The sequence below is a fragment of the Pollicipes pollicipes genome, unplaced genomic scaffold, assembly GCF_011947565.3.
Source record: "Pollicipes pollicipes isolate AB1234 unplaced genomic scaffold, Ppol_2.1 Scaffold_2555;HRSCAF=2994_pilon_pilon_pilon, whole genome shotgun sequence".
NCBI classification, from domain to species: Eukaryota; Metazoa; Arthropoda; class Thecostraca; order Pollicipedomorpha; family Pollicipedidae; genus Pollicipes; species Pollicipes pollicipes.
Window position 1 is genome coordinate 9,692,248 of NW_023596136.1, and position 51,785 is coordinate 9,744,032.

A 51,785-nucleotide genomic window follows, 5' to 3' on the forward strand; every position below is an offset into this window, starting at 1 on the left:
CACAAGTCTGCTCAGCCGACCTCCACCAGGGCCGAGGCCGCAGGAGGCACCGATCCCCCCCCCCCCCCACACACACGGTACAGGTCTACACAGCCAACCTCCACCGGAGCTGAGGCCGGGGAGGCACCGAGCCCCCACCCCACCGCACAGGTCTACACAGCCGACCTCCGCCAGAGCCGAAGCCGCAGGAGGCACCGAGCCCCCGCCCCACGGTACAGGTCTACACAGCCAACCTCCACCGGAGTTGAGGCCACAGGAGGCACCTCCCCCTTCCCCCTACCCCACGGCATAGATCCGCCCAGCCGCGCCAGCCCTGCAGCTGCCCGCGTCCGAAGACGGCCGCGCCTAACGGAAAACGTGCTCAGCGGCCATCGACGATGGCTTTGATGTTCCGTTGTTAATTAAAGCATGTCAAGCGCAGCTGGATCGCAAGCATTGAATGCTCAAAATGGAGGCGATAAGTCTCATACCATAAGATCTGCTTCTTAGTGGCCAAAAGTGGTGTTTTTTCTCAACCACTGCTTTCTCCCAGAGGCAGAGGAAAACCGTGACATTATGCTATTGACGTTGGAGAGACGTACAAATGTGGCCAGCCTACGTACGTCACTGTGATACCCGTGTCCCGCGCTTTGCCCAGGGGGTGGCTGAGACGTTCCCAAACGCTTCTTGCGCTGTACATAAGGGGTTTACGTTCAGGGTGGGTAAGTGCATGCAACTATGGGTGTGAAATGGCTGCGTCACTGACGTCATCGGACGTCACTGGCATGAGCCGCTGAGAGCTGACGGGTGATGACGAGGTCGCCCGCGTGTCTCGAAGACCGTCACCCCCTGGTGAGCGGTGTCACACCCCACCAGCGTCGGTGCCTGCTGCCCAGCCGCCAGCGAGCGCTGGGCCAGCAGTGTCCTCTGCTGGACCGGCTCATCCTGCCGCGCCGCTGGTCACAGATGCCAAACGCACCGGCGGCGAACCCACGACGGCCGGGCCGGCGTCAGTCTGAGTCATGAGCGTGAGCGGATCCCGCGTCTCGTCACTGCCGCTCGGCGGCGTAGGCTCTTAAGCCGGCTGGGGACTGGCTGGTGGTGTCAGCTGCCAAGCAGCTGCCGCCCGGACCAGGTAGTGTCGGTCAGGGGTGCCGTTAGACCTGTAGAGCACGCGGGGGGCTGCTAAAGCTGTCGATGCAAAGCTAGACATGGAAAATATCTACACAAATGGGCGATTCTGAAACAAAAGAACAACGAAGCTGTTGGTTGAAATTGGTGGGAAATGTGCAGTCTATTCAGTGATAATATCCCTTTCTTGAGGACGCCCGACATTTCCAAGCGTTGGGCAATGACTCGCACCAGCAGTATTTTAACATGGGGAAACAGACCGCAGCCTGCAGCTCTCCCGGGAGTTGTTCCAGTATAGTTGTAGGTAGACTTTAAGAGCTTGGTTTCCTGACGCCGAAACTGTTTGATGAGGATGTTCAGCGAGCACGGCTGCTTACAGCACGGTCCATATTCGGCGCGATAAACTCTAACAGAAGGACGGATGAAAAAAACGCCGCAGTGCACGTTCCAAACCAGACCTACAGACCGGCGTTGAAGTAAAGGACCGAGTCGCGACGGCCCGTCAGGAGCTCAGGCGGGCTTCAAGTCCGAGCCTGCCGAAAATGAACTCTGTCACGCTATCTGCCCCGCCTCGGGTCCGTGGCAGCATCCTGTACGCAAGGCACGGGGTGGGAAGAACGCCTCTTTGAGGAGGGCTGGACGATGCCTGGTGCAGATTTTCTGTTTCGGTCCGTGTTCTGCGTTCCCTGGCTGCCTCCCCACCCGGATGTGTGTACTCGCGATGCCTGAGCCTCATCGATGGCCGGAGCGTCCTCACGCAGGCACCGCGCGCCGCGCGGGTCACGACCGGGTCACGAGCCGCGCTGCTGACCGGGGTCGGCACGCCGGGCTGGCTGCCGCAAGACATGCGTAAACACGCGTCACCCATAGGTCATGTTTTAATGGTCTTTTGTCCCTTGCTCTTTACGATGCAGTGAACGCTGTAGCCCTGCAAGTCTGTTCCCTGCTCGCCTGTTATTCCATACGGTGGTCACAGTTCTATCGCGTTTTTGGTAACAAAATGTTTGCTTGTAAAGCGTATGCAACTGTAATGATGTTCATCAGATGGGAATACAGTGCTAATTTTGTACTGCAGTGTTTGTTGCATTTTTGCTCCTTCGTAAATCTTCCTTGATAAAGTTCCTAGCCAGCCGCTGTCAAGTCTTACTGGATGCGTGCGCGCATGCAGCACCGGTGGTGTAACATCTCGATCCACCAGTTGCGAAAGAGGGTGGTGAAAGCGGTCTGTCATGTCCTGTCACCTCTCCAATGATCTCAGTGTGACAGAGGCCGTAGAAACGGGCCCTGGAAGTGGTGGTAAACATAGGCAGGGGACCCGACGTCTTGTGCGCCCACGCCTCCCAGCGGTCACCTCTAAATGCACGGCGGCGTCATGCCATCACCGGTGTCCAGAACGCTGCACCCTCGCCGGTGCCAGCGGCTCCGCCAGCCGCTCTCCTCGCACCACTCAGACTTCCAGGCTTAGTCTTCTGGTGTCCCCGACATGTCATCGGGATTTATTACCAATGGCAAGCGGTCTCTATGTAGCGTTTGGCAAGCCCCGGGGGAGCGCCGAGGTCACGCCAAGATCCGCTAGTACGAAGGGGTGGCGCCGAGGTCACGTCAGGATCCGTCAGTGGGAGGGGAGGGGGGAGGGGGCGCCGAGGTCACGTCAAGATCCGTCGGTGGGAGGGGGGCGCCGAGGTCACGTCAGGATCCTCGGCGGGAGGGGAGGGGGGGGGCGCCGAGGGTCACGTCAGGATCCGTTGGTGGGAGGGGAGGGGGGGGGGGAGCGCCGAGGTCACGTCATGATCCGTCGGTGGGAGGGGAGGGCGCCGAAGGTCACGTCAAGGGTCCGTTTGGTGTGGGGAGGGGGCGCCGAGGTCACGTCAGGATCCTTCGGTGGGAGGGGAGGGGGGGGGCGCCGAGGTCACGTCAGGATCCGTCGGTGTGGGGGGGGGGCACCGAGGTCACGTCAGGATCCGTCGGTGTGTGTGGAGAGGGGGCACCGAGGTCACGTCAGGATCCGTCGGTGTGTGTGTGTGGGGGGGGGGGGGGGAGGGCGCCGAGATCACGTCAGGATCCGTCGGTGTGTGTGGAGAGGGGCAACCGAAGTCACGTCAGGACCCGTCGGCGTGGAGGGGGGGGGGGGGGGGGGGGAGGCGCCAAGGTCACGTCGAGATCCGTCGGTGTAGGGCGAGACGTATCCCGTCGAACGACAATCTTTCTCAGTTTGGAATTCCACGAATCACCGATATAAACTTTTGACATTTTTCCAAACGTCCGGCATGGAACTTGTGTTCCTTTACTAAAGTGTAGTCATCTATTATTGTGTATTATTCCTCCGCATCAACCTGATGGAGCGCCAACGAGTGAGCAAGGTGAGCAGCAGCAACAGCCCTGTCGTCTGGCTAGGGTAGACAAACACATCTTGGTTCGCCACACTGAAAATTTAAGCGGCCCTTTAGAGGCATGCCAGATTTAAAGTACGTACCTAATCAGGGTCAATGCTTTGGTCGGGAGGCCCTGTTATGACCACCAGCGTAATGCCATGCTCGAGATGAGTATATGGAAAGGACGGGCATGGTCGACTCCGCTCGCGCTATAGGAGGCTGCTATCATAGGTGAAAGGAGGCCACAGTGATGTCATGGTCTTCCGTGGTTGAGAACCAAGATAGGGTGCAGGCACATGCCATGATCGAGTAAAGGACCCGTGCAGTAAGAAGACAACTTTGTAAGTCAGGTAAATTAGATTGGTTTAAGCCCCCGCACAGGAGGAGGCCCGCTGTTGGAGTAACCCAGTCTTGATCGGGCTCCTCAGGCGACACACCATCGGTCGCAGAGAACAGATTTGACCTATCCGGGCTTATCTCGAGAACGGCTGGGCCGAATTAAAAAGTCAGGTAGCAATCGATGGCATCCTAATCGTGCGGTCTCGGACAACACAACAAACTTAAGTTTAAGTGTGTATTAAAGTCACAAGGTAATGCCAAATTTGTAAAATGTTACTTTTGGATACCTCCCGCGCCCAAAACGTATCACATTTACGATGGTGTCTCATGGATGGTGTGTAGCATCATTGCGCTCTGATCAAACACGTTACGTAGGAATGCATCCCATGTTACGCGCGCCGTATGAGGCCTAGAGCCCGGGTCACGGCCCGTGCAAATGAATGCTGAAAGTGTAGGGCGTACATTTTCACGCTTTTTCATTTTGCGCGTCACCCGTCCGGGACCGGTGAGACTTCTCGCGCGGAGCGTGGGACAGCAAGCGAGCCGGCCATGGTCTGGAGCTCCCCCACGGCGCACCAAACACGACCATTAGGCCGAGAGCAGGATGCCGATCGGCCCGACGCTCCAGCCGATCGGCCCGACACTCCAGCCGATCGACCCCGCACCGACGAAGCGACGCCAGATGTACCCCCCCCCCCCCCACCGGAACGGCCATAACGGCGGCCCCTTCTGTCAAAATGGTCCATCGCGTCAATATAAATAGATGCAAGAGCCAGCTCCCCGGCGACGCAAACATGCGCACAGAAATGTGTAACTGACACGTTGTGAAGATCCCCAGAAACCCTGCCGCGCCGGTGCCGCTGTCACCATCAGCTGCCATCAGAGGCGCCATGCCACGTGAGAACTGGGCCAGCGGGGGACGCGCAGGGCGCGCCCGAGGCGAGAGCAGTCCTGCTTTTACGCAGATATACGTTTGTGGGTGGCGCAGCTTAAAGGCACAGTTGCGGTCTTTTTTAACTAAGAGACGGTCAAGTCGTTTTGTTGTCTCTCATTAGACCTCAGGCGTGGCGGCATCAAGGGGCACGGGTCATGGTATGGCCCAGGACCCAGTGGGGACGGCCCGGAATGCCGGATTGTGCGCTGCGGTACCTGGATCTATCCGTTCGTGTACCACGCCTTGGGAGAGAAAAGGACACAGCCTGCTCTCTTCCGACACGGTATACGCCAGGCCTTATGAGCGCTTGATGGCGGGATGTTCGGGACGAATAGATTTTCCGCCATCGGCGCTTATAGGAACAGCGACGAGGAACCAGGTCGTCGGACAGGCCGGTCAGCCGAGTCTCCAGATCGCGCCGGCCGTGGAGACCGAAAAGCATGAACGCAGGTCAAGTCGGGCGCTCGTCGTCTGCCGAGGGGCTTCACTGTCCCACCAGGCGCGCCCGTTCATCTCCAAGCCTCTGAGGGACGCCTCGTGGGCCGGTGCCTTGCAAAGCTCGCTCCGGCAGGTGGGAGGCGAGGTCGCAGAAGCGCCGGAGGCGACGTCTCCGCGCTGGACGAAGCGCTGCCTAAGGCGGGTGCGCGGCAACGGAAAGCTGCTAGAGGTGGGCGTAGCCGAATGAGCGATGGGCCGCCCACCGTGGACAGAATACGGGAAGCGTCGTCCGAACAGGGAGCCGTCACCCTGGAGGTCAGGCGAGGGAACGAGTCGCCGTTCAGCTTCGGACACCAGGCGTCGCCCCAGCAATTGTGTCGGTGCCGAACTGACAAATTAACATGATACATTTTAAACAGGGCTTACACGTCACTTTATGAAATGTTTGAAATGTGATAAATAAATTTAAGTTAGCTTAACGAGGACCCACGCAGACAAGCCAATCATAATACCAAGGCACTGGGTAAAAGGGGGTGGAGGGGTCTCATAGCATGCAAGCCAGGAATGAGTGGGGTGACGTGGGCGCCAGCGTATGTGTATGCTTGGAGTAAGTGTGGTGGGGCTCCGAGTGCATGGAGTCTGCGTGGATTAGTAAAGGCCGTGGGGGGGGGGGGGGGGGGCTTCCAGAGTTACAATCCAGCGGGCCCTTGCCAATGTAATTCGCCAGTTGCGTGGGACCCTTGCCAGCTGGTTTGTATTATCAGTTCATCCAGTTCCGTTTTCGCCACGTTTAAATATTATCATAAGCTAAAAAAAGGTGGAGGCGGGGCACGTGGTTAAGGGCGCACAGCCATGTGTGGAGAGACAGCCGTTCATGGTGCCTGAACGGGCCCAACCTCCCGTCCATACCACGGTCACCCGCTTCATCCTATCTCTATGGCTAACATGAGTATGTGTTGATGTCGGGTGTACCGGAGTCACAACGTGCCGAGTCGTGCGCTAGCATCGTCTGGCTCGTATGCTGACCAATGGGCTCCTCTATAAATTTGCTCTGGGGGGAGGCGTGCCAGCGGCAGCCGGCGGCGCATTAACATCCAGCGGCGGCCGGCAGCGGCGCAGCGCACCACCCCCAACACAGAAATCCCTCTCAAAGGCTTGGTCTATATTTATTTTTGGTCTGTTTGTTTCCGTCAGATTTAAACGATCTAAACACGCAGTAAGAGAGCCTAGTCACAGCTGTGGGTATCAGATACGTGAGCAGGAGCTGTTTCTTGCTCAAAAACCGCCTAAGACAAAGTGGAATGAATGACCTCGGTGGTGAATACGCGGCTGGATGACATTCAAAACGTGAGTTGTGGTCGGATGCCGGACTTCTCAGCTAGGTGCCCGCACATCATTCCATTGTGCGATGAGAAACGTTTCTACTAGCAGGTTTGACCTGGTAAAACGAGGAGACTGAAGGACCGAGGTCATATCAGATCAACTCCATCAAAAACGGATAACTAAATAGCCTTTGATCCAATTGGCAATACTTAGAACGGCAATAAACAGCTCTGCTAGAAATGATCATGTGCAAACTGCGGTAAAAGCGATATCAGTATATTTCTTCTTATTTCGCGACCATATGGGATCGATTTTCGCATTGCTTTTGACAGTCCAGTTCTGCCGATAGCGCAGCCTAATATCCTTTAACCCCGCCGCCAGTCACGTGGTCGTCAGTTTGCGTGTGAAGCTGATAACAGCTCACGCCGCCCCGTTACCGAGTCGCTCCGGCAAGACTGGGCCCCCGCCGCCCGCTGAGCCCGGGCCCACCCGGTCATGGGGCGACGGTTCATGTGCTGTGACGCATTTCAAGCTGTAACTCAGTCGGTGTCACAGATGCCTGCTTGAAACTTGGTCCAGGCATTCTTCATTGCCGTATCTAGGACACCTTTCATATTTTCATGATTTTGAGCCTGAGGCCAAAAGATGTTGAGTGTACTTCTCAACGACATTTGTATTATTTGACATGTCAATATTTTAATGTGGGATTTTTGAAACAGCACAACGACAAACACACATGAATGGAAGTACTAATGTGCTCACAGTTACGTTTGAAGGCATCAGATATGCCCTTTCGTTCGGTTCCTGCATCAATTTGTATACGGCTAGACGCTTTTGTCAAAAATCGGCAAACTTGACGGCACTCTGATATCGCTCATGATTGATCAATCATTGTCTCATTATTGTTATTTCAGCACAAGATGAAAAATCATCGGTCAAGACCTGACATGAATTTTGGCGTGATATCTCAAGGCGTTCTTGAATCATCGTGAATACTGAACAGGCGTGGGGGGGGGGGCAGATTTGCCCCCCCCCCCGCTCAATACCGGCCTGAAAAGAGGTCTCACTTATTTGACAGGAAAGCCTTGCTGCAGACAGGAGGTCCCAATAAGGTACGGATGTTGTGCTGTGGCGAGTCAAGATAATATAGGTGGCCCCTGCCAACATATGATAGGTGAACCCTGTCAAGATAGGACGGGTGGCCCCTGTCAGGATAAGATGGGTTGCCCCTGTAAGGATAAAATAGGTTGCCCCTGTCAGGATAAGATAGGTTGCCTCTGTCAGGATACGACAGGTGGCCCCTGTCAGGATAAAATAGGTGGCCCCTGTCAATATACGATAGGTGAACCCTCTCAAGATAGGATAGGTGGCCCCTGTCAGGATAAGATAGGTTGCCCCTGTCAGGATAAGATCCCTGTCAGGATAAGATAGGTTGCCCGTGTCAGGATAAGATAGATTGCCCCTGTCAGGATAAGATAGGTGGCCCCTGTCAAGATAAGATAGGTGATCCCTGTCAACATATGATAGGTTGAACCCTGTCAAGATAAGGCAGGTGACATCTGTCATGAGCGAGAAGACCCGCGCCTCGCACTATGCACATGTTGGCTGACGTCCGTGGTACAGTTGACGGCCATCATTATCCGGATATGGGCATTCTGCTAGGCAGAATATTATCTTTCGATTCAGATAATATTGCTTTCTCTCTCGATGAATGCTAACACTTTGTGAGTTCATGAGGAAAGAAAAAAACTGACACATGATGCTTGCGGACATATTCACAAACGGAAAGCGATTTGACTCGGCTGGCCGTACGCCTGACCATGCTGACATGTCATCTAGATTTTTTCAGTCATTGTGGCAAAACCATCAGTGAAAAGAGCTCTTGATGTACTCAGTCGCCATGAGCAGGATCAAGTTCCTGCGTAGCCCTTATGGACTAATCACTAGGCTTATGCTAAGCATTGTCATATTCCAGACATCGTCTCAGAAGGGTGTCACTGGCCCGTTTCAGAAGGGCGTCACCCGGCCTCGTCTCAGGAGGGCGTCACTGCCTCGTCTCAGGAGGGCGTCACTTTCCTCGTCTCAGGAGGGCGTCACCGGCCTCGTCTCAGGAGGGCGTCACCGGCCTCGTCTCAGGAGGGCGTCACCGGCCTCGTCTCAGGAGGGCGTCACCGGCCTCGTCTCAGGAGGGCGTCGCTAGCCTCGTCTCAGGAGGGCGTCACTGGCCTCGTCTCAGGAGGGCGTCGCTAGCCTCGTCTCAGGAGGGCGTCACTGGCCTCGTCTCAGGAGGCGTCACCGGCCTATCGTCTCAGGAGGGCGTCACTGGCCCGTCTCAGGAGGGCGTCACCCGGCCTCGTCTCAGGAGGGCGTCACTGGCCTCGTATCAGGAGGGCGGTCACTGGCCTCGTCTCAGGAGGGCGTCACTTCCTCGTCTCAGGAGGGGCGTCACTTTCCTCGTCTCAGGAGGGCGTCACCGGCCTCGTCTCAGGAGGGCGTCACTGGCCTCGTCCTCAGGAGGGCGTCACTTTCCTCGTCTCAGGAGGGCGTCAACCGGCCTCGTCTCAGGAGGGCGTCACCGGCCTCGTCTCAGGAGGGCGTCGCTAGCCTCGTCTCAGGAAGGGGCGTCACTGGCCTCGTCTCAGGAGGGCGTCGCTAGCCTCGTCTCAGGAGGGCGTCACTGGCCTCGTCTCAGGAGGGCGTCACCGGCCTCGTCTCAGGAGGGCGTCGCTAGCCTCGTCTCAGGAGGGGCGTCCACTGGCCTCGTCTCAGGAGGGCGTCACTGGCCTCGTCTCAGGAGGGCGTCACTGGCCTCGTCTCAGGAGGGCGTGACTGGCCTCGTCTCAGGAGGGCGTCACTGGCCTCGTCTCAGTTGATTACTGGCGTCGTTCTGGGTCGGTCGGTGTTAGGTTCACCACGTGTATTGTAGACGGTGGGTGCCTTCACATACATCATGCGATTGACACTATACATCCATCTTTTCTGGTTACCATGACCTAAACCAGGGGTTAAAAACCTCCCTACATCCGTGCATCAGCGTCTCGCTGGCGGGTTCATGTAACCAGTTAGACATTTCGCCCGCTCTCTTGTTAGCGAAATCTTCCGTTTTCTCCACACAACAATCGTGGTCGTACATACTCTTGATCACAGAGATCAGGATCGATCAGAGACAATTGCTTCGCTTACCTTCTCAACTTCCGAATTTTACATTTCCTACGTTAATCAGCGAGTGCGATCAGTGTTTGCGAATATATGATAAGCTAATTAAAAAGGTGACTGAACTGTCAGGGTCCGGCTCGACTGCTAAAGCCAAAGCATCTCGGGTATGTTGGCGCCAATACTTTTCACGACTGAGCGCCACACAGCGGCAATTTCTGTACCGCGAGCCGCCGCGGCGTAGAACCGGCTGCCTGCGGCGCCGTCCGAGCCCCTCGCGCCAGGGCATTCTTGACTGTTTTAAATCGCTTGTCTCATTGACTGAAACTATGTTTCTATGCGTATTTTTGTATCTATCTGCACTGTGTGTGGGTTGTTTTCTCTTGTACGACTAGGCGCAGAACAACCACCACGTTGAAGCGCCTTAAAAAAAATAACTATGACTGTAATACAGGCTCAGAATGTAGTTTCGCTCATAATGAAAGCCTAGCATGAACCTCATGGAAATGCATGGCAAGAGCAGAATTCAAAAAAGTTTTGTCACTCTCTACTCATGCACAGACGCATGCATCCCTCCCTCACACAAACACCCACACCTGCACCCTCGCCCACACGCAAACCACATGCATGGACATACGCAAGGGCAAACAGGTATACATATACATATACACATACATATGCATATATATATATATATATATATATATATATATGTATATGTATATATGTATATGTATATATGTATATGTGTATATGTACGCCTCTTTGCATGCATGTGGTTTGCGTGTAAGCGAGGGTGCAGGTGTGGGTGCTTGTGTGGGAGAGGGATGCATGCGTCTGTGCATGAGTGGAGAGTGACGAAACGTGTTTGAACTATGCTTTACAGATACCGATAACGTTGGAGTGTACAGATATCGACGAATACATCAGCAATCTTGTAAAAACAATCTCTAATCTTAACGGTACGGTTAAGTCGAAAGCCCGAAACCCTCGAATGATGCATCAGTAAGCTTGCCAATTCGAAATCAGCGGCTGTTCTTAATCAAACATATGTAAACACACACACACACACACACACACACACACACACACACACACACACACACACACACACACACACACACACACACACACACACACACACACACACATATATATATATATATATATATATATATATATATATATAATATATATATATATATATATATATATATTCTTATATCCGTCTCAGGGGGTTAAAAAACGGTACGACCCCAACGTTAACAATACATTGTATTTACCAAAACAATATGAATGAAGCCCTTGCCACAAGTCAAACGCTACATGTCGCGTGAACTGCTTTCATCAAAAGCAGGAATGATATCCTCACTCTCAGATGACAACCAAGATGCTCGCAAAGCGTATTCGGCTCGCAAACCAAATGAAAGCTTTTAAAGCAAAGCGAGCGGTGTGCTGCGACAACTAACAACCCGGCCATCGGATTCATGACAAGGTGAGATGACAGCATCTCGCCGTCATTGGATCCGTGACTGGGTGAGATGACAGCATCTCGCCGTCGCTTAGCCTGATCGAGGCCAACACTTCCTTAACCATGGGCGTCCAGTGACGCATGCTGCCCAAATGCGTTGACAAATCAAAACATGCGCGGGAAGACAGCATCCACGGCATTCACAAGAGCTCGCGGCCGCGCAGCGTCGAGCCGCTCCCTCTGCTCCGTCACCACTCGTGCAGGGTCGAGCCGCTCCCTCTGCTCCGTCACCACTCGTGCAGGGTCGAGCCGCTCCCTCTGCTTCGTCACCACTCGTGCAGGGTCGAGCAGCTCGCTCTGCTCCGTCACCACTCGTCGAGACGTCGACAGATGCGTCTCCAACCGACTACTCATGGCGAGGGACGAACGATGAACCGACCAGCACCGCCTGACAGGTAGCAGCGCGTCGGTGCGCGGCGCGAGCGCGGGTCAGGGGCAGATAAAGACCAGCAGCTCGACCTCCTGCAGCCGGTCGCCCCAGCCGGCCTGGCACATGTACAGGCCCGTGTCGGCGGGTGTCACGGCTGTCACCATCAGCCGCTGGTGTCCCACCGCCACCTGTCGTCACGGCGCGTTAGGGACGTAGGTGTGAAACACACGTCAGCAGTAGCACCACAGCGGTAGCCAAACAGATCCGGTCGACACGTGACTCAAATATTCACTATGCTTCGCAATCGCCGATGGTCTTAAACAGTGAACACTGTCGACATACGACGGTGCAGTGCTGTCTGGCAATATTGGCATTGCGGCACGAGACGCCCCACAGCCTGTAATCCTGTCACGACCGAGCTGCATCGTCCTCCAGCTATCGCTGTTGGAGCAACGACAGCGTTGATGAGTGATGGTCTTGCCGGCGGCTGCTGCGTTCCTGTCGCTGGTCGCGGAACAGAGGCCCGACAGGCTGACCTGTTCCTGCCGCTGGTCGCGGGACAGAGGCCCGACCGGCTGACCTGTTCCTGCCACTGGTCGCGGGACAGGGGCCCGACCGGCTGACCCGTTCCTGCCGCTGGTCGCGGGATAGAGGCCCGACCGACTGACCTGTTCGACGCTGGTCCTGCTGGCGGCATCCAAACTCCTGCCGTTCGCCGCCAGCAGCTCGTCCCGCACGACCCGGTCGGCGCCGTCAAAGTGACGCTTCACCCACCAGAACCTCTGGAACGGGCAGGGTGTGTTAGCAGAGGGCTGTGCTGCCCACGGACTGAGGTCAAATTACAGACACAAGATTGTCAAATCCCTCCAATCATCATTAGCAAATCGGATTTTCTAAAAAAGAAACCAAAGTGACGGATCTCATGGTAGCACACTAAAATGCTTGCAGTTATCATCGCCTTCAGGATCAGAACAATAATGTTTTTCCTTGGATATACGCTACCGGTGTGAACCATCCGGACCACCATCTGTTGCATCATCGCCTGCTAATGCATTCGACAGCTTTGTGTGTCTGTGCAGCAAACAAGCACCTGAACACTTTTCCTCACCCCGCCGCCGTGCTTCTCCAGCCGTTTCACCGGTTCATCGAGCATTTAAATGAGTTCAGCCTTTCCCCGCGCAAACTGCCTCCTCCCACGTCCGATTGGGCGCGATAAGCCGATGTGAGGTCGTGTTACAAGGATGTGGGTGACGTCAGAGGTGAAAGCAACGAGCTGCCGGTGAGGCCGGAACAGGTCCGGCTGACAGTGGGTGAGGTCGGGCCCGCCAGGGCGGGAGGACAGAACTGGGGCTGCCGGTGAGGCCGGAACAGGTCCGGCTGACAGAGCAGGGCAAATCCGCCAGGGTGGGGTGACAGAACTGGGGCTGTCGGTGAACCCAGGCCCGGTCCGGGTGACAGGGCAGGGCAAATCCGCCAGGATGGGGTGACAGAACTGGGACTGCCGGTGAACCCAGGCCCGGTCCGGATGACAGGGCAGGGCAAATCTGCCAGGGTGGGGTGACAGAACTGGGACTGCCGGTGAACCCAGGCCCGGTCCGGGTGACAGGGCAGGGCAAATCCGCCAGGGTGGGGTGACAGAACTGGGACTGCCGGTGAACCCAGGCCAGGTCCGGATGACAGGGCAGGGCAAATCCGCCAGGGTGGGGTGACAGAACTGGGGCTGCTGGTGAACCCAGGCCCGGTCCGGGATACAGGGTGGGACAAATCCGCCAGGGTGGGGTGACAGAACTGGGGCTGCCGGTGAACCCAGGCCCGGTCCGGGGTACAGGGTGGGACAAATCCGCCAGGGTAGGGTGACAGAACTGAGGCTGCCGGTAAACCCATCCCAGGTCCGGATGACAGCCGCGGGCTGCACTCAGCAGAGCCACAGCAGAAACCAGCGAGCCACAACCGGATTCATACTCGGTGACCGCATATCCGTTGCCAACGCTGGGCGACGTACAGTGAGTGTTGCAAGGCAGAGACCTCGACGTCGCCCTGGACGTTAACACTGAGGCCGCCTCGTCCCTCCAGCTCTGAACGTTGATGCACTGAAACCTGCATCCGGCCACAGCTGGCTTCGGCGCTGACCGTCGGCCAGCATTTCCCAGAAGTGTTGACTGAGTGAGAGGTTACCGATCGGCCGGAGACAGCAGGCTGTTGACTGAGTGAGAGGTCACCGATCGGCCGGAGACAGCAGGCTGTTGACTGAGTGAACGGTAACCGATCGGCCGGAGACAGCAGGCTGTTGACTGAGTGAGAGGTTACCGATCGGCCGGGAACAGCAGGCCGTTGACTGAGTGAGAGGATACCGATCGGCCGGGAAGAGCAGGCTGTTAACTGAGTGAGCGGTTACCGATCGGCCGGAGACAGCAGGCTGTTGACTGAGTGAGAGGTTACCAATCAGGCTGGACAGCAGGCTGATTGCAGCATAACAGGACATTATGCAGATATCATGGCCTCTTTGGAACACGGCACCAGCTTGAGGCGTTTCGCCACCATGCCACCCAATGCACTATCACCTTCGATACGTTCCAGCCGGCACTGGACTGCCCTCCCTGATACGGTCAGAATCGGGCTGTTCGGATGAAGTAGTGCTCGCTCAGTCGATGAAGTCGGTCAGGAGGTGTTTGGCACACACTGACATCATTCGCCCAATGCCACGGAGTTGTTTCTAATCTCCCTCCATGAAGCGGAGCGCAGATCTGTGTCCCTGACAGCTGGTTTTATCCACTGATCAACGTTTGCGTAACCTGCCGCCTGCATCTGTTTAACTCTCCCTTTCACAGCGCCGGTGTCCTCCGCCATTGCAGACACATGAAGCGGTGCAGCGGGAGCCATGCGCGTGTTCGTCATTTGTCACTGGCGGCACATAACGGCAGCTCGACACGCTTCACATTTGTGTGGCGTTACCTGAATCTCGTCACCTTGTGGAGCGTTTTTGATGCGACACTCAAGCGTCATATTCTGCCCCAGCTTGGGGCAGTTTTCCATCTCTCCTACCAGCTGAGGCTCAGTGCCGTCATCTGCAGGGAAAGCACAGCTGATGAACGCTAACAACGCCAAGCGACAACAGGAGTACTAAGGAGCAGTCCTTCCCAACATATAACATTACGCAACAGGTACACAACGACCTGTTCTGCTACCAACTGATGCTAACCAAACTGCATCCGATGTTTTCCCACATGGTGGCCATCTATGAACAGAGGCGCGCGACCAGAAGCCATCGATCATGTCCCATCGGCGAAAAATTGGACTTACGACCCGGTCCTCACCAGATTCTATGACGTTGTCAGTGCCGAAGTTGACCGTGTGCGCCGTGGGAATGTCCAGAAGCGCGGCCTGGGCCGTACCCTCCTCATGCAGCGCCTCTTGCAGCGAGCTTCCCTCAGCCACCAGGTCCTCCTGTGACAAGCTTCCGTCGTCCTCGTACTCCACCTCCTGGAGCGAAGCCACATCGCCGTGCAGCTCTTTCTGCAACAAACTCTCCTCATGCTCGTACTTCCCCTGCGAGATGCCCGGCTCGCCGAGCGCTTCTTCGCCGGGGCCCAGGGTTATGGCGAAGTAAGGAGACGCCGACCCTGGCTGATCTGGGTCTAGCTGGCTCTCGTTGTATTTCTCCTGGCTGTCGCGTGATGCCGAGCCCCAGCCGAACACCTCACCGACGAGCGACGAGCCGGTCTCCGTAGTACGCGGACCCTCCGGCGGCGCGGCGGCGGCGGCCGGGCCCCAGCCGGCACCGGCCCGGCTCACCCGCGAGCCGGGCTCGGACAGCAGCGCCGCCTCCGAGACGAGCCGCAGGGGCGCGGCGGCCGGCCAGCCGCGGTTCGCCCTCCTGCTGCGCCGGCCCCGAGTCGGCCGCTGGCGCCGCCGACCAGCTGACGGACACGTGTGACGTCATCGGCGGGTCACGCGCCGGAGCGTCGCCCTCCTGCTCTTCAGACGGCGTGGGTACCACGTTGCTGTCCAGAGCCTGACCCCGGCTGACTGCGACGGGCAGGATCTCGGCCCCGCCCCCGTCCGCATCCGTCGCGATGTCGTATTGGCTCCCTGGGACGGGCAGGATCTCGGCCCCGCCCCCGTCCGCATCCGTCACGATGTCGTATTGGCTCCCTGGGACGGGCAGAATCTCGGCCCCGCCCCCTTCCGCCTCCGCCACGATATCGTATTGGCTCCCTAGGACGGGCAGAATTTCGGTCCCATCCCCGTCCGCATCCGTGACGATGTCATGCTGGCTGCTTGAGACGGGCAGAATCTCATTATGGTCGCCATCCGACACTCCTCGAATTTCGAACCTGCTGACGTTCGGATTGAGTATCTCCTCCTCGCTCACACCTGCCAGCACGGGCAGGATCTTCTCGTTGTCGCCGTCCGAAACGGGCAAAACATCGTCTTGGGCGCCGACCGAGCCGGTCTCGTCGGCGCGCGGGGCGAAGAAGACGGGCCTCTGGTCGGGTGGTGCACCCTCGTCCGTCAGCAGTCGCAGCCGCGCCACGCGCACGCCGCGCGGCCGCGGCCCGGGGCGACGCAGCGCCCCCTGCGACACCAGCAGGTTCACCAGGTTCTGGTCCGCACTCAACTCGTCCCCGTCTAGCTGGTACACCAGCAGCTCGGCCGGCGGAGCCGTGCCGGCCCGTTCCGGTGGCGCCAGGCGGACGCTGGCAATCCTGCAGAGAGGAGCCGGCGCCCTGCAGGTCCAGTGGCGGCGGCGAACGGCGCGGCTCCGGCACTGGGCCACCGCCGGACAGCACCTCGCCCTGCAGTGGCAACACCTCCGAATCATCCAGAAACTTGGACGTCCCCGCAGCCGGAAATTCGCCGAGTTCGGCGTCGTCGGGAGCGAAGGCGTTATCTAACAGGGCAAGTTGCGCCGGGGCTGGAGTAAAGGCGTTGTCGAACAGGGCCAGCTCCGCCGGGGCTGGAGTAAAGGCGTTGTCGAACAGGGCCAGCTCCGCCGGGGTCGAGTCGCCGCCGATCGCTGAGTCAGGGCCTGTGGAGGTGTGCCCAGGCGACGGGTCGCCCGTCGACCCGGCATCCGGCGCCGGCTCCAAGTCGCTGTACTTCTGGCCGATCATGACGCCGGCGGCGCGCAGCTCGGGCGCGCCCTCTGCGCCGCGCGCGTCCAACAGGCGGCCGGCGCGCGCCGAGCGCAGGCTGAGCCAGAGCGCCGGCGGCTCCGGCCCGATCGACGGGCCCGGAAAGAAGACGTAACCAGCCCAGCAGGCGGGCACCAGCGCCAGCAGCGCCGCCGCCGCGCCGCGCATGGCTCAGCGCGCGTGGGCGGGAACGGTGTCCCGTGACCGCGGGAGGCCGGACCGCTTTCCACCGGTCGCCGATCCCGGAGATCCGCTGACCAAACGTGGAGCGAAACCTCGGCGTTGGTGGGGCTTCGGCCGCCGCATGCAACTCTGCCGCAACGGATCCTGCAAGAAGCCGGCGATGTCAAAACGGGCCACCGCGTCTCCAAAGGAGCTTTGGAGAAAGCTTGCGTTTTATGGCAGCTGGCACGCATGCAAAAACGCAGCCGAATGCATCAATGCATGACGCGGTTTTCGAAACAAATAAGACGTACCAGGTTCTGACCTCAGCAGGATACTGATGTTATGCTTGATGTGCAAATAGAACAAGATATAATCACATACTTTTGTCTGTGTCTCATTCCATACATAACTGCCTGCCTATTACATAACACAATTCCTTCGGGTCTGCACCACCTCTTCGCCTGCCTCATTACGTTTGTTTTATATTCCTAGCTGGGAGTGCCGCGACTTGATTTTATGTTTTCTGGTGTTAACGTGCGGTTTACTGCGTCGCTGGGATTGAGGAGGGGCACGCCTGGTTACCTGTTCTTGGGTAGCGGCATAAAAAACACTTAAGTACACGTTTTGCAAGTAGCTATTAACCAACGTCAAGAATGTGCATGCAGGCATCATTTGATGAAACGAAAAGTGTTCGATTGATACAAAGCTGTGAAAATCATTTATAGGTAACATGAATATGAACATGACCAATACAGGGAACATGAAATAGGAAACGCAAAATCAACACCTCTTTTTCGCGACCACGTACACCTGGTTTACTGTTGAAGCACATCTGAGCATATTTGTTCGCATGCACTGAAATCAAATCAGTTAAGTTTAGATCGCTTTTATACATGCGACTTCATTTCGTACCTTATCATGCAGGGTGCATGATAAGGTACGAAATCATTTTGCTGTTGAAGCTGTGTGATAGAATGTGTGAAGTTGTGTGATAGAGCAGGCGCAGCCAGAGCGACGTGCATTTTAATAATGCTAAATCGCCGTATCAGTGCACAATTCACTGAGTCGCAGCAAACTTCGCTTGAAAGATGAGTTTTTTTTTGCATTTATTATCTCTTTTACATTAGTTTCCATCCGCTCCACCCAATTTAACGCGAGTGACTTCCCGGTGTGGTACATAAAATTCACAGTACTGTTTGCTAGCCTCCCATTGTCTTGCATACTCGAGCATTTGGTCCAATGCGTGTGTGAGCCCGGACAGCCGAGTGAACTCCGCGTGTTCTGTCGCGATGCTCAGGGTCTTTATCAGTGCGCAACCATTCAGCTAGCTCGATAGTGGTATCCGATGGTACAACCGACGGCCTCAAATGCTTGTGAAATGGTTAAGTGTTCTACTTGAGTCGATTTATATATCATAGTTTTTGCTGCATGTCACAACTAAATTAGATTTTGTCAGCGCTTTTATCAGCTTTGTCAGGATAAGTGTTGCTGCTAAGAAACCAGACGCACCTGCCCTAAGCTAATGAGATAGCCCAGTCACAACAGGAACTTTCCACCCTCAGGGCTTGCCGGGACCCCACGTTCAAACTCGATCCACGGCTGGATTCGTCTTCCTCGACTGCGAAAAACAACGAAGGACCTCGATAGCCAGGGCAGCAGAACGCATGGCAGATTTCGAACCAGTGGCAAGCAGCATTGGGAATTATGTGAAACATGGGGCCAGCACGAGGCCACGCCCCCTTACGAAAATCACGTGCGCGCTTCTAGCCCCATCTCAGCCGTCATCAAACTATCCACCACACCTTAGGCATGCATCAAACCCGGCGTGACATGTTTTGACTGGTGGGCACCTTTCGCCGTGCACTAACAAGCAAATTGTATCGAAATTTGTAGATAGCCTCACATGAGGCGGTGGTTTAGCGTTGTCAACAGCCTTTTCGGTGTCTTGAAAAGACGGTTTGGATAATCACAGGTCAATTTCTACACTGATCGGATCATCCCGCCGACTTACCCTGAAGTGTAAGCGCCTCTCGTCGCTGAGAGTAGGATGCTGAATCGTGGCACCGCCAATAAAGTAAGCAAGGTCAAAAGTTAAAGCCCAGGCAGTTATTCATGACACTACAATGCGAATGTCACTTGCAAAATTTCAGTGCATAAAAAATCACTGCCCACTTCGTACCTGTCGAATCGCAACGATTAAAACATACCCTTGCGGTCAGATGAATCCCCATATCTATATTTTTTCTTCGGTATTTTATACTGTCTAGTTCGGGACACTGGGGGCCGGCTGTTAAAAACAGCGAATCGGCCGACCGGCCGGGACATAGAAAATACATTGCTTTGTCGCCGACTTGCCACCGAGTCGGCCCGACCAACTAAAAATCATAGATTTTTTTGTCGTCGGGTTGAAAGCATTTGCAGGTGTTGATTGACGAAATGTATTACCATGGGGGCACAATATCTATGTATAGATACCTCACGTTATGTTTTGCAGTTTGCTGTAGTGCTTTGTCTTGACCACCACCAAGACCCGCTGCCCAAGAACATTTTTGGCACCAAGCCTCGCGTGAATACGTACATTTTTGTCGCCCACATTATCTACCATGACGGCAGGTTTTACCATCCCTGCGGGGGGGGGGGGGGGGGGGGCATGCCGCCTCTCAGACATGCAAAGTTTCATCGTTTGGTTCAGCGTTACGATAACATATTTTTGATCTCCTACTGCTTGGAAGGGTTGCCGGAAACCCCCAGAATATCATCCATGGATGTATGTACATTTTTTTAATGGTGTCGTAGCCATGTCTATACATCTTCATACAACTTCTCACTATGCACGAGGTGGGAATAGAGGTTCGGCACTGTATGTAAAATATTTGTACGTTGGCTGCCAGAGGCCAAAACACAGCTTTGTATTTCTGCCTGGAAATCAAATACGGGAACGATGTAGGACTCCCTGATAGGTACCATAGTGTCGTCATCCATACCAGTGCAATTGCATTTAGATGTGCGGACCGCGTGTAGACAAAAACGTCTTAGATTGTGTGAAATAGGAGCATTCAATGTAGTAAAGATTTTGCCCCATATTTGTTACGCCCATTATCCTCGTCATTAAAATCGCAGAGTTCTGGTACAGGAGGAAGTTTTCTTTTCCTTTGAGGAGCTTTAGCCTCACCCTTCTCCAACTCGGGCTTAATTCCACACCCAACTTTGACAAGAGACTGGGCCATTTCCTAGGATAAACATATTTGTTGACATGTTTTAGGGCAGGCTCGGCCATTTTTCACTGTTCAGCGCGCCCCCTCGACTCATTTTGCAAAACTGCGCCGCTGTCCTGTTCGTTCACATGTCGTGTCATTCAGCGCACAAAATAGTAGGCATTTGGCTACAAAACATGACGGGAGTATAACATTTGGACAGGTACATATGAGTGTTCATCCTTAGAACGTTATGAAAGTTACGCAATATTTGTTCCGTCGGTGCCTCAGCTCGTTTAATCTTAAGTTTCCTGGACTTCATAAGCAAAACACTTTCCAGGATGGAATAATGTTACCTGTTACAAGCAGACGGGGTCGGGTCCGCCCTTTAAACGGCGCAATCTCTCTGCCCTATCCCAGCCGGGCCCAGACGTGACCGCGGTCCAGCCGGGCCCTGACCAGACCGCGGCCCAGCCGGGCCCAGACACGACCGCGGTCCAGCCGGGCCCAGACATGACCGCGGTCCAGCCGGGCCCAGACATTGACCGGGTCCAGCGGGCCCAGACGTGGCCGCGGTCCAGCCGGGCCCAGACGTGACCGCGGTCCAGCGGGCCCAGACGTGACCGCGGTCCAGCCGGGCCCAGACGTGGCCGCGGTCCAGCCGGGCCCAGACGTGGCCGCGGTCCAGCCGGGCCCAGACGTGACCGCGGTCCACCGAACGACTCACTTCTCGAGCGGTGCGGTGCGGTGCGGCCGTCGCGAGAGGCTGACGCGTGGGCCGAGCGCGGCGATGCAGCAGCGCCCGAGCCCGGCAGCCGTCCGTCCGCCGTCCGGTGGCACTCTGCCGGTCGGGGCCGCCGGGTCGCCGGCCGGGTGCCGCTTTCTCGCACCCCGACTGGGTCCAGTGGGCGGCCGAAGGCGGACAGCTCGGCAGAGAAACCGCTGCCCATCGCCGGATGGCTCGCAGAGCCTCAGGTAGCGGTGTCAGGCGACGGGTTTGTGTCGCGAGCACGGGCATCTGCTCGAACGGTGATCTATACAGTAACGGTAACGTTGAAGCCAACGCCTGGGCTTATTGGGCGCCAATAAGGACGACACTTTCTGCTTCCAAATAACACTTCACCAGTTCAAACCACCAGCGCGGGAATAAGAGATTTAGTGTGGCAGGTGTGGCAATGCTTACACGGCCACACCAACTTACGATGAAATGCAAGTTTTGCGTCGGCCATTTTACTATTTCGAGGGAACTACGGTCAGATGGCATAGCCAATGTTGGCAGGATTATTGAGATCCTTTACGAATGCTGCGAGGGCGTTAGCCTACTGATCCTGGCTACCGATCAAAAGTCACTTCTCTTTTCCAAAACACAACCACACCAATAAAAACAATTTTGTCGTCACATGGCAGACACTGTCAACTTTGAAGTTTCGCGCACACATAACAAATTATTCGATATTGCTGATTTAGTGAAGCCAGTACCTTGTCTCGATCCTCCCGTAAAACGATTGCGTCTGGGCTGGGATCCTACACTTCCCCCATCGCAATTCCTGATAGCCCCCCCCCCCCGTCCTAAATCCTGACTGCGCCCCTGTCGTGGAGTGATGGCAACATGCGTCCGATTTTTTGCATTCTAATAATCTCCTTCCACTTCGCATCATGACCTGCTCGCAATGGCACGTGGTTAGCGATGGGCTCATAGGTAGTGAGATGTGTGATTGATACCGATGAGGAGTGTGTTACATACAAGGTACTGCGCGCAGTGTTGCATGCACGCAAAGTTTCTACCAAAAGCATTGACTCGTGCATCGATACCATGAACTGAACTGCACCGTTCGAGGTGTGTTTGATGCAACCCTCAACGGCATTAACATGAAACAAATAAAAACGACGAGCATTGGCGTACTGCGGCTTAGAATACATGAACTTATTCATGCGAAATTAATTCGTTTAATTCAAAGGCATATGACAACCAAGGAAACTTTCTTAGAAATCACGTAGGGTGTTCAGTGCATCAGCGAGGAGCATTATTCACTTGGATAAGGCAGCAGTACTAGCCTTATTCCTCGAAAAAGCCAAGATAATGGCGATATAATTGGGTTGGTATTTCGGCAACATGTTTTTATAGAAACAATGGCAGAAGTGAATTCGAAATTGCCTGCTAATGATCCTGCCCGATTTTTCTGTTTTTTTTTTAACAGAAAGCCACAGTTTTTACAGGACAACAACATTCAGCAGATTAAACAAAGAGCGGTTGCCAGCCATTACCAAGATACAGTGCCTTTCTAAGAATTTCACGTCCATGAATGTACACGTATGTCCGCACATTCTAATTCTTAGATAGGCACTGTATCGTGGTAAGGAATGGCGATCGCTCTTCGTTTAATTCCCTGAATGGTGATGTCCTGTAAAAACTGTGGCTTACTGTTTCAAAAAAAATATCTAAAAATCATAGGCAGGCAATTTTGAATCCACTTCTGCTATTGTTTCGACAAAGGTATGTTGCCGAAACATCAACCTCACTATATCTCCATTCTCCTGGTTTTTTCGAGGAATAAGGCTAATGCTACTGTCTTATCTATGCGAACTTTGTAAGACATCATAAAATGAGCGAGCTTGTGTTACTGCTCTGGGCATTGTACGCTGAGTCTTAGGATTCCGGACGCCAGATGAAAACGCCGTCAGTGGTTCTCCGCTGGTGAAGAGGGACTTAAAGGGCCGGCCAAAAGCCGGCGAGGCATGGTCTCACACAAACAATAATCAGCAATTGTCCTTGACCCTTGACCACTCTTGACGATTTGCTCTCACAAATACCTGCCAACTGCCTGATACTTGGCGACTTTAACGTCCACAATCCGCTCTCCGCTCTGGGGGAGAAAACGCCTGTCTCCACGCGAGTCCCAGGTGGAAAACGTGGTAAACAAACATTCTCTGGTATACCTCAATGTGGCACACACGTTTATGAGTTTCATTTACCACACCACCTCAGCCATAGACTTGTCCGTTGCGTCACCCTGTGTCGCTCCATTATTCCAGTGGACTGTGGCGACTGACATCTTTTTTTTTGACCACTTTCCCTCCATCTCATTCTTACGAGTGCGACTCCATTCCTGTCTCCACTTTCAACAAATAAATGGCATACAAGTGGTGGTGACTGGGTAGCCTTTAATAAGTGTCACTCGGCATGTTATATATGATTTAAGAGAAACCGTACCAGATTTTCTCACTGCCGTCCTCTCAGCCGCTACCGAAACATTTCAGGAGCGTTCCAGACCCGGTTGGACTGAAGATTCTTCATGGTGGAAATGGCGCTGTCAACGGACAAAGGCACTTCGACGCAGGGCGCGCAGAAATTTTCCAAAATACATTTGCGCCCATCATGCTGAACTGTACAGAAAAGCGCGCAAAGCGTTTTATGAGACGTTGCGTCGCGAAAGGCAAACCGCGTGGCGGGACTTTGCTTCGACGCGCAATCGCTTTACGCCGTCGAGTTAAGTTTGGGAACATGTCCGCTCGTAGGCTTCTCGCCGAAATTAGGTGTGTGCTTTCCCACAGTTTGCGAAAGGAAACGACGTTGTAGCCAATCCACGTGAGGTCGCCAGCAGATTTGTAGCCGATCCACGTGAGGTCGCCAGCAGATTCGCGCAACACTTTGCCTTTGTGTCCTCCTCAAGCATCTACTCACCCGGCGTTAAGCGATGTTTAACTGATAGAGCTTCCACCCTCGAGCTTACCTGTGATCACGATGAAGCCTATAATGCTCCATTTACCACGCGTGAGCTTGAACTGCCCCTGACCAAATGCTGCGACAAAACTCCGGTTGGCCCTGATCGGCTAATGAGCTACTAACTCGTTTTTTTACCATCCCATCTACTTTTCTTTAAATCTTCTCTGCTTTTTTGTACTATCTTCTTAACTTTTCAACACTCCTAATCGCTTTCAACAATCGCTGGACCAATCACACTTTCTCAGACGCATGGCTCCAAAGCACGGTCATTCCAATCCTGAAGCCCGGCAAAGAAAGGCTGTCCTCCAACTCATATCGTCCGATGTCGCTCACAAATCGTGCATGTAAGGTGGTGGAACGAATGGTCAGTACACGCTTGCGATGGTTTCTCGAAACAAATCAGCTGCTAGACGCCCTCCAAAGTGGATTTCGAAGTAGCCATGGTACAGCAGAAAGCATCATGGGTCTCAACACAGATATAAAGGCCAAGTGCGATTGACAACGCCCAAACGTCGCTGTATTTATTGACCTCACCACATAAGCATTTAGCAGAGTCCATTGCTACGCCGTGATCTGCAAGTTACATACCTTTGACCTTAGGGGCCGCACAGCGTATTTTCTTTGCAATTCTCTACAGACTCACTCCCTGAATGTACGTTGCCAGTCCACGGTATATGACTGACACCGCACGGATCATGGTGTTCCACATGGCGGTGTACTTTCTCCAACGCTGTTTCTTATCGCCATCAATGATATTTTTCTCACACTTCCCAACACCCTTGGATGTATCCGATATTTTCTGTTTGCTGGCGACCTTGTTACATGGAGTTCACATATAGGCTGTCAAGAGTCTTTTTCAGTCTTACAAAAAGCAATCGAGCATTGTGTGAATTGGTGCGCAGAATGGGGATGTTTCTTTCTCTCCGCTCCGGAGTCCGCTACGCTCATTTTCAAACGAGGTCCATTACCGTCACTTGCCGTCTCTCCACAAATCTGCGGTATTCCTCTACCATCCCGCAAGTCGCACAAATTTCTGGGAATAGCACTGGACTTACGTCTAACCTTCTAAGCACGCACAGGGGATGTCAGAAATCGTTACTTTAAAACGACTTAACGCCTCCAGGCGCCTTGCTGGTGATACCTGAGGTGCAGACGGAACGACACTTACCACACTTTATACAGGTCTCATCCGATCGGCACTGGAGTGTAACTTCTCCATATTCAGCACTATCTCGGTCAACCTTTGTAAACGCTCAAAACCCTTTCAATCAACTGCCTGCGTCTGATCACAGGGGCCCTCCGCACGATCCCAGCTCTCGCGATCCGTGCTGACATCAACCTGCCAGTGCTGACAGACCGACGTTCTTTCTTGCTGTTTCGGTACTACGACACATCTCGAAGTGTGCTGAACCACGCGGTATGCGCTACTCTTAAAACCAATAAGCCGCGCCCACAAAGACGGCAGCGAAAGTTGTGTTTCCTATCCGACGCTGTCAAACAGGTGCAACGAGCCCTTGGCATCCCATGCATACGCGTTGCTCGTAGCCCTCCATTAATGCCTTTCTGGTTTACAATGATCCCTCAAAAGAGTATCAATTTAAAACTAAAATCGGAATTGTCCCCTGTTGAGGAACAATCTGCCTCACTGGAGTGCCGAAATACGCACGCTGAATGCGTTTTCTTTAACACCGATGGATCTGGTCATGGTGACCAGGTCGGTGTGGCAGACGTCGGTCCTGACTTTCGATTCACCGGACATCTTCCAAACTTCAGCACGGTGTTCTCTGCGAACGTATACAATACAAAACGAGTGCTGTTGCATACCAGTCAGACGTATTCGTCAGGCTACGATCTGCACAGACTCCAAGGCATCGCTGCAGGCCCTTCAGCGAATCGATGATTTCAACCACCCGTGAGTGTATGACATCCACAATATAATGCGTTCGCTACCTACCGACCAACATATGACCTTTCTGTGAATACCGGGACATTGTGGCATCGCGGGAAATGTCCTCGCTAACACCCTTGCGAACGAAGGTGGCCTTTGGACATTTTGTACCTTGGACAATACGAACGTCTCCCGTGCGGCCACATCTGAAACGCACCAAAACCACTACAGGCGCGCGTTCAGGAGGATCCGCGTTCGATCTTTTCTAGGCGCGCCCCAGGGTGATGTGAGTCCGTCTGGCCCGCCGTATCCCATCCCCACCACATGTTGTTGTTACTGTATGTTGTACTCCTCTACACAGACTATTTCAAAGCACTTTCGGCTTGAGTTCTTCGGAACAAATCACTGGTGAATGCATCCTCTCTATGGGGGCAGGCTGGAAGCGAGTTTCACTAATAATTTTGTGGTTCTGGTGCAAACCAATGCCATTTCCCAGGTGCAAATGCTTTATTGGATGTGCTAGGTCGAAACAGTTCTCGCCAGGTTCTCGTGCTCAGGTGCGATTTCATCACGACGTCCGGGACAGCATCGGTTAAGACAGGGCCAGTGTGGCCTGGCAGCGTTTGGAGGGTGTGGAGGGAGGGGGGGGGGGGGGGGGGCGGGGCGGTGTTTCACCAATCAGCCCTGTGGCATGTGTGGATTATGCTGGCCGAGGGAACGGCCCGGCGCCCCATGTAACCAAGCTTTTACTAATACTACGGTTTTTTCCCATATGTATGCAACAAATTGAGATTCTGGGTGAGGGTACCTGTTGGCCATTTTTTCGGTGGAAGTCTGTGGAAGCAAAATGGCACATGTGTGGTTTTCCCGTGCTTCCCCTCTCTAGTGCTATGCAGTCTCTCCCCTCCTATGCATTCAGGCACTGGAGCTGATGAGCCACATTAGCATCTGCTTATTTACAGAAGTTTAAGCCATGAAGGTTGTCGTTCAGAGGGTGTCCAACGCAAGTGTTACAGGTAATATTGAATGTTGGAATACTGTCATTTTGGTTGTGTCATTTTGAATGTAGGATGTCTGCCATTTCCGGTTTTCATTGTCAGATTTGAATGCTTATTGTACTTGCTCAGAAATATTTCTGCTTGATGATGTTAAGTTATAGCCTGCACCCCTGTGACATCGAGACAAATTGTTGTCATGAATGAGAGCTCAGGACTTGATGTCCATTGCTTTTGCGGTTCGGCTATTTTTGTCGTGTTTAAATGTTGTGAGAATGTTCAGATAATTTGTAATGAAATGGAGGATTATGGTCAGATTGTAACTGTGGCATGACTGATGATTCTTCATGCACTGTACTAATGGCTGACATTATTATTTCAGTTGATGGGCAGCTAGTCAGTAGCATTAAAAAGGCCTGTGCATCCTAGTTGGCCTCTCAAGAGATGATACAGATAAGGATCTAGAATATATGTAAGCATATCACTTTCTGTTGGTCTTCAAAATATATGATTTTGTCTGTACTTCCTTCCATCTACTATCAGGCTCAGACTTCAGTCACATGACATGCTCTTGATACAATGTTTTTTGTATTTTCATGATCATCATATGTTTGCACGATTGTGCCAATGTTTGGTAGGGTATAACACATCTGTTTTTAATACAAAATGCTGCTCGTGGGAGGGGGGTGGGGGTGGGGAGAGAGAGAAATAATGCTGTAGCTAAGTAGCTAAGCCATGTCTGGGTCAAGGAAAATAACCATTTAGGCAGTGCCAACAGTTAGCAACTGACTAACTGAAATATGATGCAACATGCATTGCATTGGCATGCCTCACATGCACTTAGCATAAAATGTCTGTTATAGTGCCACAAATTGAGACAGCATTTTTGTCAGCATGGAATGTTCAACCACATGCCAGATTTGAGGGCTCAGTTCAGTGATCTTATTTGTGGCACTGAAACATGTTCACTGTATAGAATGCCCTTGTGAACACATCAGGTGTTTATATGATCTGGCTCACAACTAGAGGCAGTAATTTGTGTCCTTTACACCATTTCATGTTTGTTGTTCTGCTGGGAGAGGGGAGAGGTATGCTATTTCAGTAGGGCACTGTGAGACCAGGCCAGTGCCAGACTACTCTGACCATGTGTCGGTAGGAGTCGCAAGGTGCTGAACCTGCGCGTGTTCGAGGCCGCCGATGGCAAGCGGTGGGCGTGCGGAGTGCGCGACAGTGGACTGGAGGTGCTCTGTGTCAGCCAGTTCACGCTCTATGGCAAGCTGCAGGGCAACAAGCCCGACTTCCGGCGTGCCATGGGCGGCGTCGAAGCGCGCCAGCTGTACCAGCGCTTCGTGGACCGGCTTCGCGACGAATACAGCTCGGAGAAGGTCAAAGGTAGGGAAGCGCTGCCCGACTATGCTGCCGTGTCCACGACACCTACGCTCTCGGGGGTCGGTGTCGTGCCGGGTGTCTCGCCACCGGTGTAGCCGCAGAGCTGCCAGTGACCAGCGGTCGGCCGATGTCCGCCTGTCGCGGTCAGCACCCGTCTGGAGCTGATACGGGCTTCGGGTGGTGACGGTGCTGGTGCGATTGAGCACTGCACGTGCTACGATGGCGGTTCACAGGCGTCAATCTCTGGACCGCTGTAATGAACATTGGGGAAACGGCAGACTCACGCGACTTTACACGCGCCCGGGTGGGAGGTCAAATTGACCGCCGAAGGTTTTTCGAGAATTGTTTCCGAACGTCGGGGCGTAGCCGCGCCAAATTTTGCATAGCTGTAGACAATTGAATAGCGGATCGTTTGGCATCAAATATTTAGATTTACCTTGTGAGGTCGCTGACTTATCGCAGGTCAAACGCGTCTCAGCAAGGACAATTTCTAGGGAATCGTTCAATCTGATCCAACAGTGAGATACAACAGTGAGATGCAATCTCTGAGATACTTTCTTTGACAGCACAACAATTGAATGAACAAATAACATTGACCTTAGGTCCGTTATTAAGGTCATGCCAAGGTCAACATAAACCTGCTTTATTACTGTAGGGCTTGTTGTATGGGGTAGTTTCTGGTGCGCACTTCAAATGTATTGATCAAAGGAGCCGTATTATGGACCTTCCATAAACTTCTTAAAGATCCGAATAGGTCACTGACCTGGAATGACCCAGACCAACATTTTGTTTTAAGGAACATACTGCGTGCCGTAATCTATATGGCTTATCCAAATGCAAAACTCAGTGGTCTTGTATGATTTTGGTCACCATGTTCTTCAAAAGGTCAAACGAGGTCACTGTCCTTATATGAGGATGTTACCTTTTGCTTAGAAGAGCTGTCTAGGTTCCAGGGGCCCTTCGGAGACAGGTGTGTCTGTGCCATCCTGCATGACGACCGGAGTCAGGTCGCGCGGTGCGGCCCGGCCCACAGTAGAGGGCCCCTGTCTCACGACCAGCGGTCCCAGCTCACCTTGCGCTCGTTCCAGATGGACTGTTCGCCGCCTACATGCAAGTTTCGATCCAGAACGACGGTCCCGTAACGATCACACTAGAGTCGCCGTCTGGCGGCGGCGCCGACGGCTCCGCTGATAGCGCGGAGCCCAGCTGACGCCGCCGGACGGCTCCAGCCGGTGCCCCGCTGCAGACCCCAGCGGACGCCGCGGGACGGCCCCAGCCGGTGCCCCGCTGCAGACCCCAGCTGACGCCACCGGACGGCCCCAGCCGGTGCCCCGCTGCGGACCCCAGCTGAAGCTGCTGGATGGCTCCAGCCGGTGCCCCCGCTGCGGACCCCAGCGGACGCCGCGGGACGGCCCCAGCCGGTGCCCCGCTGCGGACCCCAGCTGAAGCTGCCGGATGGCTCCAGCCGGTGCCCCGCTGCGGACCCCAGCTGACGCCACCGGACGGCCCCAGCCAGTGCCCCGCTGCGGACCTCAGCTGAAGCTGCCGGATGGCTCCAGCCGGTGCCCCGCTGCGGACCCCAGCGGACGCCACCGGACGGCCCCAGCCGGTGCCCCGCTGCGGACCCTAGCGGACGCCACCGGACGGCTCCAGCCGGTGCCCCGCTGCGGACCCCAGCGGACGCCGCGGCACGGCCCCGGCCGGTGCCCCGCTGCAGACCCCAGCTGACGCCACCGAACGGCCCCAGCCGGTGCCCCGCTGCGGACCCCAGCGGACGCCACCGGACGGCCCCAGCCGGTGCCCCGCTGCAGACCCCAGCGGACGCCGCGGGACGGCCCCAGCCGGTGCCCCGCTGCAGACCCCAGCTGACGCCACCGGACGGCCCCAGCCGGTGCCCCGCTGCGGGCCCCAGCTGAAGCTGCCGGATGGCTCCAGCCGGTGCCCCGCTGCGGACCCCAGCTGAAGCTGCCGGATGGCTCCAGCCGGTGCCCCGCTGCAGACCCCAGCGGACGCCGCGGGACGGCCCCAGCCGGTGCCCCGCTGCAGATCCCTGCCGCGCTCTCCGTCCAGGCGTCCGAGGCTGACGGCACGTGGCGCCAGCTGACACTCCTAGGGCGGTCCGCGAGCGGGAGCCGATCCATCCGGCGGCGTCCAGAAACCCAGCCGCTGTCGCCGCAGCCCTGGTCAACTGCTAGTCTGCTGTCGCGACTCCAAAAACGCGGAGGATCCCATTGCCCCGAACGTTACCAGTCGTGTCGTGGCGCCTTTCGGTTTTCATTGGTTTGGGATCCTTGCTATGCTGTGGTGGTGCCACGAGATCCCCGGAATGCGACGCATTCGCCAGCCAGCTGCCTACGCGCGTGCGATGCCCTTCCGATATGTTGAACGGAGTCCGGCGTGTCGCACTGCCCCTGACACACATCGGATTCTCTGTCGGTGTCTATTTAAGAATATAGTCAAATATGCAATGCCTGGACTAATAATGGTACACATCCGTCCATATAAAAACGTACATATGGTAGCAAGGAACTGCTTTTCCATCACTCCGTTGGCGAAATTCACTTCTTCTCAGGCACGTGACATAGAGCTGAAAAGCACATGCAATGAAAACTTACGATGCGCGCAGTGCTCGACGCGGGCACAGCAGCGGGACGAGACAATCACCACTCGCTTGACATTGAGACCGCCACCGTCTCTAGCCGGTAGACGGTGTCCCTCACTCCCATAACTGCTGCTTGCCGTGCACGTCACGACGGCCCACAGAGCAGTACATTGACAATCAGTGCGTATGTGCTGAGGACCGACCACTGGTCAAACTGTACTCACAACTGCCTGTAAGCGCTCTATAGCGCCAGAAAACGGCGCCAGACCTGCGTAAAACAAACAAGCTTTGGCATGCTGTGACCTGCAAGAACGGATCGAAAGCCCGGCACGAACAAGGCTGGCACACGCCCGTCCGGTCTGCCAGAGGCGCCGGGCAGGGGCGGGCGGATGGCTGGCGCGCGCCCGTCCGGTCTGCCAGAGGTGCCGGGCGGCGGCGGGCGGATGGCTGGCGCGCGCCCGTCCGGTCTGCCAGAGGCGCCGGGCAGGGGCGGGCGGATGGCTGGCGCGCGCCCGTCCGGTCTGCCAGAGGTGCCGGGCGGCGGCGGGCGGATGGCGCGGCGAGTACGTCGAACACAAAATAGCTCGCCTTGCTCCGAGCAAAGGCAACGGCCTGCCGACCACAGGCTCGCGAAGCGGCACCCAGAGAGCTTTGAGCTATGAGCCTTACGGTCGACAGTGGCGTCTGATGCCGCGGCCAAGTAAGCGAGATCCGTATGGTAGAGCGGCGCCCAACGCGCCTGTTCCGCTCGGTTACTCTGCATGCCGGGGCAAAACAACGTTCATTCCGTCGAAACGATGCGCTGTAAAATACAGAGAAGCACGGGCGGTAAGCGCCCTGGCCGGCCGGGCCCGGCCTCGGGTGCGCGGTGGCCGCCGCTGCTCGCCGCGTGCGGCAGGTCAGTCACAGCAGAAGTCGTAGTTGGGCGGGTCGGGCGGAATGGGCGGCGGCTGCTGCGGGATCTCCAGTCCGTCCGTGTCCAGCAGGCGCAGCTTGATCTCCATGGCCAGCAGCATGTCCAGATCACGGCCGGCCTCTTCAGAGGTCATCGGCTTACCTGCCAAACCGAACACGTCAGCTCGGGTCACCGGGACCCCGTTATGTTCCCCGCAGATCTGTTTACAGGAGCTCCGTCATATCCCCCGGCAGGTCAGATCACAGGGACCCCGTTATATCCACCACAGGTCTGGCTACGGGAACCCCGTCATACCCCGGCAGGTCAGATCACAGGGACCCCGTTATATCCACCGCAGGTCTGGCTACAGGAACCCCGTCTTACCCCCGGCAGGTCAGATCACAGGGACCCCGTTATATCCACCACAGGTCTGGCTACAGGAACCCCGTCTTACCCCCGGCAGGTCAGATCACAGGGACCCCGTTATATCCACCACAGGTCTGGCTACAGGAACCCCGTCATACCCCCGGCAGGTCAGATCACAGGGACCCCGTTATATCCACCGCAGGTCTGGCTACAGGAACCCCGTCTTACCCCCGGCAGGTCAGATCACAGGGACCCCGTTATATCCCACCGCAGGTCTCGTTACAGGAGCCCCGTCATATCCCCATATCCCATACGTCATATCCCCCGCAGGCCATGTCACCGGAGCCCCGTCATATCTCCGGTAAGTCATGTCACCGGAATCCCGTCATATCCCCAGCAGGCCAGGTCAAAACAAAGGGGAAAGTCGGGTCACTAGCTAAACGCACAGATATATCCTAAACATACCATCAGGCCAACAAAAGGGCGCAAACGGCACCACATAAAAATAAAAACCTCGGAACGAGAACAAACGCGGTTAAAGCTACACAATCGCGAACAATAGACTGCCGGCTCTTGGCCCTTCAGGCGCCGCCCCGGCCCCCCCCCCCCTTCCGAGGGTCCGGTGCCGCTGCGCCCCTCCCCGTCAAGAGCTCAACGCCCCCTCCCCCCCCCCCGCCACCGAGGGTCCGGCGGCGGGGACAGCTCACCGAGCAGGGCGTTGATGCCATCCGTCCAGTAGTCGAACGTCTTCTCGTCGGGTGCGACGAAGTCAAGAGAGCCGCCATCAGGCGAGTCGAGCAGCAGCGAGAACGCCAACTGGAACGTCGACTTCTTGCCCCTGACACACACGTCACCGCCCGGGTTACGACAGCGGCCCCACACGCGAGCAGCGCGCAGCAGGCAGACGAGGAGGCGGACGCATTCCGAACAAATGCAAATTCGTCGGTTTTGAGCGATCGCTTTGGGACACGGATAGTTTTGTGTTACTTCTATCAATCGATTTCAACGTGACCACTATGCACGGCCACGCCACAGCGCACGACACTCGTGCGTGCGGGTCCTTCGCCAGGGTGCTCGCAGTGAGCATAGATAATCTTTTTAGCGCAAGTAACGATTCGGCCGGGCAAAGGCGGCAATTGGCTGAAAGTACAAGGCACGCACGCGTGTTTAACAAAAACACGTGAACATGTTTCAAGACCAGGCTGTGTCTGCGGAGCCCTCGGCTCGGCAGTCTCAGTGGCCATCGACGCTCACTTGTCCTTCATGTGCGGGCAGTCGCGGCCGGTGACGAGCGCGCGCACCTCCTGCACGGCCAGCTTGTTGGCCAGCTCGTCCAGCGACGGCGCCGCCTGCTCGCTGCAGTCGCCGTAGTGCAGCAGCTTGTGGTTGGGCGACAAACGCACCACCCAGAACTTGTCCTTGGCGCGCTGCAGCCGGAGGCCCGCCCCTCAGAACGGCGGCACCGGCCGCGAAACAGCGGGTAGCGATGCGTAGGAAGCGCACCCCGATTCACATACCACGCACTTCTACGCCCAGTAAAGGTGAAACCAAGTGCAAGTGAACTGACTGCGTGACTGCGCAGCGAGGCATGTTAAGTAGTAAATGGATACAGAAACTGACGCCGAATTGTTACGATGCAGAGAAGTAGAAACAGACAATCCGGAGCACACATGCGAGCGATGCAGCTGTTTCGTGACACATTAGACGGACGAAGAACATATCACACGAACACTTACATCGAGGTGCGACCCATCTGCACTTAAGCAATCCTATGCAAAGCGCCGATCCGTTGTGAGCTCATCTAGTATCCCATTCCCGTTGCCTAAAAGAAACACAGAAGGACGAGCGCCGTCACCATCCCGCACTGCACAACATCGGACAAGGGACGGCCGTCAGTGCGCCGGACACAAACCTGTCCACGCGATGTGTATTTGGTGAAGCGGGTGCCCTCAACCAGGTACTGCAGCCGCTGCATCTGCACCAGCTCCAGCATGTCCGGCGTCACCTGCTCTCGCAACTCCACGATCGGACGCGCCTGAAGCAGGCGGCCAAACCGATTCAGCAGCCGCCGCGGTTTCAATCGCGGACTTACTGGGGGGAGCAGACGGCACCAACATTCCCATAGTCTCCTTTCGGGAAAGATATGGAATAACTTCCGTGCATCCTGTCCTTTGGCAGTGCCAATCAAACTTCCACACATGTCAAGTACAGAAAACAATGATATATCACAAAATATACCTTCAATGTTATCCAAGAACTGTAATTGCCTTTCATTGCATACAAGTGAGCACAGCAGCGCAATGTGTCACGCGGTCTGCGCAACGTCTGACTAAACGGCGGAACAGTCTGCCGTGCGGCGGCCGGTCGCTCTGACTGGTGCCAGCAGCCCGTCCGGGATGCCCCCGGTCGGCAGCCGACGCCGGGACCCACCTGGCTCTCCCACTCCTCCTTGGTGTTCTGCTCCTGCTGCCAGATGGTGTTGATCTGGGAGTAGGTGAGGTTGTTGAGGCGAGTGCGGAACTCATCCAGGGTGGAGGGCGGGTCGGGCCGCGTCTGCGCCTCCAGCTTACCCCCGCCACCCTCGGCCAGCTTCTGGCGGCCGTGCAGCGCACGCGTGATCTGCTCCTTCACCACCGACATCACCTTGTCGAAGTCCTCAGTAGTGGCGCGCATCTCCTTCCAGGTCTTGTTGAGCAGGTTGATGCATATGCAGAAGAATTCCTCAAACGGATTTTCCTGGAAGAAGAACATGGGGTAGAAGACGCTGCCCTGGTCGGACGGCGGCTCGCCCACCTTGAGAATGCGACACAACAGCGCCGTCAAGCGGATGCTGGTGCGGCCGAACGGGCACTCGTGGTCGGAGCCACACGAGTTCTCCAGCACCAGTCGCGTGTACAGCTCGGCGTGTGACTGCGCCAGATACAGCATGCAGTCGAGCGCCAGCACGCCCGGCGGCGTCTCGCTGAAGTCGTGCGCCGGGTTGATGCCGTCCTGGAAGCCCAGCTGCTGGTAGTCCTTCGCGAAGCTGCCCGGCTTGCGCCCGGCCGAACCCTTGCTCTCATCGTCCAGCGCCAGCTTCCGCAACTGCTTGATCTTCTCCAGCACCTCCGGGTCCTGCGGGTTGACGGCACTGCGCATGCGCCCCTCCAGCAGGTTCAGGTTGAGCGTCTGCAGCACGTACAGCTGGTGGGCGATCTCCTGGCCCATATCTTGACTGCTCTTCACGTTGATGACGTACGTCTGGATGACATTGCGAAAGCTCTTGGAGTTTAGGCTGATGGTGTACTCCTCTTTTCTGCGGCCATCAGCACGAGCGAACAGCGCATTGATGAGCGCCAGCGAGTTCTGCTGGACGATGGCGTCGGCGCGCTGCAGGTGCGTAATCAGGTGGTACATCTCCACCTCCCCGCTGATCAGTTCGTGCCGGGTCGGCACGTTCGCGATCACGCTGTCCAGAATGGAAAGCGCAGCGCGGAGCGCCTTCTTCAGCTGCTCATTGAGCAGGCTGGGCCGCGTTTGCAGGTTGATCTGGCTGGAACGATCGCCGACGCGGCTGGTGCGGTCCGCGCCGCGCGCCGTGGCGCCGTCAGCCGCCAGCCGGTTTACCACGGCGGCCACGCGCGACACAAAGCGCGCCTCCAGCACCTCCCAGAGCACGATGCCGTGCTCCATCAGCTCGAGGAAGCTGGTTAGCGCGTTGGGCAGCGCCGCGTCACCGTACTGGTCAGCCTCAATGCCACCGATCAGCAGCTGGAGGCCACCCTCGCAGATAAACTCGGCCGCGAACGTGGGGTCCGGGCTGAGCCGGCACAGCGTCTCCAGTCCTTCCGCGGCCTCCTCCGACTTCAGCTGCTGCAGGATGGTGGCCGTGGCGCGCGCTGGCGACACGTCCAGGAACAGAACCCAGCCATTGCGCACCTCCAGCTTGTTTTTCTCTGTGATGTAGCGCTCCTCGCTGTCGGTGAACTTGAGCGCGTACTGCTTGGGCTCGGCCAGGCCCCAGGAGTTGGCCAGGTCCAGGATGTGCTTATGCAGCGGCTGGCTGAGGTCGACCTCAGTCAGGATCGGCTGCTTGCCATCCATCCGCACGGCGATCTTCACCACGCTGGCACTACTTGTCTCTGGCATGGCGGCTCGCGTCCGGCCCGGCCCGACACACCTGTGAGACACGCGCGCAATCAGGTGAGCACACCAACTGCCGCGAGACGGACGCGCCGCACCTCGCTCAGCAGACCAGAGCAGTGCATGCAAGGACTCGCAGGAGCATTAGCAGCAGCACCCATGGAGCATTACATAAATTACTTAACACTCCCAGCTCCACAACAGAGGATGGATGCAAAACTTTTCTGTACAATGGTCCACAATTACCAGATAATTTTTCCAACATTTGTTCTATCTGCCCAGCTGAGAGTAGGCATAGTAAGAAAACATGAGAAATGCTTAAGTGAGAGCAACAAACTTAACAAGAATAAAAAACGCACTGGTGATCGGGGCCATAGGACATCAGGACCAAAGACAGAGTCAGAGTCAGCTGTCAAAAACAATGGCAATCAGAGGTTGAAGCCAAAATCACCTGTGCAGGATGTTTCAAAGCTAACTTCAAAGCCCATAGAGAAAAAACAGTGGTTTTACAAAGTTGGAGGAAAAGCCTACACTGTATTTATATGCATTCCTGCCTGGCAGACCAATCATGAGCTGTGACCCCCCCCCACTGCAATACAGTGGCTATTACCACAGACAACATCTCACATGCCTTTGCGTCAGCAACAACCTTATTAGCCATGACATCATGTGCCATTCCAAGTAGAAATGAAAATTCTGAAAGCAACAAAATGAAACTGTGTAAATCAGGATTTGAATCTGAAATACTCATCTCCAATTCTCAAAATCATTATCTGAATCAGCAATTAAATGAGATAAGCAATGCATTACTGGAATGCAATGACAAAAACAAAACCAGAGACCAAAATCAAATGACCTTCATCTAGCAAGGGGGTTTCTTCATCTCCCAAAGATGTTTCGAGGAAAGCATTCCAACACATGTTAAGTGCCTACAAACTTGGGTACTCAGCCAGATATTTGACTTCAAGAAAATCAGCAACAACTACATGCACACAGAAGTTGAGAAGTTACACAACATCCCAGTGAAATTGGCTTGCAAAGTGAGAACTCTATGAGACAGCCCATAACTGAGCCTGTCTGAGGGCAGTCACAGCTGCTGTCCCAGGGGACAACTTGCAACAAAGTGTTCAATAAGTCATATCAAGCACTGCAGTTTGTTAAGCTTTTGCCAAACATCATGCTGTTGACTAAGAATTTCATGGATGGTAAGGTTGATGGGAGTGTCCCCACCCTCAGGGCATACTTCAAAATATTCCTGTGAAACCCCAGGATGAGTGGCATGCAATAGCATTATGTGGTACACCTGCAGCACTGCAAAGGCATAACATAGATATCAATTCTAGTAATCTTTTAGTTTGGATAATGCTGCCAACATCTTGTAACAGGACTACACTTCCTCCCTGCCATCACTTCAGTTGTTATGATGATGACAGAATCTGCACTCCAGGACTGTGACTGGCTGATAAGTTGCATATTCCATCACATTAGAATGAAAAATGCCTTGGGAAAGTTATTGGCTTCTCTCCCTCAATCTTTCAAAGTAAGCCTTTCAAGGATGCCAGCTAATGCACAACATCTGCTTAAACCATATCTTAGAACATCACATGTAAGAAAAGTAAGTATTTCCAGGATGCCAGACAATGCACAACACATGCTCCAACTATATATTTTTTACAAGACACAGAAGAAACACTAGGGTGACTAACAACATCTGAAAAGGGCATTAGGGTCTTAGTGTGAGCATTAGGTGTCATATTGGTCTTTCAAGACAGGACTTTCCAAAATATTGGGACAACACGATATCCAAGGCAACCCATTTGTTTCAGGTAAAATATGAATAGAGATCACGAAGCTGGACAAGATGATCTTACCTTTGAAATGAGATAGCTATAAAACCACCCTGCCGACCGCAAGTACTGACAGAAACATTCCAAGAACAGATCAGTGCAGCCTTGGATCAAAGGACAGATCAACAGACTTGTCACATTCAATGTCTGAGAACGATGGGCGACCGCCTGGGGTTTACTACAAACAACTAGCGTAACAGTTTGAGGCTGTCATGTCTGAGCACCATGCCACATACATCGCTAAATCTATCGCGAGGATACTTATATATATTAAAAAACCGGTAGTGTCCGTGCCCCTCCCAACGCCATGGCAATAGAATTACACATACGTCTACCAGCTGCCAAATCGCATGACGTCATCGCCATCATCTGCCATGGTCGGTAATACTTAGTACTTGCAGTGTGGTAGGAATGAGGGTTCGGTAGAAATTATCCCAGGCATGCAGCTGGCAACAGGCATAGGCCGTCAAGTTTGTGCACGCGCTCCACTACTCATTATGCTTCGTTGCACTGAGTGAGAGGTCTTTACTTCTTCCTCCTCGTAAAAAGAAGCTAAGATAGGCGACTGAGCTGGAACGTAGTGGGAAAGAAAGAAAATTACCCGAGGCGCACATCTACGCTTCGGCCACCTCGGCCGATGATATTTCCAAGTCTAATAATCAAGTCTGTGATATTAATAAGTCAAGTCTGTTATGGGACATAACCGCCAGACTTCAAGACAGGAGTTGGGGAGAAGGCAAAACTTCCAAAAGACCACTGTAAACCGAGTTAAGTACTACGCACGCATGTGCAATTTATTACGCGCCGTCTAACAACTATCCCTCTTTCCCGACGTTCCGATTTGCACGCGCGTGCTTGCCAGGGGCGCGGTCAAAAGGTCGAGACTTGGACATCCATGGCAATCTCATCATGCCGGTCTGTCAGCGGCCATTTGTGGTAAAAAAAACAAAATAGCAAAATGCGATTAAGTACGGGACTCCTGCAATCAAGAATGCACTTCTCCAAAATCCACCGTGCTTGAAACCCTGAACCTTTGAACTCAGAAGGATAAAGGGCTGGCAATAGCGTCAGAGGTGTCTCAACAAAGGTCAGCTTGTTTCCATCAGGGCTCCATCCTTTTGTTCTTAAAAAACAATGGGCGAAAAGCGAAAGATATTGAATTATGCGAAACACCGTTCCACATTTAATAAAACTGAAGTAAGCATCAGATAGCACCGAAAAGCTCACTAATAAGAATTGGTATACATCATAAGCATAGGAAGGTTTCAAAAATGGGGGGCAAGCTCAGGGCGTGCTTCACAAACCATTTTCTGGAAAGCGAGCCCTATGACCGGAGGGTGCGGGGGGGGGGGGGAGGGGGAAAGAGGGGGGAAGTGCTATAGATGAAGGTTGTTATCGTTTCTTATTCAGATGCCACGACTGTTTTGATAGATATGCACCTAGAGCTGTTTCTCGCAGGTGCACAATCTTGTCTGTTCGACTCGTCTGTGTCATTCGGTAAATAAGGCTGCCCGGCTTCCCAGAATTATTCGTCCATTTCAACATTGCCTTTCCTGGGGAGGCGAAACCCCACGCGCGGGTAGGCATTTTGGGTCATTGAGGAGGCATCTGCCTCCAGAGGGTAAATGCCAAGATACGGCCTGGACATAGGTTGGTGAACATTTTGAAGGCGAATTGATGGCTCACACTGCGACAAATTTTGTATGCGCCTTCATTTCGCTGGCTGGTTTTCAAGAGATAAGACTTGTCGCAACATTTTAGGCAGAAACGAATTCGGAAGCTTGAAGCTGTCAAAAGCAGTGTGACAACAGCCACACAACTGAAAATTGTCCTTAAAAAATCAATCCACAGAATGAAGACTCTTCTGCCATATATCTCTTAACTGGGTGCTGCTGCCGTCTGCCGTCGGCGGCCACTGCCCTGGGCCGGCTGTCTCCCGCATGACTGACTGCAAACTGGTGGTATGGGTGGTTTGCTCCATATTTCTCGATCAATTACTAGTTTTTTAAATCTTTTTTTCAATTTAGCGTTTTGGGTGCTACTGATTGGTCTGTAAAACATATGTAAAACACCTACAACAGTATATTTTCGAATTACCCTTCCTTACACCACACCATCGCAGGAATAACCTCCGAGAAGCTGCCTGCATTGGGTATGCATCGGCCCAACGGACATTTTATTGTCTATCATTCAACGTAAGCGATTTGATCTGCTTTTGTGCGTAAGCGGTTGCTTAGCCAGAGCCCTGCTGTGATGTGCAATGATCAGTTCTCACCGGCTCGCTCCTACGCTCTGCCCCGAAGTGCGAGTTTCAGCCGCTTGGCGGCGGGGCGGCGGCGGCCGGGAGCGGAAGTGGTTTGAGCGGCGCACGGGAGGGGGGGGGGCGGGGGGGGCGGTAATGTCAGTGTCTGAACAATGCAAGCTATTTCGGCATTATGGCGGGACTTGATGTTAAGTTGACACCTAACTTTGATGGATCGGACGGGGCAAATGTCGTGGAGTGGATCGAGAAAATGGAGATGGATATGCACGCTTTGTCGGTGCGATGAAGAGCAAGCGGAAATGCGACAGGAAATCGTCATACCGTTGAGACTGGAGGGAGGCGCGCTGTCAGTATACCGGCAGTTGCCAGTAGCGGATAGGAAGGATCCAGAGAAGATAGAGGAGGTGCGTTGAAGAGGGCCTTTGCGTTAGATAAGTTCACGGCTTATGAACGATTTATGGATTGTAAGCTCGGGGCGGGGAATCGGTAGGTGTTTTCCTCGCGGAGCTCCAGCAGCTTGCGTTCCTGTTCGGGGGGGTCAGCGAAGGTGGCCTGTGCTGTGCATTTGTGGCGGGACTACGGAAGCTGTGGTGTTGAAGGCGGGAGCGCGAATGGATTCGCTTTCCCTGAACGAACTTGCGGACCGGGCCCGCGCCGTGTTACGCGAAGGGTCGGGCGTGGCCGCCATGTCTGCTGGCGGTGGCAGACCGTGGCGGCGGTAGGCGGCGAGGCCCGTGTTTTACCTGCGGGAGTTCACAACACATCGCCCGCGAGTGCCCGCGTGACCGACGCTTCGGAGGCGGGCAGTGGCAGTCGGCTGCAGGTCCGTACACGGCACGCGGAGGTGATCCACCCGCCCTTCGGTGCTACCGTTGTTGGGCACGGGGACACATCGCCGCCGGCTGCCCAAACGGAGAGTGAGAAGAGGCACCTGCGCCGGCCTCCTCTCGGGACTGAGGCATCTTACTGGCGCGTTACCGGTGAGAGAGTTGGAAATCGACGGAGCACGGCGCACCGTGCTGATTGCCTCTGGGTGCACGCGGACGCTGGTGCGCGGGGCCGTGTGCCGTCGGTGGCGGAGGCGAACAGTGCACGTGGTGACTGTAAGCGGCCAGCAGCTGGAGTGTGCGGGCACTGGGGACATTCAGCTCACCGTGCCAGGCTGCCGGGCAGTGTTGGTGAGTGCCCTGGTGGTCAGGGAAAAGCCCGTCGGGTTTGGTGTGATAATGGGGATGGACGCTGTCCAGGCTCAAGGGGAGTGACTGTCCGCTCGCCCTCTGACGTGCAGTTTGTCTGCGAAAAGTGGGTGAGGCGTGTGTTGTCGCTGCCGAGGAGCCGCGGCGGAATGTGAAACTGAGGGTGAGAACGAGGACTTCTGCGTGACATTTGACCCCATTCTGCTGCGCTGGGTAGTGTCGTGGAAGTGGGCCGGGGGCAGCCCGCCGAGTTAGCTGCTGAGCGCGGTGGATGAGTACCCGGTGCCGGCGGAGACGCGCGCCAAGTACGAGGCAGAACTTGACAATTGGATCAGGGATGGCTGGCTGCGTGAGTACGATGAGAGACAGCTGGGTCCGTCCAAGGGATCGATATGATCCATCGATCTGCCATGGCCGCGCAGCGTCGGCCGAGCAGCCGATACCAAGTCGTGGCCAACGGGTGTTCGAAAATAATGACGCCTCTGAAAGAAGCACGTTTGAACACTTCGGGACATCAAGCCTTACATTTAGAAGACAGTCTGGGCGCATATTTCACTTGCGCATTTTCAAATCGATGATAGGAACGGATTGGGTCTTAAAGCACCACAAAGTGGCGCTGGAATCTGGTCGGGGAATTCGAAGAATAAATGTAAAATCTCTATTTTTCGGGTTGCTGTGACCATCAATCTGTCCAGAAGATACATTACCACGGCGTCCGCCGTCTGGTGACACTTGCAGTGGCCGATGCCGTTTGGTTTTTCGGAAGCTGGAACCCAGGCCATCACTGTCCTTGCACTCGAGGTTGTAGGCGGGCATGTCCACACATGTCAATGTAATTTGTTTTACTAATCCATCCTGAAAAAATGAGCGTTCTCAAGAACGTGGGATGGCCTTGTTCGTTTTCTTTTAACTTATTTCAACCCACTCTATTGAACAGTAACGAGGCTACCACTCTACTCAACAATATTGAGACCCCTTATTTCCTTCCAGGCGAGGACCCCTTGAGTAGAACACCCGGGGCACATTAACGTTTCAGGTCAAAGCCTGACGCGTCATTCCGTCCTATCGCAAAGTGGCTTCTGGCTGTCATGCTGGTGACGATCGATATCTTCATCGATCCGGAGGCCATTAGAAGGATAAATCGTAACAAATTGTTCCCCTTCCGGACACGGGAGGCCTTCTGGCCCGTGCGCTTTGCCCTGGATCAGCACAGAAATCCTCACTGACGCAACAATATCCCTTATCGCCGCAGGTGGTCCAATAGTTGTCACATAGACTCTGTAGGACTCCCTGAACGTAGACTGTAGGTGAAATGGGAATCCCAAATTTGTATCAGCATGGCTTATTCATGTTTATCTTGAAATGTTCAAGATTCGGTCAGAACTGAACACTGATAAATGCTATGTAACATGGCGTGAACATGCGCGCTCGCAAGTCATAGCAACAACAGCCTCAATACCCGGCGTTGCCGTCTCCATAGGCCACGCGGCGTCGGCCCTGTGGCTGTAGCACTAAGTAGTGGCCCATGAGCAACCGAAAAAGAGAACACATGGTGAGAAAATGGCTGGTGAACTAATTAAATCGGCATATCTTTTTATTGTAGTGCAAAAGTAGGCCAAACACAGCCTTAATCTGAAAGGGGGGGGCAGTTAACACTGCTGCCCCCCCCCCCCACCTTGAAACGTGGGAGCATGGCCCCCCTGCCCCCCCCCCCCGTTCCTACGCCCATGGTAAACATAAGTGGAAAAGACTGCTGTAGGGAACAAAATGTCTTTTCAGTGAATATGTTCATTAATACATCATTGTTTAATTGCGCCACCGTACCTTACGCAACATTCATTGAGGGCCAGTTGACTGGTGTATGGAAACCGTTCTCACGAACGTCGGATATGAATGACTCGACAATCATATCTTCCTCGTCTTTGATCGCCACATAGACATAAAAAGGGGGGGGGAAGGGGGCCTATGACCCCTCCACTTTTCAAGGTGAGGGGCAGCAGTGTTAACTGCCCCCCCCCCCCCCAACTTTTCAGACAGTCGCGCTTAGCTTACTTTTGCCCCACATTTAACATGCATGCAGATCTGCCTTGTTCATCAGCCATCTTCCTCAAGATGCGTCATCTTTTCGTTTGCTCATTGGCCACCGCTTAGTGTCAAATCCACAGGCGCGGCCTATGCAGACTGCAACGCCGGACATCAGGCTGTTGTTGCTGGCGTGTGAGCGCGCATGTTCAAAACCATATTAAATAGTTCTTATCAGCAATGAGTTCTGGCAGAATCCTTAACATTTAAGACGTACATCGATTAGCGTTGTTAATGCAAATTTGTGACCCCGTTTCATCTAAAACGTACGTTCAGGTAGTCTTTGGGATCTATGAAGAACACAGCAAAGCACGGAGCTGCAGTCTTTAAGACCATGATTGGACCACCTGCGGCGATCAGGCATGTTGTTGCCTCCGTGAGGGCTCCTACGCTGATCTGGGACCAACTGCGCGGGTCAGAAGGTCCTCCGTGTCAGGGAGGGGAACCATATGATGTGATGTATAATTATAATGGCCTCAGGATCGACCAGGAGATCCCGCCCCGTGACGTCAGAATTACGGCCAGAGAGCGCTTCGCGATGGACGGAGTGGCCCTTCAGCCCTTGACCGAACCGGTAATGTGCCCCTGGTGGTCTATTCAAGTGCCCACTGCCCGGAAAAAATAAGGAGTCTCATTATTTCAATTGTGGACGCCACCATGGGTCGGACAGCTTTTGGGTCACGAGCATGCATCATGCAGTTGGTTTCATGGCATTATCTGCCTGAGCTGCTGAAGTCGAACATCCGTTTTGTAAGACGCCCGCAGACCACTGCATCCATGTATTTTGAAGGAACGCACATGCGCCGCCGCACGCGCTGACGCAAGCTTTTTAGCCAGTGCGATAGTCCTTTTTTACCCAACTGATATGTGTGTTTCGCTGCGACCCCTAGTACCAGCATGGAAGCCCACTTTTTGTTCGCCGCTTGACTTTTTTTGACAGTTTTTGAAATGTTTGGGCGATTTTGGCATCGCGTTTTGACGAAGCGAATGTTGAGTTGCCTATGGTTAGCCAACGGAGCATGTTTGCACGCGCCATGCGAGGTACATCACACTGAGGAGCGTTACGTTTTACCAGGATGGATCGTAACATCAGGCCTAGGGAGGTAATTAATCTTGAACGACTGCAAAAACGCGAAAGTCGTTACCACAAGCCTCAGTCACCGTCACGCTATCCGCTAATTTGCTGCGTAATTGAGCTGCAAACTTGATGAGTCCATTTGTTCATAGTGAGAAATAACCCATCCTCAAGCTAACTTTGTTCCTCGCTGACCCTGAGTTGAACTATCCATTGTGGTATAATTTCCCAAGAGGAGCAGTTTTGAGCCCTAGACGTTCGGGGCTGAGAGGTAGAATGACCCCAGTGCTGATGGGTTAATGACGTTATGCCGGAATCAGATTTGTATTGATACTCAGTGATGTGGACGGCTTGACAGCCGGTCATAACAGCACTTCCTTCAGCAGTTCTGGACCGACGTTCATTACAGGCTACCGCGTAACGAGTATGGCGGCCCCGGCGCAAACTGTCATTAACATAACAAGCTCGGTGCAGGACAACCAGCAATTTATGCACTCCGCTGGACAACGCATGGCCACCTGCAGACAGGAACACGTACGTTGGCATTACGATTGCATGCTGTTGTCCAGTTGAATTGTTTTGGAGCCGTGTTGTTTACAACCCTGGTCTGCCTGTTTAAACAAATCCACCGCGCATTGGTATCGAAGTGGTTAGTTAGTGGTGGCGGCCCCCCCCCCCCCACGCGGAGCATATTTCGGCTCGTGTCAGGAGAGCACTGGGATGCCCGAGGCCGCGGACAATAATGGGACATCCGAGATATCCCAGAGAGGCGTATATTTATTTTTGTCGCCAACAGTTAAAATTCATCGGGAATTTCTTGCTTTCTTTTCCAACTGCCTCTCGCTGGCTCACTGGGTTATGAGCTTGCGGCTCATCAGTTCGGTATGGATTAATGCATGGAGCGCGTGCTGCCTTCCAGGGACGGGGGAAGCGTGCTCCTGGCACCTATTGCGTGTTCGTCCCCTCCCCGCCGCTGGTGGCCTTGATGGTGACGTACATACTCATCATATTGTAACTATACCACCTATGCCCCTGGCTACTACCTTGCCCCTAACTACCACCTTGTCCCTCTGGTTGCGGCCATCCCACGACCCCTACGGCAAGCGTACTAATCGTGAATATGACCTGCTGTGACCCTGCACCTGTCCCGAGCCGTCCTTGGGGACAAAGGCCGGCAGGCCGAGGCGAGTCAGTGGTGGACCCTGAGGATTGGTGTGAGGGTACGGGGTTGTGACCCCTCGGGTCACACCACGGGTGTGGTGTGACCCGAGCCGAGGCTTAGTGGTCTGCCGTGAGAGGCGGAGGAGATGACGGTAGCGGAGGTGCAGGGGATGTGGCGATAGGGGATAGTCGCTCTGCCGCAGGCGATATCATACACACTCTTCGCTCCATCACTGGGCCCGGCCGGGCACCACGTGCCACAAAGCCTTCCTGCAACACTTCGTGCTGCAGGCACGTGAATTGCGTTGTTGCGTCCAGGTCGCGCTAGGCTCTGCCCAGAAGGGCGGTACATAACGGTGGAGGGCACAAAGGAGTTGCCGATCGGTGGAGATGACACTCAGATCCAGCGGGTGCGTGCTGTGCTGAAGTGTCGTTGATAGTTGACGTGAGTTTCTGTTGTAGCTGATTTGGAGACCTGATCTCATGCATATGTCTGATAGAGATGTGCCGTACTGCTGGTGGGATGTGAAATTCTGTTGTGGAAAATGTTCTATCGTTCTGATTGAGATGCCTTATTCTGTGTGCTGGGTTATGGGTACACAAGTTTGTTCGCAATGCTGATTTGCAAGTTTTGCGTTTTTTCGTCACCGTTTGTCAATAGAGACGCGTCGTTCTGCCACGAAGAGCGTTGCTCTGCTATGGAATACGTCGTTCAGCTGTGGGGTGCTTTGTTCCGCTGCACTGTGTTCCGACAACACGACGCCGTAGTTGTGACGCGTCTCCAGCGCATGCCGATGGAGACGCGTCGCTTTGCTGTGCACTGAGTGAATCTGCTGAGATGCGTCGTCCTGTCGCCCTTATGCAGGCGAGCCATTCTGTGGACTTACGACTACACACATTTGTGTTGTTACACTGATCTGAATGTTTTTTGCTTTCGTCTGGTGGGTTTCGATGGAGATGGAGCAATACATTGCATGGTTGTATATTGCAAGTTTGTCAACACGATGAGTTAAAAAAGGGTTGAAACTGTGGAGAGTGCTCAGAGGCCTCCCAAACGTCTGCTTGGTCTGGGAACGTTTTTTTTTTTGCAAGGTTCTCTGCGTCAGTGTAGGTTATCTCGCTCCAGGATGTTCGACTGTATCCATAATCCAATTGGCCGGTCACGGAGACAGTCAGGCATTCTCATGTGGTTAAGTTGTGTTGACGCTGAGAACCTAGCCAAAGGAGAACGGTACGAGACGAAAAGCCTTCCGCTGAAATTCTAAGTAAAGCGACCTCTCGAAGACTTTGAAAACTCTCGATGGGCTTGCATGTTTTCAATGTACATGCGTTGTCCAAGTCTCTGCAAAGCAGCGACATTCTATGAGAACCTTGGAGAGGTCTTTTGGTCTCGAGACGTTTCGTGTTTGCAAGGTCCCTGGCGTCAGCGCAAGTTATCTCGCGTGAGATTGCCTCAGTTCCGTTCCAATGTTCCAATCACGTTGATCACAGACATGATCAAACATTCTAAATGCGGGACAATTTGTGTGGTAACGCTAAGCACCTTGCAAAAAAAGAACGGCCAGGGACAAGAATAGTTTTCGTAAAATGGCCTTTCTGCGGAGAGAAGATAGACCACTCTACACCCTCTGTGATCTCTATAAGGCTTGCCTGTTTCCTCCTGAAGCGGAGCCGCACTGGACACAGCGATCAGAAAAATCGAACCGAAATACCCCGCCCATATAGGCATGAAGAACGTGGCGCTATGCGCCTACCACGTAAGTTTGTCGTTTTTCATTTTCCTTTTTCAGCTCAGCAGCTCCACAAAAAAGCAGTTAGCAAATTTTGAGTCGACTTGAAAGCCTGCATGTGGTTGTGGCACCTCTGTTGTGCAATGTTTTCACAGATTTGGGTAGCATTCTGAATTCAAGTGTTTTTTTTGTCGTTGCTTAACCTGGTTCACCACTGAAACCATGAGTAAAGGCTCGAAGCCTCCCCGGGACACTAATTTTTTCTCTTGTCTTTCTCTTTGGATAGCTCCCCAAATAAAGTTCAAAATCGGCTTGATCCGTATTATCAAGTCCCTCCGTGTCGAGTTGCGGTTGGTTGTATAACGGTTGCGTGGTCGTGGTGCGCCCCTGATACTGAAGGTGCAGTATTATCAGAACAAGATCTCCCAACTCATAATACCAAAAACTGGAGCCCGATAGCTTTCTTGCTTCTTGTAATCGGACTAGCCTGTTCTGTACGCTCCCAGAATTCCATCCCTTTCAGTGACGTCACTGCTGGGTCCATTTCTCAGTAGATGTGATTGTTCTGGCACGCGATGGTCGACTGCATTAGACGCATTGCACGCGTTGCGTATGTGAACGCCAAGATCATCAGGTGTTTTCGACAACGTGTATATCACGGCACACGCCACCTATGTCTGATCTGCACATGGGGGTGCATACCGCCCTGCCGATGCGGGCACCGTTGCCAGGTGACCACGTCTCTGTTGTCATGCTCATGGCCCGGCCGTCACCGCGAAAAAACGCACTGGCATCGTTTCATTATAATGGGGTAACGTAACATGGCATCAGCTCAATACATACAGACGTGCGCAGACATATAGACGTGACTACGACATGGCGCACGCATAAGCAACATCTGGGAATAAAACCGCAGCATCGGAGGGGGGGGGGGGGGGAGGGAGAGAGGCACGCCCAGTGGGCGAATGTCGCCGAGATGTATCTAACTGTCGGCAGTGTCGCACCTGGCTCCGCCCCCAGCGTCGCTGAGCAACCGCAGCCGACCGCCAGTCCCTGCAGGCGATCAGACAACACCTCGTTATTTGGGCACTAGGAATAAATCATGCGACGCGTTTATCAACATGTAAGCACATCAGACTGAAAAATTATATCGTTGCGGCACCCGTCTCAGACAAAAAGGGCTATTCTGCAGTGCATCATGAGCTGAGCGATGTTGACCATGAGCGAAGGCAGTACACGCTACCTATTATTAAGCCCGTGGCATGAACACCGATGACTGTCACGAGTTTTTACACAAAAGCATTGATGATAGATGGTTTCGACGGACTCGCTAAAACCAGGGCTAAATCTAATAAATTTCCAGCTGAAGGCAAGGACACTTTTGCCAACCAGCTGGCGCTGCAAATTAGAGCAAGCCAAGAAGTGCCACTAATTTTTTGAGTGGCGGACACAACGCTATCTCGGATGCTGGGACAACGTTTTACACCGCAATTATCAAAGCCTGTTTGTATGTTCGCAAAAGTGTGGCACAAAGCACATAAGTGAGAAAGACTTTCAGGTCCCTCTTTTTTCGAATTGTGAGATGGGAGACAATATTCTGACGGATGGGCTTAAAGCGTAAATGGGTCAGTAGGTTTTAAGCACGTGCTGTTGTAATGTCTGTTTTATCCAATTTGTCATACTACATGGCTTATGTGGGAAAAAGTACGCAAATAGGTTCTGCTTACCTATCCTGAGACATCAATAGCAACTTGATGTTGTGCACATACGTGACGGTATAGCGGCGAGCTCGCGCCAGCTCGAGAGTCCCGCTCTGCGGCTCACCTTATTCGTTGTCCAGGGGCGTCTTGCAGGCGTGCAAACGGGTGCAGATGTCGGTGCAGCATTTTTGGAAGGGAAGGCAATCGCCATCGTCGTCGCAGAAGAACAGTTGGGAGCTGAATGCAAAGACTTCCGGGCACTCGTCTGTCGAAGGAGGACACGTGCCGGGGTGGGCGGTCGCGGCGCCGACAGCGGCCGCCGCGTAGACGACCAGCAGCATGAGCAGCACGAGACGCATGGCGAGATCGGGACGGATGCTATGCAGGCCGGTGTCGAGTGCGTGGTGCTGCCGATGGCCGGCGCCAGCTGCCTTTATACCGAGCCGTGGCGCCACCAGACCGGTCGGCCCCTGGACCTAGCCGACAGCACCGGGCGGCCCGCTCCTGCTGCGTTGGGACGGCCCAAGTCGCACCACTACCGAGAAGCAGCGACCCAGTTTGGCAGGAGTGAAGGGAAAAGGCAGGGATGTCCCGCCGGGTACCGGCCGACATAGCGCTGGCTTTGTTCAGCCTCGAGTCGTCCCGCGCCGGCCGCTGTAATGCGATGCTCGGTCTGCAGCAGTAGGGAGCTTACCACGTGAAAGAGCCCTGTCTCTATGTACTAGAACATTGAACACTAGTTGGGCGTGACGATATTCAACAGAAACATTTTATATTTACGTTTACCCTGACTATTATTTCCTTGGAAGCGCCTTCACGTGGTGGTTGTTCTGCGCCCAGCCAGTCTCACAGCAGACACAGAAAAGCACACAGGGAGAGAGATACACACATACGCAGAGGCAGTCAGCTCCAGTCAATGAGTCGGCGATTTAAGACAGTCACCAACGGCTCACGCCAGGGGGTACGGACAGCCGCCGCAAGCAGCCGGTTGCACACGGCGGAGGCGCAGTACAGAAACTGGTGCTGGGTGGCGGTCAGTCGGACGCGCGGCACACATAACAGGCCGACGACGCCCGAAACAGACCGAGTTTGACATTGTGAAGCTCACCACGCATCACGCATAGAACAAAACTACTTTGCCTTGAAATGCGAACTCTTTGGGATTGTCTTGACTGCGAGTGCCATTCAACAAACGCGTGTCCAGCACGAGTGCGATGTGTGCAACAGATGATGACGATTCTAGCTTAATGCATGCATATGTACATGTCACTGCGTGTAAGGGCTACCTTACACTGCTCTTACTTTGAAATGGGATGTTTCACATTTGAAGATATTGAAGCAAGCATCAGATGTGAGGGAACTAGCTCACTTATCACTATTGGCATACTTTCAAATAGAAAATGCTGCTTTAGGTAACACAGTTTCTCTGTTTAGTAAATATGTTCCTTGACACGTCATTGTTTCCTTACGTCATCACACATTGTACATCATTGAGTGAGCGTACATTGCACAACAGTGACTGAGAGGCAGTTGGCGGTCGTCATATCTGGAAATTGTGCTCACAAACGCCACATATGGATCCCTCTAAAAAAAACCCTCTAGCTTTTTAGCTATACGCCCACGAAAATGGGGACAGTATTTCAAGGAGAGTATTCGGGGAAAGTACTTCCTGGTCATCATGGCATTCATAATGTGACAACATCATTCAAACTATGATATTCCATACGGCATGCGACGATCAAGGGCAAGAAAAATATGATGGGAGAGGCGTCCATATGTGGCATTTGTGAGCACGATTCCCAGATATGACGGCCGCCAATTGGCTCTCAGTCACTGTAGTGCAATGTACGCTCAATCAATGTTGTACAATGTGTGATGACGTAAGGAAACAATGACGTGTCAAGGAACATGTTTACTAAACAGAGAAACTCTGTTACCTAAAGCAGCATTTTCTTTGAAAGTGTGCCAATAGTGAGATAGTTCCATCACATCTGATGCTTGCTTCAATATCTTCAAATGTGAAACATCCCATTTCAAAGTAAGAGCAGTGTAAGGTAGTCCTTACACGCAGTGACATGTACATATGCATGCATGAAGCTAGAATCGTTATCAGCTGTTGCACACATCACACTCGTGCTGGACACGCGTTTTTTGAATGGCACTCGGGGTCAAGGCAATCCCAAAGAGCACGCATTTCAAGGCACAGCAGTTTTGTTGTATTCGTGATGCGTGCTGAGCTTCCCAAAGTCAAACTCGGTCTGTTTCGGGCGTCGTCGGCCTGTTATGTGTGCCGCGCGTCCGACTGACCGCCACCAGCGCCAGTTTCTGTACTGCGCCTCCGCCGTGTGGAACCGGCTGCTTGCGGTGGCTGTCCGTACCCCCTGGCGTGAGCCGTTGGTGACTGTCTTAAATCGCCGACTCATTGACTGGAGCTGACTACCTCTGCGTATGTTGTGATTCTCTCCCTGTGTGCTTTCTGTGTCTGCTGTGAGACTGGCTAGGCGCAGAACAACCACCACGTGCACGTGCATTTAGTGAAATAAGTGTCAATGTAAACGTAAATATAAAACGTTTCTGTTCAATATCGTCACGCCCAATTAGCGTTCAATTTCCTAGTACATAGAGACAGGGCTCTTTCACGTGGTAATTTTCTACCGCTGCAGACCGAGCATCGCATTACAGCGGC

The 51,785-nt window shown here is 54.0% G+C and overlaps 2 protein-coding genes across 2 annotated transcripts; one reads left to right on the forward strand and one right to left on the reverse strand.

The window, feature by feature from the left end:
* Nucleotides 1–26,094: 26,094 nt before the first annotated feature.
* On the forward strand, nt 26,095–29,292 carry LOC119110126 (D-aminoacyl-tRNA deacylase-like). The gene is given in 6 exon segments (XM_037233868.1): nt 26,095–26,233; nt 26,596–26,692; nt 27,054–27,077; nt 27,080–27,143; nt 27,828–28,063; nt 29,149–29,292. Coding segments are annotated over 5 exon segments (489 nt in total). The 5' UTR covers nt 26,095–26,233; nt 26,596–26,649; the 3' UTR covers nt 29,271–29,292.
* A 2,187-nt stretch (nt 29,293–31,479) lies between these two features.
* On the reverse strand, nt 31,480–36,082 carry LOC119111692 (engulfment and cell motility protein 1-like). Its single transcript, XM_037235500.1, has 5 exons — nt 34,354–36,082; nt 33,836–33,958; nt 33,178–33,350; nt 32,631–32,761; nt 31,480–31,719 (listed from the first exon to the last, which is right to left on the reverse strand). The coding sequence occupies exons 1-5, from the start codon at nt 36,049–36,051 to the stop codon at nt 31,562–31,564; spliced, it is 2,283 nt and encodes a 760-aa protein (XP_037091395.1). The 5' UTR covers nt 36,052–36,082; the 3' UTR covers nt 31,480–31,561.
* Nucleotides 36,083–51,785: the final 15,703 nt, after the last annotated feature.

Coding starts and splice junctions, on each gene's coding strand:
- LOC119111692 (XM_037235500.1), bottom strand. CDS start 36,051: ATGCCAGAGACAAGTAGTGCCAGCGTGGTGAAGATCGCCGTGCGGATG. Junction 33,351..33,835: donor AATACACATCGCGTGGACAG/GTTTGTGTCCGG, acceptor CTCCGGCTGCAG/CGCGCCAAGGACAAGTTCTG. Junction 31,720..32,630: donor TGGCATCAACGCCCTGCTCG/GTGAGCTGTCCC, acceptor TCGGTTTGGCAG/GTAAGCCGATGACCTCTGAA.